We start from the raw sequence: 70,718 nt of genomic DNA on the forward strand, positions 1-70,718 counted from the left end.
TGTCATGTCTATTTTGAACTAAAAATCAGATGGGGAAAGGGATTACAAAGCGACAGAGTTGTGAATCAAGCTGAGTGAGACTCGCTCGCTCTGCCTCCTGTTGGAAACTCTGATGAGAGTTCTGCCTGGTCTGTGTGTGCAAACAGCAGGGCACAAACACAAGCGGCTCAGCCAAGTGTGTCAGCCGTATCAGTGTGATTTAGAGTGTGAGAGATAAACAGGTGATACTATGCTTCCAGAGCGATCAGGCAGATAGATCTGTTACTTTTTGAGCGGCCACTTATTTCTGAGCATACACCGCCATTTGAAATAAAAAATGACATCATAAAGATGGGTATAAGGATCTGTACAATCCAGTGACTGCTTATTGATGCTGCCATTTGTTGAGAGCAAATCAATTGTTAATGTCATACTTCTGAAAACATAATTTTGGGGAATTTGCATTACTTTGTCATTCCCTGTTTACATCACTATGTTGGTTATCAATATGGGCATTTGGATGCATATGGATACCAACAACAGGCATAAGGAGAGCTGTGTTCAATAGCTAGGTGGACCAAAACTAAGATTTGGCTTGGACAGTAGAAAGCCTGGTGGCATGAGGTTAAACATTGTAAAGAGTATTGCCAAAAGCCTTTGACACAAGTAGTTGGTGCAATAATAGAGGATGGATAGAGAATACTGCAGTACTGAAGACTTCTTGATAAGGCAGGTTAAACATCTTGAGCATGAATTATAGCCAATAACTTGGATTATATGATATTAGAAAATAACGAGGAACCTGTCCAACCTTCGGGAGAATTTCTCATTTGTCCCAGGGGAAGTTTGAGACATGGAATAGGACCTTCATTATGCTGTGCAATTACGCATGTTTTTAAGTTATTTAATGTTTATCAAATAACTCTCGGTCTGTTAGTTATTGTCCAGTGAATATCGACTCAATCACCTGATATTAGGACAATAGTTGAAAGGGTGATTCGAGCACTGGTATTCTTCAGAAAACTCTGCAAACCTATGGAATTAATGAGTGATAACTTCTCTTCAAGTATAAGAATTTTTTAACAGAAATAAAATGAACATCCAGAGAACACCGTCATAGAATGTTGTTTATCTCAATTAACACTGTATTTCAATCAACATGTCCTCTCTACTAGGCTAGTGAAACTTAACTAAAACTACTGAGCAAAATTGAGATTAACGAAACTGAGGAACCGTGTACACACAAAAGATCAAAAAGACAAATAAAAATATTTGAAAACCATCCCCATAAGAATGATTCGGTGAATCTTGAATTCACTCAGATCTAAGTTAGAGAACCAAAGTTAATCTTAAAGAATATGGAATGAGGTTAAATTATCTTAAAAGGAGCTATAAGCAAAATATCAATATTTTTTATAGAAATAACAAAAAAATAATAATGTGAAGCACTAAAGATAATATTTTAGAAGGACTATGGTATAACGTCACTCCGCAGCTCTCTGTGTTGTTCTCCAGTCTCTTGTTTACATAGCAGGGTGGGCCATGAGTGTACATGCGCATGTGTGCATGTACGTGCATGTGAATAGCTGCCACTCAGGGTTTAGCCCCTCCCTGCCCTAAAATACCACCATTAGAGCAGCACAGTGTTGGAGCAACATGGTGGACAGCACCCCAGCAGATCAAAATGTTCTCTTGCTAACGGCATTGTAAAATAATTTGAGAAAAGTCCTTAATGGGACATTTCTCAAGTGATGTCACATTTGCCCCGAGATAGCTTGGGTTTCCCGGATGGATAAGCTGAGTACAAACTAGAATGGAAACAACTGTAGCTGGAGTGGAGGCAGAGAGAAGCGTGCCTTTCCACCGGGAGACGCCACACTGCCTCACTATTTCTGAGTTCAGTAGAATAAACGGGGCTAAACTTGTTAACCATACGCATTTTACCTATCTTTTTCCTATATGAAGACGTGCCGTCGATGGAGAAAGAGTAGAAAAAAGCAAAGACGACCACAGATCATTCTATTTGCGGTTTTCTGTTGAAATGGAGGACCATTCATACTCTTTTCCCAGCGAGTGGGAAGTCAAATAACCAAAAAAAGAAAAAGAAGTAACAATTGGGAGAAAATGAGTCTATATCGACGCAGCTATTATTACCATGAGGGAGTGCGGACTCAAAACGGATGCGGAGGTTGCAGGCTTTCGGCTGGACAGCAGGTACGTTATTTCAGTATAAATGTGAAATTTTTTTTTGCCGTTACGTTAGAAAAAGGGCAGTGTTAGAAATGGGTACTCTGTCCTCCCATTACACACAGCTTGTTTGTTCATCTCTCTCTCCCTCCCAGCGAGTGTGTACGTGGAGGGGCAGAGGGATACTAGCCTTGTTCACTGTCTGTAGTGCAGCAGCAGGGCGGGGTTTCTTTACTCGTGTCTTTAGAGCCAAAATAAGCGAGTACACGCCAAAAACCGTAGCTATTAACACTAGCTAATACATTGGAGTACATGTTGACATTGTCACATTTATGATACTTGGCGGCTTCTGTAGTAGTTATTATTCACTCAACAGGGAGGTTGCTTGTAATTCATTTAGCGCACCACTAGATGGTGTGGAAAATCTTATGCACTGGGGCTTTAAGCAAAGCGGTATTTCACAGTTTTCAATCAATCTGAAATCCAGTTAATCATGTCCTGTTCAAAATATAAAAAATTAAGAAATATAAACTAGATCGTTCGGAACAAAGATTCTTTAAAACAGTCAGATTTAAAACATTGAGTGATTTTCATTTCCCTTGTGAGGTTTAGAAAAGCTATTTGTCAGTGTTGTTATATCTCAGCACCAAGCCCGTTGCTTCCACATAGCATATTTCTACTGTTAGTTACTTTTAATTAGGTTTAACTATTTGGTATGGACTGGCGACCTGTCCAGGGTGTACTCCACATCTCGCCCAATGACAGCTGGAGATAGGCACCCATAACCCTGTATGGATAAGCGGGTATAGATAATGGATGGATTTATGTTTGATTGGTTTTTATAACAGACTCAAATTACTTTAAGAAGAAAAGAACTGCCTAAAGCTGAAGACTTGTGTCTTGCTGCATAAGCCACTCTGGCTTCTTTAAAGAAGAAAGTGGGTGAAAAAGTGTGAAATGCTCACTCTGACAGTCTTCAGTGTTTCACCACTCCTTTTTTATGGCACCCAGGAATAATTACTGACTTGTGTTTGCCCTTTGATACTTGCCAGCTCTTCCCACCTACAAACACAGCTGAGAAACCCAGCTGCAACACATATGCTGTCTTACACTTGCCTCATCAAGAAGCCAGTGTTTGAACAAACCCCCAGTTTAGCCGCCTCTTACTGTTAAAGCAGAGTTACTCGGCTTCATCAGAGTAGGAACATCTACAGCGATTTAGACAGCTGATTTGGTCGCGCAATGATTAGTTCGGATGAACCCGAAGGAATAGGGTTTTGTGTTCAATTAACAGCTGGCAGGTATCCGGGCTTAAAACCACTTTCATGAAGCCTCAGATCTATTGTTAGTTCAGTCACCGGGTGAGGACACATTTTGCAGAGGCTAAACCGATCTTGTTTGGTCCTGTCATGTCCGATCGTGCTCATCAACAGGCACCACAAGGACAGACCCGAATGATTTGACGTCACTGGCGACAGCGTACACAGAAGGAGAAAAAAAAAAAAGCCTGCTCCTGCACCTTGTGCTGCAGAGGAGGTGTATTTTGGTCAGAGTGCCTCACATGGTGTCAAATACGTCACAGTCTCAGGGGTGTGAACCACGGAGCAGCGGAGTGAAGTTCTCTAACTTGCTGTCAGAACAGCCACTCATCCGCACTGATGTACCCACATGCTCTGACAGCCTCGAACTTGTGACAGCTCTGAAACAATCAGCGATGAAGTCCCAGCACAAAACACTTTTTTCACACTGAAAGTTTAAAGCGATACAAAAACAAACATTCTGTGCTGCTTTATACCCAGAACATTGACTACAACAGCTGCAGCAAAAGCAGAAGGTCCACTAAAAGGTTTAGGATCCTTAGTAATTTGATCCCACTTTATAAATGCCTAAATCTAAATTTTTTGTTTAACATTAGAATTGCTTGTTCACAACAGTTCTGTACAACTGAAGCAACCTACGTGTACCGACATTAAGAAACATATATTAATGTTCATTTTTTGATCAATTTATCGATTTATTTGCCAGTGGAATCAGCACATTGTAACAGATCAATGTGAACCAGTCAGTCTCCTAATATAGCAAAATTCAATCTGAAGGAATAATTCTTGCAAATGAACAATCTCTGTTATACTAAATAAAAAAAACAGGGAATTTGGTATATCTCTATTATAACCAAACAAAGATTATTAGAAGAATTAATGCTAGTCCATAACAAATGGGATCTAAACGTTAATTTATTGCTGATCTACTTACTGATAAGCATTGAAGAAAAAGAAACAGACACAAATAAAAACTACCAAACAAACCTTCTACTCCACACTTAATCCTTACATCCATCCCTTGTGTTCCACTAATCTGAGTCTGGGTCACGGAGGTAGGTTCAGGAGGGAACCTCAGACATCCCTCTCCCCAGTGAAGTCCTCCAGCTCAATCTGTGGGATCCCAAGGCATTTCCAGGCCAGACAGGATATATAGTCCCTCATGTGAGTTCTGGGTCTTACTCAGGCTCTCCTTCCAGTGAAAAGTGCTTAGAAAACCCCCAAATGGAGGCACCCAGGTGAACCAGCTGGCTCCTTTTGGTAATTATGAAAAAGGAAATTGTTTTTGACCAGGATATAAACAACAAACTCTTCTTTTAAATTGCTGCCACCCAGGGCATTGCCCATGTTGCCCATATCAATAATCACCACCATAATTAAGTCACTTAAGTCACATAATTAAGACCTCTGCTGTTGAGTCTGTAAAATAATACAATATGGTCATTGAAAATATGTGTAGAAACCTTGTGTTAAGCTGAGCCAAAACTACAAACCTCATAATGTATGGAAACAATACACTCAGTCAACTGAGACTCAGTCAACTGAGACTCAGTCATTATCCCATACTCAGCCTTCACTTCAAACCTGCAAACAGATTTTGCTCCTGAACCTGGTTAACTGACTTAAATTTTTATTTTCTAGGTAAAGAAAGTCAACGTATTCTTGTTAAACTATACATTGCTATGTTCCTTAAGGAAAAATGTAAATTAAATGTATATTAAATGATTAAATATCAATTTGTATTAAGTCATTATTATATATTTTTTTCCTCAGACCCATTATCAATAGCTGCTATGCTGTGTGACCTTCCCCCTCGCCATCTTCAACCCCACTATGTCTGCTGTGGATCACCTCCAGTTCTTAGGAACCTCCATTTCTTGGAACTTGAGCGGGTTACATACATGGATACTGTTCGGATGAAGGCCCAGCAAAGACTTCCTTCGACAACTCAGTAAGTACAACCTTCCACGGGAGCTTCTGGTCATCTTCTAAACTACCATCATTCAGTCATCATTCAGTCCTGTGTTGGTCCATCACAGTGTGGTTTGACTCATCTACAAAACAGAACAGATCCAAACTGTATCAGATCAACAGACTGAGCTTCCCTTCATCAGGAGCTTGTACAGGTCTAGGGTCAGGTAACATCTCTGCAGACCCCACACATCTGGACACTCTCATAGTTTGTGGGGATTTTCTTGACCCACATGCAAAAAAACTCAGGAGACTAGTAAAGGTTAGCAATTTATTTAGAGGTTGGATTCTTGGAGATGATCTGGAGGTAACCATGGATCCGGGGGAAACAATCACTAGCATGACGAGAGAATGGTGAGTAGAGATAAATGATTTCCAGACCAGATGGCAATGTGGTGGATTTCTTACAGTAGTAAAGATCTTTCAAGTCCAGGAAAGGTAAGTAAGACCTAGGCTGGCTGTTTGAGTTGACAAGTTGCTTTGTGGTTTGTTGGAGAGCGGACAGGCTATCTGAAAGGAGGAAGGCTGAGGAGGATGCTGCTGGTGGTGGGGCTGTGATCCAGAGGTTATAACAGGAGACTTGGAGCCAGAGAACTTGAGAGTTGTCTTCAGGAGGAAACCAGGAAAGCATCAGAGGGTAACCTTTAATTAACCCTTAAATTTAATTTCCCTTTAGGAAATAAAGTATTTTTTAATCGAATTGAATTAACAGGGAGTGAATAGCCAGGATTAGAGTCAACAGAAGCCAGAGAAAATAACAATAAGACACAGAGAACAGTGGACTAGAGGTGCCACTAAGGTTGACACTCAGGCTATGAATGACAGGTAGCAGCTTCTCTGATGAGTCTCAGGTGTGGACTGGAGCATCTGCTCAGCCCCGCCCCCAATCGAGCCTGAGAGCAGGAAGAAGAACAGACAGCACAACCCAGGTACCTGACAGATACAAACTGTTTAGACTTTTGCCTTCAGGTTGATGCTAAAGATATTTATAAAAAACTGACCACCACAGAGATAGTGTAGTTAGCTAGGTTGGTGTAAAAACAAATTATGTATATTGCCCTATTTACAACCCACAACCTCTCCTTTTCCCCCCCCCCCCCCCCAAAAAATAACATACATACATACATACTGCTTATCAGAATAGACCTAGTGTCTGTATGCTGTAAGCACTGTAACCCAAGTCAAATTCTTTGATTGTGCACAATCAGGGCTGCATAAAGCTGCTCTTGATTCATATTTTATTCAACTGTGAGTCTGTAGAATAGTGTTCTTCCCTTGTTAGTTGTTCAGTACCAATGGCTCGCTGTACGTTAGTTTGACTTGAATTTCACAGAAAAAAACATCTCTGAATATTTGTTGCCAGAGAGATATTGAGATTTTAACAATAAAAGAAATTACAGAGCATCCTTTCATTAGGTCTCTAGTGGGTTAGCCAGGGCAGTCAATCGATTTGGTGGAGCGAGAGATGTGACAGATTCCAGCGAAACATCAATTCTACCTCTAATTAGTTGGTAAAGCAGCTACACAGAATCTAAAAGTCTCAATGAGACTATTCCAAACATATATATAAAAAAAACATATTGTCAAAGGCATGAGTAGCTCTGTTTCACATTTGATGTTAAAATTCCAAAAAAACAATGAACAGTACCGTAATGCGTGGATATATCTTGAACACTTGATTAATGAAAGGCCTTTAAGGCTGCTGCCTATTCCAGTATCCAATTAAAGGCTTCCCAACAACTCCTAATAAGAGGGCTGTAGAGTTGATAAGCAACCAATTCTGAGGCTTCTGGCCCCTCGGCTTCATTAGGTGGATGTTGAGCTAAAACAGAAAATTCAACACGGCAGACATCAAAGTGCCCACTCTGCAAAATGAGTAACAAACTCCTTATTAGATATGCACCAATCTCCTAGGATACAGCTGACATACACAATGATCACCCAGCAAAACTGTTGGCTGTATAATTCTCTTGAATAATGCTCAACTCAATTACAGCTCGCCAGAAGGGCAGGTGTTGGTCTGCACGGCGAGATGTGAAAGAACAGAAGGAGCGAAGATGGGAGAAGGAGTGCAGAGGAGGAGTGGAACCGTTTCAACATTTCAAGTATGAGAAAGTGGCACTTTTCAATATGAAGAAGATGAAAGTGTCTGAAAACGTGTTATACTTCATGGGTTATAATCACGACTGGATGACGAGGTTAAAGAAAATTACTCGCAGCATATGTGAGGGGTTGGCGGGCTTTTAAGCTGCACCGGAGGCCCTTTTTTTTTTCTCCTCCTAAATCTGAGGGAGGCAAGGAGCAGTCCGGTGCAAAGCTGCAGCAGGGTTCGTGCCAGTTTATTGCTGTCGCAGCCCACACATTCGCTTGATACAATCGCAGAGACACCAAATGCCATGAGAATGTCAAACTCGGTCTTTAAAGAGACAACCACCGTGGAGGAAGAAACTGCGCTGTTTCGCCACAACAACAGGTGATAAATCCTACTCTGTCGCGCAATGCAGGAAAACGAGGGTGGGCACGACAAAAACGGCACATTTGCAAGAAAACAATACTTCCACAGTATTTCTGACTTTTTAACCACATAAAAAAAAAAACACCATCCTTTATGCCATTCACCCATATCTGAGACTAAAACGTTCCTGCTGTGGCTGTCTATCAGAGATGAAGCCACTGACAGCAGCCGGCTAACTAAGCTCTGCACAAACAGTGGAATCAGGGTAAAACAGGTAAGAAGCTTAAAAAAACAACAAATCAACAGTTTTGGGGGGTTATTTGTCAGACTATTTCTTGGTATCTAGCAGTTTCCCAGCAACCGGTGGAGGCTCCAGGAGGTTGCTGCTCCCAATACACGTATTCCCAATAAAACAGCTATTTGCTATCTTCACAGTTTTCACTTGTTTTTGGGGAGTATTTGAAAATAGAGCCGGCGGATTTTTTGTCACCTTTCGGAGAGAGGGCCCTGCAAGCTGTTCCCATTTCTGTTGGAGGCATTTCTCATGAATAGCTTTTGATACAGTTACGTCAAAAAATAATTGCATTGGGTTTGAAAAGAAACAGTGAGCAGAAATCCAAATTGTTTTACCATCTTTTTATTAATATACTTGCAAATGCATTGGGAACACTATAAATTCTATTAAAAATATTGAGAAAAAAATTATTTGTTATCAAAGTACATCAAAGTAAATCAAAGTACATTGTTCCTCTGAATATTTTATTTTTCTAATCTTTTGACAGAATGAATTACCTCACTGATTGAACTTCACCCTGCAATTATTTTGAACACACCCTGCCAAGTACTGATTAATTAAATTACCCGGAATCAGCAGTATCCACGTCATGACTGCTGGGTCTGGTGGGTTTAAGGTGAAAGACTGCTGCATCCAAGGTGCACAAAGGAGCGTTGTCGCAGATCCTTCCCCCCAGCAGCTGTTAGACTTTATAGCCATCATCGCCATCCACAAATTAAATAAGCTGTTTACATTCCTGCTGTATCTATAGCTTTTAAAAAATTTTTGTAGTCTGTTATTTTTAATACAAAAGTATACATGCATATTTTTCACACTTTCATAATTCTCACATTTCATTTAATCTGAGAAAGCTATTTTTAATAACTGTACAGTATTTTTTATCTGAACTCGTAAAGGATATTTCTATTCAATTCTATGCTATTCTTTTTCTCAACAGTCCCTTCTGGTGAATCAATTACCATGTAAAAGCCTAATATCTACAAAAAGCAAAAAAAAAAGGTTTTTGATCTTGATATTTTGAATACAATTGTATTTTAGATTATTTTAACAAAACTAAAATGTGTGTTAAGTGGCTCCAAGATACGTTATTTAATAAGGTTGACTCAAAAAGACTCTTGTTCAACTATTATTTAGATTTTTTACTTTTATTAATATATTATCATAAAAGTACTTTTTTACAATTGAAATCCAAACCAGGAAATCATTTCTGATAGAAAGCATCCATCCATTTTAAAGCTGTGTGGATAAGTCAAATATGTACAAACACCATATGTTTGGTTTTAGCACATCTTTCCACCTCTGATTCTTGGCATCCTAAAATAGGTCCGTGAAGCCAGACGTTTAATCAACATGTGATTTTTGAAAACAGACCCTGTCATCCAGCATTAGAATGATCAAGTATAAAATGAAATAGTTCATGACTTTCAATTAAATTTTAATTGTGTTCTGATACATTGTGTTTTATTTTGATTTACTCTGAGACTTTCTAATGAAAACCAGTGATCTGTTCTCTATTGTTGTCTTCTTTAGCATGACCATCCCAGATGTGCAAACTGTTGATACCTTCTATGTGTCCTTTTGTATAAATAGCCCTGGAGCTATACGCCAGTCTGATGAGTAAAAATCCCACAATGCAGACAGAGGAAAATGTTATTTTTGGAATGGGAGGGAGGAACAGCAGCAGCTGCGATGTCAGATATCTGAAAATAGAAAGTGCTCCCAGGGGTGACAGCGTTTAAATTATTTATTTCCCCCTTTAATATACCTCCGACTACAGCATTGTTGGGCCAAGGATCACACCATATGTGGATCGCTGACGTCTCTGAGGCTGGTGGAGCTAATGAATATGTCTAAAGCTGTGAGCTTTGGCCTCGGCTTAATTCTTGGTCCAAGCCTCTGCAGACAGCAGCTCTGCCTTCAAATCTTAAATTAGTTTTCCTTTTAGGAGACACACTTTAAATATCCATGTACCAAAGAATTAAAACCTCTCTCAAATTTCCTTTAACATATTTTACACTAAACAGGTTTGCACTATTTTCAGGCACCAAAATAAAAAAAAGAGAAGACATTTATGGAGGCCAAATCAAGATAATCACTGTTCTGGTCAGAAGTTTACATACACACATAATGTGCAAGAATTATTAAAGATGGATCTAAGATATTCTTAGATGCTCTGGAGACATAAGCAAAACCCAAGCCTGATTCTGGCTTGATATTTGACATTTTGATATTTATTTAGTAATATTTATTTAGTAGTAATTGGAAGAGTTCCTTTAAATACATTGCTTTCTCGCTGCAGACCAGAGTTTGGAGCATAACATATAAATTTAAACAGCGATGAGGACAGGTCGGCTTCTGAAGCTTGATGATCCTGAGCCTGCTTAATCTTATTTCAAAACTGCCATATGTGAGTTTGGAGTAAACTTTGCTTCCACTGGCTTGCTGTTAATCTTAAAACACTTAAAACCAAGTTCTCCTTTTTCATTGTTTTTCCTGCGTTGTGCAGTGCATCAGTGGTCACAATAAAACAACCCCAAATTGTGATACTGCCACCACCATCCTTGACAGCTGGTAAAGTGTCCTTCAGTTTGAGGAGTTAACTGACTCCTTCAAACATACTTCTCGCCATTGTAGCTAAATAGCTCATTATTTGCCTGACTGTAAAATCGTTTTAGAGGGCATTGGGTTTGACCATCTGGGTAGATACCATTTTCTGTCATGAAAGATATCTAGTTTGGAGTAGGTGCTTCTTTTATTCCCCACGTCTTCTTCATCTAATGAATTGAAAAACTGGTCTCAGTTTGGAGAGTGACAATGTCAGCAAACAGTTTCTACATTATGGTAGGCTTGATTTTTGGTGGCTTCCAGGTTGTTCTTAAACATCTTAACCTATTTACTTTTCCCCTCAGGCTGATGGTTCGGGTCAGCCAGTGGGAGGATTCAACTGAAGAATCCTCAGAAACTTGAGTTACCGTTGTATTCAGCATAGATGAAGCAGACTAGCATCAAACTTCTGGGATGGCTCCCGAACTTAAAAGGTATTGAAAATATGTAGGTCATGCTTAAATGACGGGCCTGTTACAGGAAACCACCCAATTTAAAGGACGTCCCAGTCAAGAAGAGTGGCAAAACTTCTAGCCAGACTAAAATCAGACGTTTGTTTTTATGGTAACAGGAAGCGAGTGACTGAGGTGCAACTTACTGAGGGACTTGTAACCCAATATTAGAACGTATGTTTTTATATATGTGCACATATCTGTGTTTCATGTTCAGGATGATAAATTGATAATGTGTATCTTTATATACAATTTCGATCCAGGTTGGATAAGAGAAGATCCAAAACAAATTCAAACATGTGTCGCAAATACCTGTCTTTCCAAATGTCTGATGCTGTGTGTTGTGTTGTAGTTGCAATGAGAAAGGAAAAAGGGCCCAAGTCAATATGATATTTATGCTCATGATGAGCAGATGCAATTCTATGACCGGAGCTGTACCTATTTATTGATTCTGCGTTAATGCTTCCTTGAATATGGATGAAGAGAGATGTGTCTTTTGACTCAGTGATAATAGTGTGTTCTGTTTCATAAAGCCACCTCCATGTGCCTTGTAAACAACACATCCTAAGGGACCGAGGGAGCCAATCACAGGTGGGGGAAAAAATAAAAGAAAAATCGCTGCAAGCATTGACAACTTGAGGTCCTGAAACATCAGGTGTTTGGATGGGTAATACGCTGATCAGTCCCTGTCTGGGAGGGGAAAGGATCATGGTTCAAAGAAAACAAGCACACCACTTGCAAAGATTATCGGCATAAGATTCCATGAAAGCCTTGCTGTCATTGGTGGTATGTTGTGGGTCTGATTTACCTGTTCCTTGCAGTGCTGAGAACATCACTGTTCTCATTAGAAGCTGCCTCTGTGCTGTCTCATAGCAACCTAAAAATAGAAATTTCCATATTAGGCTGTATGGCGGTGATAGCTGCTACAAGTTTTGGCCTCTTTAATTGTACACTGTAAATATACATAGGTGTGGAAAGATACGCAGCACCGAGCAAAAGTATTCATACCACTAAGGCCTTTTCAGATTTTCTTTTCACTTAACAACCACACGCCTCAATTTATTTCATTGGGATTGTGTGCGACAGATTAACACCAAGGAATGCATATGGAAAAAGAGACAGAAAAAAAGGATGGTAATTCAGATTCTCTGGGTAATTTGATGAACCATCTTTCGTTGCAATCAAAACTCGATGTCTTTTGGACATGTCTGTCTAGAGATGAAGTTTTTGCTGAATTTTTTATGCAAAATCTTTTCGTTTGACAACGTCGTTCTAACCCGTTAATAACCACTGATCTAAACCAGGGCATAGCACTGGCTTGGTCTACACTTAGGGTTGTTGTCCTGGAGCACTGACACCAGCTCCTGTTTCAAGTCTTTTTGCTGCCTCTTTTAGGTTTACTTTAAGGACCTGAATTAAGCTGCATCCATCTTCCATCAACACTGACTAGCTTACTTGTACCTGTTATAGGAAAGCTACCCTGCAGCATGATGCCGCCAGCACACCTTTGTGGACGAGTGGTAAAACATGTCTGCCACCCGTCCACAAAAGCCATACATTTGAAATGCAGCTGCTCTGTCATCAGATGAGATTCTGTCACATGAGCTGTCTAATTTCTACAGCTCCTCCAAAGCTGCAAGGCCATCTTGGCTGCTTGGTCAGTTTAGGTGCATAGCTATGCAGTTTTACATCGCTCTTTTAATTTTCGTCGTATGGATTTAATAATGCTCAGTGAGCTGTTCTAAAGCTGGGGATATTTAAAAAAACAAAAACTTCTGCACAACTTTATTCCAGATTTATCTGCTTGGTCTTCATGACACTGTTTGGTCACCAATGCTCTCGATCAAAGCTGTAAAACCATCACAGAAAAGCACAGAGGTAAGATTACACACAGGTTAACTTTATTTACCAATTAAGTAACATCTGAAGGCAATGGGTTGCACTTGAGGTTAATTAGGGGTGTTAGAATAATGGGGAGATCAGTGTAAATCCACACATTTTTATTTTCTTTACTTGTAAAAACTTAAACTTGTAAAAACTTGTAAGCCATGTATGATTTTGAGTATACATATATGAGAGTTGGAGTTAAGCATGTCAATTAGAACAAAATTAGGTTTTTAGTTATGTTACGTTTATATTGGCTAATAAATAAGACAGGTCAGATTACATTGGCCTGTTATTTTCCTCTCACTGGTTATTGGTCGTTACCTGACGGATAAGGGCTAAAATGTTATTTTTGAAGCACAGATAAACTATTAACTGGGGCACAAATTCATAATTTTGATTTCCAGAAACCACCTCTTGTTTTTATTGTAAGCAGCAAAAAAAGGCTTCCCTGCTACATCCATTTCCTTAGTGTTCAGTCTGCATGATCAAAAAAAAAGAAAAGAAAAAGAAAAATACATGCCGAACAATGGCGGTGTCTATAGGAGGTGGCGCTCTTTTTTTTTTTCTTCTTCTTTTTTTTTTTTTTTGCGTCCTGCAGATGTAAAGATCAGGACAGAGGTTTCTCATCAGACGCAGTTTATTTCGGGCGACTCTGACGTCAAGAGACAACACGTTTCATTCAACAAGCAAGAAACTAAGTTATTTATAACCCGCCGCATCTTCAGGTTGTGATCCTTGAGTGCGCAGTGAAAGGAATACTCCCCATTGGACTGATGTAGCGCGCCTCCGTAACAAAAAGCCACACAGCTCGTCATCATGCGCTCACGGTGACAGAGAGGGGACGGCGCACTGTAACCTAAACTGGGACGCGTCGATGCGAGCTGCCGCGGCTGGGAAATAAGGAACAGCTACCGCGACAAACTTTGTGTTTTTGAATCGCTTATTTGCACCCTCCTCCATGTATCATCCTTCTTACATGGCACCGGGCACTTTGAACATGGAGAGACTCTTCTCTGAGCAGGTGAGCGCATGAAGTTGCATTATCTCTCTCTCTCTAAAAAAAAAAAGAAGAAAAAAAAGAAAAGCAAACAAAAATTGATAAGCTGCAGAAAATATCGCAAATGTAGTTTTAGTGAACTTTGTGTCACTGGCAAATTAGATTAACTTCTTATAGTTTCACATTCCATCAAAAACCGTGCTTGTGAGAGATTAATATTAACGCCAGCTGAATATAAGATGCAGAATTCAACAGAGGATCATTTTTTTTCCTTCAGATTATAACAAAGCGCGTTCCTCTTTCCAAGTTCATCCACGGCTCAGACTGGGTCGTCGTTTAATGCCACCAGATGTTTGATATTTTATATATATGTTTTTAATTTAGATACAAACCTGACGTTAAATTGCAGTGTTCTTTACACTCACTATGAACATTATGCATTTAAAAAATCTTGTTTTTCGCACATATAGACGTTATGGTAATGGTAGATAACCTGCTTTCTTGATCCACTATTAGTGTTGAGGGTTTTATTTACACTAAATGACACCTGACCATGGATGAGTTGTGTTTAACTGGCTGTGCTCCCGTGTTCTCCACCTCAGTGCATGGAGAATCTGCCCGCTCTATAAGAGGGCTTTCATCTGATTTATTAGTGAGCACACAGAGCATATTTACAATAGGAGATTTTCTATTATTAACTTGTGTTTAGGATCTTCGTGTGGTATCAGACTGCCACCTGGTGGCTGTGAAAATGTAGGTAAGCACTAGATAAACAAACAGAGGGGAATACAAGAAGTAGTTTGATCTCCACCCTTTTTCTTTGCAACTGTTTTGTGCCTGTCATTTGCGTTGTCTCTGCACAAAACACACAGCACTGAACAGATGCAGGGGCGAACACGCCCATCGAGCCCAGCTGATGTGAGCAGCTGCATTTTACAGACACACCCCAGATGAAGTTATCAAAGACAGGGCTTTTTTTTTTTTTTTTACTTTATAGCCATTTTAATGAATAAATAGGTCGGCATGCCAAAAAAAGATGATTACCAAAGGAACTGTGCATCCCCTAACTGATTAAAATTGTAAAATTACAAGTAAAACAAATACACTGTACAAGCTAGTAGTTGTATTAAAGTAAAATAAAAACACATGGACGATTACATTCTGTGATTAATGCCTCTTAAACAACAGAAGGGGCTTTTACTTTCCTTTGGGCCCCTTTTTTTAGAGCGTTATTATTTGGTTTTTATCACTGCATGTAAAGAATCTCAGGACATTCACAGGGCTTATATCATATGTGAGCTCTATGATTGTTCTTATATACGTATGTACATAAAAATCAACAATATCCTTTCTAATACAGTTTAGAGCAATTTAAATTATTGGAAAAATTTGTTTGCAAAAATAATAGACAGTCCTCATTAGAAAAGAGGACAAGTTGTATCATTTATGGCATCCCCTGACCTACTGTATGTAGGGACAACAGGACAGCATGTCAGCTTTTTTCCCCCCTCTGCAGCACCAGAATTACCTCCAGCTTTTAGTAGATTTCTTCCAGCCAGTCTGTATAACGCATAGCATCGGCGGTCTTTTGAGAAAGCAAAGCTTTTTACTCTGGCTGTCATTTACATAAATATAAATATAGACATTTTTCTAAATCCTAAAGCCATCATATAAATACTGGCACACTAAACCCGTGCAAAGACACTGCTTGGGCAGACTATTTTAGCAGTGGGTCTATCTTCCCATCTTGTTTAAGAATTAGAGGTAGAGGCCGATTTTGAAACAGGTCATATGGCTAATCGCCCAGGGTGGCAAGGCCTTGGGAGAATTGCCAGGACGATACAGAAGTCAGTCTCTCCCAACAACTTTTTCTGTTGCTTACTTTGCCTTTTTCAGTTCAATAAGAAATAAAAGTTGTGCCGGACACCGTAGCTGTTTAACGAAGCTCAAATTTCTAATCGCAGCCTTCAGATGCGGCTTGATTTGCAGGGCTGTTGTTGTTTTTAGGGAATCTAAATACCGGGGAGAAACACTCAGATGTGAACACATTGTGGACACAGATATACGTTCATGAACATGCCTGTGAGTTTGACTGCAAGATGCTGAACTAATTCCACACTTTTCTTCAAAAAGGTCTGTGAGCTCTAAGTCCAACCCTGGGAAGGCCCGCCACAGGTCGGGGAGATGGCAGACATTTTGGAGCTGCGCACAGATGGGAACTCTCTCCTCAAGGCGGTGTGGCTCAAACGCTTGAGGCTCACCAGGCTCCTGTTGGAAGGAGGTGCGTACATCAACGAGAGCAACGAACGGGGAGAGACGCCCCTCATGGTGGCCTGCATGTCGACGCATTCCGACCAGCAAAGCGTGAGCAAGTCGAAGCTTGTCAAGTATCTGCTGGACAACCAAGCGGACCCCAACATACAGGACAAGGCGGGCAGGACGGCCTTGATGCATGCCTGCATCCATAAGGCCGGACACGAGGTGGTGGATCACCTGCTGAGCAACGGCGCAGACCCCAGTCTGGAGGACAGGAGCGGGGCCTCGGCTCTAGTCTATGCCATCAACGCCGACGATAAGGAGACGTTGAAATTGCTTTTGGATGCATGCAAAGCAAAAGGAAAGGAAGTAATCATAATCACTACAGACAAGTCGCCGTCCGGCACTAAAACCACCAAGCAGTATCTGAACGTGCCCCCGTCTCCAGGGTTGGTCGAGAGGTCGTCTCCAGAATACTGCGCCTCTCCCTCTGACATCAGCGTCACCGCGTCGTCGCCGTCTGAGCAGGAGCAACAAAACACCGTCTTCAGTTTCCAGACAAAGCTGAAAACCTCGGTCGCGGCGGCGAAGCTCACAAACGGGCCCACCTCTCCAACCCGCCGGCCCGCCAACCCGAAGAGAGCGCGTCTGCCTCAGCTGAAGCGGCTGCAATCAGAGCCCTGGGGCCTGATTGCGCCCTCCGTCCTGGCTGCTGCGGCGGCCGCCCACGAGGAGAGCAAGAAAGCCAGCTCTGATGAGGACGTGGTTGCCGGGGTGAACGGGCTCTCTCTGAGCAAGAGGTCCACTTTGTCCCGACAGAGCAGCGTGGACGGGAAGGACAGCCTATTCCCACTGGTGGGGGAGCAGCCGTGCAAAATGACAACCTCGTTATCAGTCCCGCCGACGTCCAAGCCGTCGTACGAGAGATCTCTTGGGCAGCACCAGCCGCTGGCCCGGCGCAGCACCGTGCCTGCGGAGCAGGAGAACGGCAGCGGCGGACAGGTCAGCCTCAGAGACACGTTGCACAGGAGACGCCTCGGAAATGATCACTATGACTCAGACTCGCAGCTCTACTCAGACTCTGCCATGTCAGACTCTCCCAAAATCCCCGTGGAGCGCAGGAAACTAAACACTTCTCCGCTCGCGATGCTCACCAGTTCCAGGGAATCTCTTGACAGCAACGCCAGCACGTCCTCTCCGAGCACGGCGCGGAGACGTGCGCCTGGCCTCCTGGAGAGGAGGGGCTCTGGCACACTGCTGTTGGACTACATCTCCCACACCAGGCCTGGCCACCTGCCCCCCCTCAATGTCAACCCGAACCCACCCATTCCTGATATTGGGGCCAGCAACAAACCCTCCTCCCCTCTTTCAACAGGTATTAAATCCTTAGCCCCGGTAGCACCAAACACACCAAAGACAGGAGGTCTCAAGTCAAAGAAGAAACTGGTGAGAAGGCACTCTATGCAAGTGGAGCAGATGAAACAGCTTTATGACTTTGAGGAGCCTCCTCATTAGTTAGTCATGGCATTAATGCAGCAAACACTGGGGTAGTAGAAGCGAAAGCGCCCTACAATGGCAGGAAGTACATCCATAGGGTTTAGCGGTGGGTACACGCGGCTATCTCAATGTTGAATAATGTATAATTTATCAAAAATAAATCCAGATAAATATATATTGAATTTAAGCAATATAGATAGAGTTCTTTCCTGTGTCACGCCCAGCTTAAGGATTATTGTCTTTTGACTTTATAACTGCTCCTGTACATGTATTACTTTTGAGCGTAAATGCCAAGATGTGGTACCTTTTTCTCAAAACTCTCTTTTACAGGATGTGTGTCATTTGTAGGGAACATAACGGGGTTTATTTGTAGCCTAGCGGGCCACTTGGGTGCACTTTGTGCGTATGAAATTAGCACCGTTAACGGACTTTCTCTGGAAAAGACAAAGGAGCGATGCACTTCTTTGAGATGTAGCTTCGAGTGGGATGAAACCTGACTGTTTGTAGCAATTTTGTACAAAGTGCCTTCAAGAGAAAGAAACAACAAAAAAAAGAGGAATATGAAATGAACAGATTATATATTTATTATATGAAGGCAGTTTAATTTACGTTCATGAACTTGAAAGGATAGTTCAGAAATTCTGAAGTGAGATTGTGAAGTAATTATCTTAACTGTCTAGATGTCTTCGATCAGTAGAGATCCAGATTAGCATTTGCATTCAGACGCATTCAGCACTGATATGACTTTAGACTAAATGAAGAGGTAGGTAAGATATCTACTGCTTATTAGTTAACAGAACCTCACTTTAAAAGTGGTGAACTAACCTTTAACAATGTCTACATTGTTCATTTAACATAAAGCAAAATAAAGACACAGAATGAGTGAACTTGATGCTAATCAACACCCTGTCTCACAGGCAACGCAATGGGCTGTGATGTTCAACGGCACTTTAACGGCCATTAGAAAGAAAATAAAAATGAAAAGCGCTACCATTAGCAGTGTTAAAGAAGAGTGTTTTGAAAGCACACGTCTTGTAAAAGCGGACAACATATGAGCTCCCAGTCGATGCAGACACTGGTGAAATGTCATTTGATGACAGTTTAAGGATCGTTCAGCTTCCATGTAACCTACCTGTGAAGCAGTGCTTCTTTTTAAATACAGAAAATACAACATAGTCGAATGGATAGTATTTTTGCAAGTAGTTTGTTGTACATTCTGAATAAATGTCTATCAAATGTGAAATTCCTGTCGCTTGTGAACTCATTTGTGAAAAAGTCACACCGATGCTCGCCAGAAGGGGTGCCGGGTTCACTATCGGGGTTGCTCTGCGATCCCGTTGGTGCCGTGAAGACGACGAGGTCCGTCGGCGCCGTCGCGCGCGTCACTGTGACTGTGTTAGGCCCACCATGGAGGCACTCAGATCCCACAGCTTCTTGGCAGCTTCATCATCGCGGCCCTGAGGGGCGGTAGCTTTACGGGCGCAGTCGCTGCAGTAATCAGGGAAGGAATTGGATGTTAAGCACGTCACTTCGTTCACACAAGTACACACCAGTAAGTTAATCACTCTGCAATAAATGAAAACAATTGGCAACCGGGCGGCAATTCACAGGGTAATAAAACAAGATAAGGACGGTTATTCAGCCCGCTCACGGTAAAGAGACATTGTCAATTTAATAAGTAAACATATCATTGTCTGCAGGACCGTTCTTCCTCCCCTCACCATCTAAGATCCAATCAATATTTTCCTTTTATTTAGTCCGTTAGGAAGATTGTTGAGTTTATTAGATTTACAGACAGTGGCGATCAAATCGCGATAATGAGGCACTGGGGCCTTTTTAGATTTGCAAAGAGCAAGATCAACACAAATGCCTAATTGTCAAACTACTTAATTAATGAACTGCAGAAATTCTGCAAGTTTAAGTAGCAAAATCAAATGCCTATTTTTAAGTCACAGGTCTTGGTTTTGTATTTTATTCGATTTTATTACCTCGCTAAATATTCATGCCTCATGAATACAATCACAAAATATCAATTCAGTTTATTCGGCTTTTATCAGATAGTCAGACCGGAAGCTAAGAAAGATAAGGGTGAATAGGAAGAGGAATGAACAACGGCTCAAATCGTTTAACAAATAAAGGTAAAGCTCGTGATCCCTTGGGAGTAATGAACAGAGGGAGGACAAAAATGTTCACACATCTTTATACATCTTGGACTATTTTCCTTTTGTTTCAATAAGCAAAGCATTTGTATTCCGTTCCCCTGAGTCAACATTTTGTAGAATCACCTTTCCTAGTAACTACAGACACTAGTCTTTAGGGGTTTGTCTCTGCCAGTTTTAACATGTGTGGGTCACGGGTCTGTCACCATTACAACCCAAAGACACATGCAAAAAGAAAAACCCATTTAGAGCTGAAAATTTTACATGACCTTTTAAAAAAAAGGCAACTGGCAATTTTGAATGAATAATTGGAAAATGGAACATAAATCTACTTCTGTTTTTAGATTCTAAGGTAAAGACAAACACAACACTTTTGCAAAATGAGGATGGATAAAAAATTCTTCTATGGGATGTTGATATTTTTGGAAAATGATGAAATCACATAGTTTCAAACCTAATCATAGGAAAAAAATAGAGCTAAAAAATATGACTGGTACTATTAAAGCCATTATCGTTAGAAATTCAATGTGATTATTACATGAAAAAAAACCAACCTGAAAACTGCTAAAATCTGAGTTTGTTATTTTATCTATATTTAAAAACATTATTTGGTTCTTTATCATTTTTAGCCAAGTTATTAGGAGTCATTGTGAAAGGTCCAAATAGTCACTTGCAGCCCTGGAGTCCCAGGTTGCAGAATTCTGGACTGGGTGAACGAACACGTTGTGCCATGATCTTTCTATTTTAAAACTATTTAAAATAGATATTAATAGATAATAGATATAAATAGATAACAGATATATTTAAAACTATTCTATTTTTGTGACCTGGCTGCTGTGTCCCTTGGCCTTCATGAAGCTGTTTGCTCACTGACGTTCTCCAACAAAACCCTGAGACCTTCGAACAAAACTACCAGACCCTCACTGAGATAAAATGACTCAGAGGAGGACTCTACTTACTAATAATTTGGCCTCTGAAGGGAATTGGTTAGACTGGGTTTTATTTGGAAGTATCACAGTATTATTCTGCCACGGTTATTTTCCGTATTTGTTTTTTTTTTACTATAAAAACTAAAAACTGTAGTCCTATCATTCTCCTTCCACTTCACAATTATGGGCAATGCTGGTCTACCACAACAGATACAAATACAATGCCTTAAAATCTGTGGTTGTAATGGGGAATAAAATGGGAAAAAGTTCACATATGCTTTACATGATAATACTTTTGTAAAACACTGTATATTATATACTATGTTATATTCATTCAGTTGGTATAGAGTTTTTGCCTTTAGGAGAAAGAAAATCAAGAACTTACTACTAGAATCTTGTCTTCTGCGTTTTACACTAATGTAAATGTAACTACTTCTAGAACATCTGCATAATGGGAAGGAGTGTTCCTTCTAGGTACTTATCAACCACCTCTGTAATGTGTTTCACCTTTACAGGGACTTTAAATGCATCGCAGATAATTGCCTTGGTTTTGCAGCCCACGGCTTTGCTCTCATCAACTCAGCAAGCAGCTGTTTTGTTCTAAGAAAGCCCTGCTGAACCCATTGTACCTGCCCCAGAAAGCGCCGGCTGGGTGACGCGCAATGTTAACAACTAGATGGTGATCACAGCGCAGCGTTCAGCAACCTGAAAAGGTGAAAAATGTTCCCCGGGAGTCAGCAGAGGGCAAAACGGAGTTAAAAGGAGCATGAATGCTGAGTGACATTCATCGGGGACAAGGCTTATGATTCTAAACGTTGACGGTCGCTCTGTGTCTGCTGCGCTCAATTAAAAGCATGGCTGATCTGGGCATTATTAACCGATCAAAATCATATGTGAGAGCTAGTCCCAGTGGATTTATCTGATCACAGATTAGTTTATTAGTGCCAAAGCAATCAATGTCAACATGCTACTGCACTTAAAGTAAAACGCAGCACCGAGCAGATCATTTGGCATAATGGGCAGAACTAAAGTTGGAGAAACCATTTTTAAAAATGCTGTGTTAGCCAAGTTTTATTCTCATTTTAGATATATTTTTTACACTAAGATGACAAACCAAAAGATGTAGATCTGGATCATCTTCAATAAAACAAAAAAGCTCTCTTGCCACGTGATTGCTCATGAGGGCTCTAAAGTCAGTAACTTGATGCAGTCGGCTAAGTTTTCTTAGACAGAAACGGTTCTACCGATTGGCATTCAAATTTGAATTCAGCTGCATCGTATTATGTATTGTGAATAGGATCTAATTTAAATTTAAACCTTTTTATAGGACCAGATAGTATCTGATAAATTTGACTCCACATGTCTGATATGAATTGGACCTGTCTGACTTGTTAGGTGACGTTCTTTGTGAATTGGAGCCAAATGAAGTAAACTGAACTGAGCTGAAAGTATTGCTAGTTCTTTGTTGTAGCATCTTAATAATTGTAACTTAAGCTTCTCCTTAGAGCTTTTTTCACAATCCATCTTCACAAAAAAAAAAAAAAAAAAAAAGTTAAAACTTGCACGGTAAGTAGCCAACTTTAGAGTCACTCTCGGCTCACTCCAGGATACTCTACAGGGCACATAAAAGTTTTATTGAAGCAACTGTTTCCTTCATTGTGTTCTTCGGGTCTTGAGAAAATGAAATTCCTCCAGCAGCCGAACTCAAGCTGTTTATTCAGATTAGTTGAGCATCTTTTCTGCATCCATCTTCTGTGTGGCATAAAAGGCTAAACAACTGAAGGAAATAGAGTTTGCAACAGTGGACATCAGAATGGAAAAATGTGCTTGTGATTGGTTGCCACTTAAAAAAGCAACCTAAAAATTTGATCTTTAAATATTTTTGGTTGGGTATTATTTGTTTTATTGTTTGTGTCGTATTCTAAAGAACTTCTCTTGCTTTATAGATTTTTTTTTAAACTCATTTAACTTAGTTTTGCTGCTATAATTTTCATGCCAGAATAACATTCTACTGCAGGGATTGTGTTAGTAAGGGTAACGCTGCTTTTTCCCAGAACACAACTAGAAACTGTTGCTTATTAAAAAAAAAAAAAAAAAAAAAAAAAAACATGGGGAGTGGTGGCCTAGTCCCTGAGCGAGACCCTTAACCCCTAGAATGCTCCCCACTGCTCCCTTAGCAATGAGTTAAATGCAGAAGACAAATAAAGATAATAATTATTATTATTATTATTAAATACTATGTTTGTTTTTTCTGGTCCTTGATATAGAATTATGTTTTAACCCTACTCCCGCTGTTTGGGCAAGCAAACTTAGGAAGTCTGGCACTCTCTTCAAACTTCTATTATGGAAATTTTATTTATTTCCTAAACATATGTTCAGGATATAAATAAAGTCCTGCTGAAAAGCTGAAGCATCTCAAGGATCTTGTCTCCTAATAAAAGTGAGGTGTATCAAACTGAATATCATCACAAAGGAGCTAAACCATCATTTAAAAAAAAACAAATTCCGTTTTTACTTTGCTTCTGAGTCTGGAATATATTGGAAATGGGGAAAACATACGGAGGGGGGGTTGAATTTTGGGAAAGATTCTGGGATTAAGTTTCATATAAGATACTAAATTGTTGCAAATTGCACCGACTCAGTTGGTAAATGCAAGTCAAGCTCCACGGGATCTCAGGCCCTGAGGCCAACCCTCATGAAGTCTTCTTCTTATGTTCTGGTCAGACATTTACACCTCTGGCCCGCTGGGGGTCACATTGTAGGACTCTAGCAGTACTTATGCTGTTCCTCCTTGCACAAACGAGCAGATACCGGTCATGCTGATGGGGTAAGGACCTCCAGTAACCCTGTCCAGCTTTCCTAGAGTAACAGCTTGTCTCTTAGAATATCCTCCATGATCTTGAGACTGTGCTGGGAAACCCTCTGGCAGTGCCACGTATTGAGGTGTCATCCTGGTGGGGTTGAACTACCCTGTGCAAACTCTGTGGTGTCCAGTTATCGGCTCATGCTACCAACAGAAAAACTGACCCCGGTCAATTCCAAAACAACTGAATAGCAGTAAAAAAAAAAAGAAAAATTCAGGACGGAAACAAATGTCTGTGGCCTCCACCTCCAAAACCATTCCTGTGTTTTGTGCCGTCTTATTTTTTGATCTTTAGTTCCCCTGTTGTTAATTTAATTAAAACTAAAACAGCAGAGACTGATTAACAACCTCTGCTACTGAACTGACCAGATCAATATTCCAGAGGTTTAACTGGCTCAATATTATACTCTGATTAAAAAGTGTTTCCTTATTTTCTGAGCGGTGTGTATATTAAAGTAAAGCAGCAATCCTGTAGAAATCTTGATATATATTAAATCATACAGTAAACCAGTATATATATATATATATATATATATATATATATATATATATATATATATATATATATATATATATACACATATATATATATATATACACATATACATATACACATATATATATATATACACACATATACATATATATATATATATATATATATTTATTTTTTTTTTGAGTTTTTTTTTTTTTTGAGTTTTTTGTGGAGTTTTTTGTGAAGTTAGAGAGCATAGATTATATCTATATATATATATATTTATATATATATATATATATATATTGTATGTACAGTATATATATATATATTTGTGTATGTACAGTATATATATATATATATATATATATATATATATATATATATATAAATATATATAATCTGTGCTCTCTAACTTCACCTAATTTTTTACAGTGTCAAACTGTGAGTCAACCTTTAAAACTATTTTCAATTAGCTAATTGTTCTACATAAACAAGCCTTTTGAATTAGAGCTAAAATGATCACACTCATAAAAATCGACCTTGAGCTTTTATGAGCGTGATTGCTACAGTTTTCCCTGCCATTCTGATGCCATGTATGTGTTACTGATGAATAATAATAGATTAAGCATATTCATAATAGGCATCTTGCATCTGCCTGCGCCTGTTCACGTATTACATTATTGCACTCCATTGAATTGAAATGACCATTCATCCCGCTTTATTGGTTCTGGTTGTTGAACTAAACATGTCGAGTCACTGACCTGTAGTAAAGTCCACTCTCCTTCTGCAGGCTTTCCTCCACAGCACAGTAGATGGTGGTCTGCGCTCCCTCTGTGGGATTCTTGATGAAGAAGCTGAAAGGCGTGTATAACGCTCTCCTCCACAAGGCTATGGTGGGCCAGAAGTGTCGGCCGAGCTCAGTGCGAATAACTCCAGGGTGGAGGCTGTATGTTGTCACCCCGGTATCTAAATAAAGACATCATGTCAACCATGATGATGCGATTGCATTTACAGCGTCTCTGTTAAAGATGTGTGAGTAAACTTAAAATCAACTTTAGAATGAAATCTTTTATTGCTGTAGCATAATCTCACACTCACAGTTAGGAAACCCAGGCTTTCATTTAGGAACAAATTTTTAAGTGTGATAAAATAATTTATTTTAATCAGAACCTTTGATCATTAGGACTAAATAAAAAAGTGTTAATATTTTGTTATTTATATATTTATTTTTAGATATTGATCAGAATTTTGAACCCTTTTGACTTAGTACTAAATGATCAATAGTGAATGTGAATGTAATGAGGTTTTACAGTGTAAACGCTGAGAAACGATCACAGGCTATAGCTCTCCTCTTCCTGACTGTCACCTCAAACCCAGAAAACACTGAAGTCCCCATCTGCAAAATCCTTTAAAAGGAGCACAGCATTAAGTTCCAGGATTTTCGCAGACGTCTGCCCCCTCTAGCGAAAAGTTGAACTGACAACCAGCGTTGTGCAGGCACATGGTAGAAGACAAAAAGGATACGGCGCTGACTGCACAGGTCTTTTGTTTAGCGATCTGAGGTGAGAAAGCTATAAATCTGGAAGTTAGCCCATGTTCTCTCACTAATGCATAGATTAGGGTGGAGACTCAACAAAGTAGATGTTCTCATGAACTGAATATCTAGCCTATAGAGACAACTGCGGTAAATGGAGTTTATTTAATTTTATACATCGGGCAATTGTAAGATCACATATGGAAAAAAAAGTAAATGAATAATTTCTCAAAGGTGCGCTATGCACCTTTAAGAAATTGTTAAGAGTTGCACCTTTCAATGGACGTACACAAGCTATAAAGTCTAATTGCTGTGGTAGAACCATTTTTTAAGGTTTCATGCTGAAAATTTGCTGCTTTTGGTTAAGCGCACGGGAGCCCTTCTCCCACACTTCAACACAGAGCTAGTGCTCGATCAAATCTGCTACACTGGGAGTCATTACCCGCTCGCAGTCTGTGGGTATAATCGCCTGTTTTGGGCATCCAAAACGAGTACCTGAAACATCGAGGACTCTACATTCCATGGGGAAAATATTGCAGGTCTCAGTTACATTGTGCCTTAGCAGTTCTGGTATTTATTTAATACATAGTGGAGGTTATTTGATGATATAGGTCTGTTTTCCTGTCAAAAAACCCTGGGAAACTTGTTGGAGTGCAAGATTTATTAAACTGATTGAAGAAAGGGACACGGGGAAGACAGGGACCCTGCCACTGGGTGTCAGTATATTTGTCAAATAAAACAAAAATGAATTACACTTTAACAGTTAATAACAAGAACAATAATAAAAGGTAGGGTTTTCCACTGCTAAATAAAAGTAGAGACGAATCTAGGGTGAGATTATGTTACTGCAATTAAGAGTTTACTTTATAACTGTATAAGCATCTTTACAAGGTGTGCCAAAATGTGTGGGGGGGGTCACTGGTTGTTGGAACAGTAATCTGAAAATACAGACGACATTCTTGTTAAATAAAGTTAGACACGAAGTTAGTACCTTGCAACCTTTTGGCCAGCTCCCTAGTAAACAGGACGTTGGCGAGTTTACTTTGAGAGTAGCTTCTCCAAGGATTATAATTTTTCTCTTGATTTATATCATCAAAGTTGATTTGACCTGTTAAATAAAGAGGGGGATATACGTATTTAGAGAGGTAAAACAAAAAAAGGAGCATCCAAAGCTTTCAGACAAAAACATAAAGAGATAAGGGGGGGAAAAAAAACACGCACCTCTTTCATGTGCCAAACTGGAGACATTGACGATGCGGCTTGGTGCCGACTGCTTCAAGAGGTCCAACAGGAGGTTGGTTAGAAGGAAGTGACCCAGATGATTCACGCCAAACTGCATGTCAAATCCATCCTCTGTCTTCCATTGTGGGCAGCACATAACCCCTGGGGATAAGAACTGCGCTTTAATTATTTCGCCAACACAGAGACTGTCCGTCGGCCGTTGAACGCGAAACGCCACGTCATCGTTCGTTGTTCAACCACCTGCGTTGTTGATGAGAACATCCAGCCGCTCTTCGTTTGCGCCGACATCTTTGGCGAAGAGGCGCACCGACTGCAGAGAAGCCAAGTCCAACTTTTTGACAACCACGTTATTGTTCCCGCTTTTTTTCTTTATTTCCTCCGCAGCTTTGTTGGCTCTGTCCATGTCTCTGCAGGCCAGAATCACCCTCGCACCTGTCACCCACAAGCACATGGTGTGAGTTTGAACAGAGCGCCGTCTTTCCCGCGGTATATAAAACCAAAGGTAAAACATCCACCTCTCCTGGCTAGGTCAATGGCGGTCTCTTTGCCGATTCCGGTGTTGGCTCCGGTGATCAGTACGGTCTTTCCATCTAACCGGGCTTTGCTGCGACACACCCCCCCAGCCATCCATTTCTTCAACCCAAACAAACCCACTCCTGTGATAAAAGAAATGCCCAGACAGTTACTAAAACAAATAATAAAAAATAAAAAAATAACCCCATCCCTTTCTACATCCTTCTAAATCAGAGGTGTACATCCTAAGATTCCTATGCCTTTATTTGGGAAAGCCCAGATGATGATGATGCAAAGGCTTTGTAAGCCTCTAACATGTTTATGCCTGTAGTTGCGTTGCTCATCTTTTCAGTCAATTATATGCACAGCATGGGAAGGTCCCAACACCATAGCTTTCAGGAAGGAGATGGGTTCTGTTTCCCACGACCCAAATACAGAAAACATACGTCTCTTTGGACTTCACAGGCCACCGTAGCTGTCAACGTCATGCTGAAATCATACCTCCTGCTTAGTTACGCATGCTGTCGGCATGTTGTGGGACTCCTTCAGCTTGAGGGACGCATTAATCTGACGACGTTCCCAAATTGGACATAAAGTGTATCAAAACCTGCATGAAGGGAGCTGCCTTTGACACTCCCGGTCATTTAGCAGCTGTAATAACAGCACAAATATGCAAAACAGATTTGCTGAACGCAGGATTTCCGTAACAGTTTTCGTCCTTTTCCAGGCCGGCGGCGCGTCCGGCCCTGGTCATTTCTGCCCAGTGGGAGCAACGATCGTCTCTTCTCGTGTGGCTCTGCTACAAGTTATATTTTTCTTGCAAAATGTACAAAGTGAAAGCAAACCACATAAAAAAAAAAAAAACAAAAAAAACACAGACCGACGTGATTGCCAAAATGACTACTGGAACGTTTGAAGGCAAAAAGTAGAAGATTGCAAGCCTGAAAACACCATAGTAACTGGGGATGTACGAGGGTTGCAGCAAATATGCTGTGTGGGTGTACAGACGACGTAACAAGCAAATAACTTCCTGCTCGGCTTTTACCTTTCAGGGGTCGCTGCAGCGAATCATCCGTCTCCATCTAATTCTACCTTCTGCATCTTCCTTCTCTCACAACAGCCACCTTCGTGTCCTCTTTGACTCCGTCCATAAATCTCCTCTTTGATCTTCCTCTAGGCCGCCCGCCTGGCATTTCCAGCCTCGGCATCCTCCTACCGATGTACTCACTATTCCTTCTGTGTGTGTGTGTCCAAACTACCTCAGTCTGGCCTCTCTGGCTTTGTCCCCAATATATCTAACGTCAGCTTCCTCAGTACCACTGTCTCTAAAGCATACAACATTGCTCGTCTGACCACCATCTTATACACCTTTGCTTATATTCTTTTCAAACGTTCTTATCACACAACATCTCAGTCCTGTAGAAAGTTTCTGAGCAGGGCTAAAAAGGTGCGTGAGAGCAAGGCAGCCTAAAATAGGAGCATTGTAGACTGGTTTAATGTCAGACTTTGAGAAAAAAAAAAGGTTTATGTATTGTTTTTATGCAGTGTGTGAAAAAATATGGTTTTGCCTGTTTTTCTACAAACATTTTAAGGTTATATCTTCTCACGCTTCATCGGTTCTTTTGCTTTTTGAGTTCTTGGATAAGTAAAACCAGGCAGCTTGCATTTCCAATGAACACTAACAACAAGAGAGAAAGCTGCCTAAAACAAACTGTCTCACTGACACAAAAGGTGCCATAGACCTGTTTATTGATGTATCCATTGCCTTATGATGCATATAAAAACAAAACACAAGAATAGGAGATTGTGCAGTAAGGGCAAATTTGCAACATAAGAAAGACAAAAACACTTTATAGTTATCAGCTGTTAAAATAGAATAAATAATACAATTATATATATATATATATATATATATATATATATATATATATATATATATATATATATATATATATATATATATATATATAAAGAAGTTTACAGCTGACTAGGGTGATCTCTGGAAATGTGCATAATGAATGTATATATTTCTGCATATGAAAAACACACCAACAGACTGCAAGAATGTAAAAGCCTGTGCAAAATAAGGTAAACTAGACAGCAAAATATGGATGGGGAGAGGGATGCCGGAAAATATTCAGATGAAGAAGAAAACTAAACACTGGAGTAGAAAAAGTTTTGTTGATAAGTTTGTTAATACGTGTCTGCAACTATTTGTTTTTTTACTTGTACAGTATGACTCAGAAAGTCAGCTATTATTGTAGATTTCTTATCTAATATAAGGAAGTCTTTATTTCTATCCTTATTTAATCCCAGATATTTTAAAGTCGCTTTTGTACTTGCTGACTTGAAAGTCTGTCTGAACGGAGTTTTTGATTTTCTAACCACACAGTGAAGGCATACGTAAATAAAATATGTTAAATTAATAAGCCTTCTTTAAACAAACAGAGTCTACTTAAAGAGTTTCCTGACTGAGCCAGTTGTCCTTACTTTTGCAAATTAAGGTATGATCACGCTGACTTATGTAATAAGCCAATTACAAAAACCTGAAAAGAACCAAGCCTAAATGAGCTTGACAAGGTGTGCACCTTTTTTTTTTACCAGCCGGTGAACTTCACTCACAGATCAATATGTACATTAGCATGGTTGAAATCTGTCCATGAACGTAGCAAAAGTCAACTTCAGCCATACGGATTCCGTCAATACCACAAGATTATCCATATTTTTTTCCAAATTAAATGAAGTTAGCAGCTAACTCTGCAACATATGATGAATCCAGGCTATGGAGTAATTAGCAGGCGATCTCCTTAAATGGATATTCCAGTTTTGCACATTTATGTCATCAAGTATTTAGTCATGCAATAAACAGTCTGCTCTAACAGGTTTCTTATTGCAGTTTTTGCCCTAAGCTCCTCCCACGCCACTGATACTGGCCGGGTCATGCGCCGGCTTACTGTCAAGGAACAGACCGACTGTTAAAAAAAACGTCATGTTGCAGGCGTTGTACCATGCTTCGAAGCGTAATATATACATTTCAAAAAATCAAATATAGTACGACTGTTATTCTAAAAGCTACTTAAAACTATTCGTTTTCATAAATGTCCATTGAGGCAGCGCCAAGTTCCATAAACATTACAGACATACTACTATTACACAAGGTGGGTCATTTAAAACCACTTCCTCCGGTCATTTCTCCTAAAACTTGGGACGCCAGTGGATACGTTACCTGTAAGTGTGACCGCAGCAATAGTTTTAGGGTTCTGCAGAAAGAATGACCTTGTAGCTGTGAGGGCCTGCATTGTTTAACTACCGTTGCACTTCTATAGATAGAGAAAAAAAACTAGGCTCCGTTAAAGTCCGTTTAACTCACTACAGCAGCACCAGCAAAGCAGGCTGAGCAACTCTGTTGCATAGCTGCATAATAACAACAGGAAAAGCTCGTCTGACGCTCCCAGCTACGTAACACACACAGGAAGTACCGCCCACCGCCGCACTAAAGAGGAAGCTGATTGGCTCTTCTTCTCAACTCTGCTGAGAAACAGTGCTACAGTGAGCTTTACTGGTTAACTGTAAAATAATAATAATAATAATAATAATAATAATAATAATAATAATAATAATATCCCAAGATACTTACCTCTATATATAGGGTTTATGTGTGGCTAATCATGTATTTTATTCTTATTCTTCTTAATATTATTTAACGTTAAATTCAAATTTTGTGGCATAAATAGGACCAAATATAAGAATGTCTCACATTACTTTCTACTAACTGACTAACATTATGTCAAATGTGAAAATAAAATCCTTGAGTCAGGTTTCCTTTTGGAAATATCCTGACCTTAATCAAATTTTAAGGCATGCAGAGACGTTTACCAGACGAAACACTAAATTAAGTGGTAATTGGAATGTGATTCAACCCATGCCCCCCCCCCCCACACACACACACACACACACACAAACACACTCAGTTAATAACATATGAATAATAATAATATATGAAACAGGAAATAAATAAAAGCCAATACAAAGTAAAACATTTGATTTCCGTTATCTTTACTACAGCCATAATACAGAAATTCAGAATGAATAAATAAATAGATATTGTAAAACTGTCAAAGTTGTAGTTATCACAGTATGTCTGCATAATCATACACAACTAAAAGCCAATACTACGTATTGTTAGTTCACCGCCTGCCAGCACATGTTGGACTTTAAACAACAGTTTGGGATATATGTTGTTAAGTGTTGCTTTCAAAAGTTGTGTGGAAGTGTGCTATCCTCCTAGTGCATTAACAGAAAAGAAAACAATGTTAAAGATAAAATTTGAGTGTTACGGGTTACATTTACCAGGAATGTCCAGAGATTCTCCCATGGTAATGAATATTGTGGTGGAGAGCCAGCAGAGGTCAGTGCAGGCTCACCAACAACTCACCAGTGCTTCTCTGTGGACTCCAGCAGATGGAGCATCCGCATCATATCCATCCTCCAGACAATGTCTTTGAATGATTTTTGAAATTAAATATGTTATTCTTCACCAAGACCTGAAATTTGTTGTGACACCAAAATGGTACTTTAACACCATAGGAAATACTCAACTTCTAGGTGAGGCTCAGCTGAAACCCACTGGTAAGAACACGGTAATAATAACATCCGCCTACACTCAGAAACCCAACCTGAAGTCTGCTTAAAGCTGCAGCTGACTTTAATTGAAACATGTGCAGGTAGCTGCTTACTGATGGGAGAAAAAGAATCCACAAAATCCAATCAAAAACATCAGAACTCTATGGAGATTTCTGACATGAGTCCGGACGAGGGTTAAATCTAGTGACCTGACCTTGGGGTTTACAGGGTGACATCTGAGAAGATCTGAAGCGGTGTGCATGCAGACATGCTAGCAGACGGAGACTTCAAGGACTGTTGTCAAACGTAAAGGATTACGCAACTGCCACTGACCCGTACGCCGCTATTTCTTCACCACAGTCACTCATTAAAGATGCAGGACCAAGCGTTACTCTTCAAGGGGGGAAACAACTGGAATCTATTGGTCTTCTTTGTAGTTTTACCAAAAAAACGACAAGTCTTGTCATCTCTGATCAGACATAAGCAAACTAAAATCTCTGAATTTTGATAGAGCTTGTTTTTTTTATGTTTTTATGTTAACATTACCTCTGTATTCTCTCAGAGTGCATTAGAGGTGACCCGACTGCTGGCTCTCAACCAAACCTGTCATGTGACTGCTCTGCTCATTTCGCAGTCACTCTCCCATTATGGCAAAGCTTCTCCTGCTAAAATTAGAGGGCCCTCTGCTGAGACTTTTTGGAATGTGACTTTCCTGTTTTCATTCTAGAGATAATTTATTAACAAGATTCATTTCACAGTATTCCTGACTCAGTCCCAGTTTATTACTAAATTGGTTTGGTACAAAAAAGACAGAGAAATAAGCCGCAAACGGCTTACTGATTGAACAGCTATAGAGTTCGTAAAAGATTTTTTATGGGTCCAGGAGGCCAAGAGAGCAGAACAGAAATATAAACTGGCCAGCGGATACGATAAATTATTAAACAAAAGTGAGTGCTGTATGACAGTAGAAAATGTAAAATGAGAAAAACTAAACATAAGCACTAATTTGTGGCAAAAAACAAACAAACAAAAAAAACAGTTTAATGACTATCCCAAAGGACATTAAGGATAACATGGCCCAAGAAAATGGCAACACTTTTCCTTTTTGGGAAATTTTCTCTATTTTAATGTGACGATTTAAAAAAAAAAAACAAAAAAAACAAAAACAAAGAAATTATACAGTAGTGTAATATTTACACTGACTGTAAAAACACAGCTAGTGAAGCCTGGAATTGCACAGCAGGACAAGTTTTTAAAAAGCACCCTGCAGAATAATAAAGTCCATTCTGCTTTGTCTGTATTTGGATCGGTGAAATCCCAAGAGGCACAAGAAGCTGATCAGCTAGCTGTGGTGAACAATACGGCGGACAAACGACTTTAGACACATTTTATCATAGAGTTTGAAGCATGCACGTTTTAGCTGAGCAGGAAGTGCTTCTGCCAGATGTGTTAGAGGCAGAGTCTAGAATGATGGTAGATTTTAAAGGCTGTGTATCAGCTGCGTGTGTTTTAAAGGAAATCTAAGTGAGAAATCAGCTCAAAGTAGTGAGTAATAGGAAAATGTGTGGTTTTCTTTCTTCTTTTCACAAATGTATGGTGTTCAGACCTTGAAGTCGCGTCTTTGTAGAACACACTGCTGGATTCAGCTCTGCTCTTTGACCAGGATATTCATAAACACGCTATTACATTGTGGCTCCTGCTGTATTTTGTAACTCTGTTGTCCTGCTGGAATGTGAACCCTGTAGCCTCCAACAGCGTTTTAATTCAGGATTGCGATGTATTTAGCTCCGTCCATTCTCACATCAACCGGCCTGCTTTCCTGTACCGGCTGAAAATAAACCAAACCCACAGCATGGTGCTGCCACAGCCGTGCTTCATGGTACAGATACTGTGTTAAAGGTCACGTGCATTATTGCTTTTTATTCATTCAGGTTTATTAGACAATTAGTGTTACAAAGTAACTGTTGCTCTGTACATGGGCTTTCCACAACCATCTAATTTATACACCCTGTCCTTTTTTTGGGATTTTCTATTAGAAAATACAGCAACGCACTTAATAAACACCCCTTTTTACTGTGTCTTGAGGATATGAAAGCTTGGATGGTCCTAAATGACCTGCATTTTAATAATAAAAAAAAAAACAAGGGTTCTTGTTTTTGGAGCTCAACCTAATTGAGAACTAATTTTTACTTAATTTGTATTGATTTTGTTTTTATCCGTGTTCTGTGTTGTTTATGTTGTGTTTTGTAGGGAGTTTCTTAATTTTATGATTGGGTGCTTTGTTTTATCATTCTAACCTTTATTATTATTTAATAGTTTGATGTTTAGCACTTCATTTCTGCTGTGCCTGGTGTTAAAGGGCTTTATAAATAAAGTTGTCAGTGATAATGATGACGATGATTTAGCCCAAAAAGTTGAAATTTTACTTTCATCCGACCCAAGCACCTTCTCCCCCATGTTCCTCTGTCTCCTAAATAGCCTATGGTAAACTGCAAACCAGACTTCTTACGGCTTTCTCATCGACACTCTTCCATAAGGGCCAGATTATCGTCTAATCATCTACATTATAAATGCTGTCATGTCCACAGATTCTCACACCAGAACAGTGCAACTCCTCCAGAGTTACCGTGGGCCTTATGGCTGTTTCATTAGATTGTTGATCTTCTACCCGATTGGTTTTCACTTGTACCAAACCCCTACCCATTTTCACATGACAGTTTTAACCCCAAGATACTTTCAAATCTTTGCACAACTACATCCTTACTGGTGCGGTCCATCTTGTTCTTTGTCATTTTGTTTGTTCAGTTTTCTTCTTCTCCTTCTTACAAACCTCCCATGCGTTCACATAGCAACTGTAATTATTAAAAGATTAAATTACTCACAGATGGACTCTACTTCCTCACTTTACGCCCTGACAGTTAAGGAATTGGTGACTAGGGATTTTATCTAGGGTGTTAAAAGGTTCTCAGATTTTTATCATCACTTCCTGGTTATCACATACAATCCCAATGCATAACACCGCAGTCTGTGGTTGCAACGTGACAAAACGTTAAAGCGCCACGATCACCTGTAATTGTCGCCAGGTGAAGGAGGGGACGACTTTTTTCACAGAATGTGTGTGAGAAGTGGGGGTATTTACACGAGTGACGACTTTTCGCCGGTCCGCCCGGGCGGTGTGTGCCTCTGACGTAGCGCTCAGCGTGTCCCGCCGGGGAGGGCCGGGAGGGCGGTGCTGCTGACTCCCAACTATATCGGAGCGCTCCTCGGAGCTCATCGCCCCCTCTTCGCTCCGAGTTTCGTCGAGTGCAGACCGCAGAAGTGTTTCGGGCCCGGGAAAGAAAGAAAGACATGGCTGGATACCTGAAAGTCCTCAGCTCCCTGTCGAGGTCGGCCGGCGCGGCTCTCTCCAGAAATCCCGCGGTGCTTGCGCCGGCGGCAAACTGCCAGACTCTGCAACAAAGAAACTGTGAGTGGATGGAGATAACGGCGGGGGAGAGGTGGCGGTGTGGGGGTGGTGGTGGGGGGGAGACGTCCTCGGTATGTCGGATTTCGCCGATTAATTAACGGAAGTCGCGATAGCGCGTTGTTTTTAATGTGACTAAAATGAAACCTGGATAGAGGAAGCGATGCCACGACGGGCAGAAGGCTCTAAAACGAGCCGGCCGGCGGCGCGCGCTAACCGCGGCCATGCTAGCTTGACCTGAGCGCTGCGTTAGCCACCGGGGATGCTGTAAATAGCTCTAAAGGCGCTCTGAGGGTAAGGCCAGCGATGCTCCACGGGCCTGGGTAAATAAATACCCCGCCGAAACATAACAAGGAGGCGGATGTTAAAGGTGAAAAAACGAAAGCTGTTTCTTTCGGTTTTCTCTTTCAAACTTGGAGAAGCAGCTGACGCATCACGGTAAAGGTATGCGCTAACCTTTTTTTTTTTATGAATGAAACGCGATCTGCTCAGCCACGCCAGACAGCAAACTGAACATTGGATCATAAATGATATGAAATGAAAATATCTGGACGGGGTTATTATAAGAAGGGTGGTAAAAAAAAAAAAAAAACAATAACACTGGGCTGCAGATGAGTCAGAAGGATGTTCTGTTTTTAGCCGTCTGTGCGGAAATCTCTTGGTCGCCGTCCCCCAATGAGGGGCAACTCAGTCGAAAGTGCCTCAGAAAGAATTAAATAAAGCGTTCAAGCACAAAGTCGACGATCTGCTGCTCAGAGGTTTTGTCATTAGTTGGACTCGGGGGGCAGGAGGAGGAGGCGGAGGAGGAAAGTTTCCTCAAGGTCAGCTGCTGCATACGAGAGTCTGTTGCGGAGAGTAATGGCTGCCGCCGCTTCTGCAGCAGCAGCAGTAGCTCTGGGTGTCCTACACGCAGCCTGTCTCCTCCTGGGTCACATCCAGACCTGCAGCGCCGTCCACGCACGTCAGCGTGGGGCTGTGCAGACGTTCATTTTAAATGTTAAAGCGTGACCTCCTTTTTTTTTTTTTTTTGTATTAAATCGTGTTGGCTAAGAGAGGCCTATATCATGGTCTATTTCTAACGGGATCTCTGCAGCCATTCTAACTTTCATAACTGAACGGGGGAGATTAACATTTAAAGAGGCACTTCGGTTTTTAATCTTTGCAAAAAACAAAAAAAAAAAAAAAAAAACGCCACGTGAACGCAAGGGGATAGGGTCAAATAATCGGAAAATGCATACGTGGTTTCAGATGCAGGGAAGTTTTAAAAAGTAGTTAGATGCTTCAGCAGAAACGTGATAAAGGTTAAATCTAAGCCACGGTAATGGTTCGAAACTGTTGTCAGAGGTTCAAAAAGGTAAAAATAAGTTCTGAGCATGGAAGAGTTTTCCGTTTTAAAAAGGCCCTGTGAGACTGTGACAGAAAATGTCAGCCATGTACACACAGCTGCGTGTTAAAATGACCCAATTTGTACTTGGCTCTGCTGTTTCTTACTACTTTTACTTCTGTGGGACGTCGTTTCAATTTCCTTCCTTTTTTTAATGTAATACCAGTAGTTTATATATGTAGGAAATTCTCAAGATAACCATACATGAAAATATAATAAGTCACTCAAACCAAAATATGAATCTCAAAAATTGGCAAAACTTCTACATTTGTATGCTTTTTTTTGTTTTTGTTTGTTTGTTTTTATTTTTTCTCATTTAAGTTTGAGACACCCCTGAACAAAGTAAAGAGGTAATCACCCTGACATTGTAACAGCTTTACTGAAAATGTCATCAATAAAAGTTCTAATAATTTAGACTCTTAAACAATATTTTCATAAAATTTTCTTTTTATGCTCAAAATGCAGCTTGGAACCGACCTATACTACTTTTAGCGCTTTTGACAGGTTTTATTTTTTTACCCCCATTTTTGTGCGTGGTCATCTGTTTTAAATCGGTCTATTTCTTGGTTTGACGTCTACCAGCTATGTGTAGACGTCGTCATTTAACACCATTTGGCCAATAAAGCAGCGCTTTTTTGAAGGGGGGCCGATTAAAATTAAAAACCTGGAACAAAAACTGCGTCAGTAAAAGGAACGCACATGCCCAGATGACACGGTTACAAATGACTGAGTATTGTTTAGGTCTTTAGTTTTTTTTTTCCCCCTCTCTCTGCTGTGATTGAATCGACGTGCCGTTTTAAAGTTTGTTGTGTACATAGCCGATGGTGCCGCTAGATCGCAGCTCAAGAATGTCCTGGGTCAATAAATCAACTGGTGGAAAAGGTTCTCGCAACAACTGAGAAGTGTTTTGAAACAACGCAAAGCAACCTTACTTCCTACGTTACGTTCTTCTTTCAATTTTTATGAGACCCAAATCCACCTGGGGGGTAATGCTGTTATTAGCGTATTTGTTCATACATCTGGGACCCGGGCTTTTACCAAGACGAAAAAAAAAATTATTACAAACTGTGATTAAATGTCTATGGAACTAAAAAATTACCTTTTTCTAAAATGATTTATGAATTTCAATACATTGCCTGGATCCACACTACTTAAAACAAACTGTACCACAGAGACAGCTGTGAGAGGCACACAAAGTGAACGAGGTGAATAAGTGATTGAAGCTGTGCGTGAATCAATTTCAGGGAATTATTTTAGTGCAACAGTTTCAGAGACAAAAAAAAAAGACAACTTTAAAAACTAAATTTACATGACGAGGCAGCAGCAGCAGCCGTGGTGTGCCTGTGAGACAGCGCTGAGGGAAGGAGGAACCCACTATAGCAGATCTCGCTGCTGCCTCAATAAAGTGATACCAGAACGACTGGTGCTTTCGGTAAAGTTCCCATTAAAACAACAAAAAGTCGCTAGACTTGTCGCTTTTTGAAAGAACGTTGCTAGAGGTGTCTGAAAAGTCGCTAAATATAGCAACAAAGACGCTGAATGGGCAACACTGGACTGTTCTCTAGTTTTCCTTCCCTCCCGAGAGCAGCGCATCGTTGGTTTTTCAAAACAAAGTACTTAACGTTTCATGATAACTAAATTTAAACGTGAATTATGGTTAGTTAAAGTGCGCCAAGATAGGCTATTTACACAATATAGGGTATACATATCTCATATACTTTACATTATTTTAACAAATGTATTAAAAAAAATTCATTCTGAAGATGTGGCGGCTTTTACAAAAACTGTCAGATATTCCCACTGTGGTTAAAATCCTATAACATTGAATTTCTTTCAAAGGGTCTCATGCAGACGGTTGTATCTTTTTATTCCAAGGTTTATTACAACGTAATGCTGGCAGCATAACCAGCTTATATTAGCGCGTTAATGCTAGCTCCTCAGTTAGCGCTTTAATGCTAGCTCCTCAGTTAGCGCTTTAATGCTAGCTCCTCAGTTAGCGCTTTAATGCTAGCTCCTCAGTTAGCGTGTTTCTGCTCTGGTCTGGGAGTTCTGGTCTGCCGTCTGCAGTTTTAAAACAGGATCGCCCTAAAATGAGGGGTGGGTAGTGCTTCCCTGCTTTCTAGTGCACCGCTGTGGTTCCTGTAGGAACGTTTCTAAAAAAACTACTTTTGTCTGTTTTGTAATCAGATTTAAAGGGCAGTATTGAGTTTTTCACCCAGAGACTGCAACGTTTGGCACCAGTGTGTTTACTCCACACAGCCGGACACTGTCTCTGACCTCTCATGACGACGACTTTAAGCTGTGGGTACAGGAGTTTCATTGGTTTGATACCAGTAGCCATTGCACACCTGCATCTAAGCCTTCGGCTGTAAGGTGGCGGCGTCCCGCTGTAGGGATTAAACCTACAGGGCTTTAAAGCTCAGCCTCGTCCGCCTGGAAGTTAACCAGAGAGGACAGGAGGAGGGTTGTGCACTTTTGAGCTCATCCTCGAACGCCCGTCCTGAACGTGTGTGTGTGTGTGTGTGTGTGTGTGTGTGTGGCACAGCCTGGACTTAAGACCCAGCTTTAAACGGTCCCGTTAGCTGAATTAGCGATAGGTTTCTTGTACCTCAGACTAAGACTGCTTAATGCTTAAAGCTGGCGCCGTAACCTTGGACGGATTATTAGCCCTGTTTGCACGCCGCTGTTGGCGTTCCGTCGTTTGTGTGACATTTTCGATATTTACTATGTGGGCTCAAACCCTCATTAACCTCATTGGCTTACTAAAATGTTTAAGGTTCAAATAGGGCTCAACAATTACAGCGATACAATCACATTAAAAAAAAAAACAAAACGCAATTTCCAAATGGCAGAGGTCTGTAATTTTTGGCTATGTGACAATTAATGGATAAGACGCGTCCTTTAGCTGTCAGTAAAATGTTTAAAGTGGGTTTGCCTCCACATGGAAGGGAAGAGAGTAGCAGCAGTGAGATAATGTAATTTTATTATTTGTTTTAGAGTTTATATGATCATGCTTTTTTTAACAGAAACTTTCAGGAATCCCACCAAAGCATTAAGCATCAAACTGATTAATACATAGACTTGTTTGTTGGTTGCACAAGGATTGACGTCCAACTCAACAAGCTGTTCTCTTGAAGAATAATATTCAGATTCATAATAAAAAACTGTTAAATTTCCTGTTTGAAATAGTCCTTGTTTACAAACATCTTTGTCTACAGGCCATTTTTGTTGCTTCTGGTTAATGCAGAGAAAAGTCAAAATTAAATCACAACTATGGTTGACATATATCACAATTTAGGTTTTTGGCAAAACCGTACAGCCCTAATATATTTAAAAAAGACATGATAAATTAAACTGAAAAAAAAAATTGCATTAAATTGCAATCGCAATGTTAAGATTAAAAAAAAAATCGCAATTAGATTATTTTCCAAAATCGTTCGGCCCTAGGTTCAAACACATGTATACATGAGAAATTAATTATGTTGTCAACAAAGGGACAACAAATAAAAAAAAAAAAAGGGAAGTGTGCCAAAATGCAGGAGACCCCACCAGGTGCATTGTTCAGTTTAGAGTTTAAATTGTGGCATGGTATTTTTATTTTATTTTATTTTCTCCCCCACACTAGCTCATATCTGCGGAGCTGCTTGTGCAAAGGCAAATGGCAGGTGGTCTCGCATGACTTTGTTCCAGCGTGTCCTTCAGAGTCCGCGCTCACAGGTTACATAACCGGCTCAGCTCATTGCTGCCCCCCCACACCCTCCCCCCCCTCCTGCCGGCACGCAGACGGGAGTCCTGCATCTGGGGATTTAGGGCCTGACGGCTTAGAAACGGGCTGCAGCTCGTGCAGATGTACCCACAATGCACCGGGACAGAGGGTCTGCTGTTCTTTTTAAATAGCCGAAAAAAGATTTGTGGGAACAGGAAAAAAAAAAGTTCAGGAAAGGTTTCTAATGAACGAAAATAGGTTAGACTTTGGTCTTATTTTAGCTGATAAAATGCAAGCTAAAGAGTAGAAAAAAGTGCCTAAAGGTGGAGCTTCAAAGTGCTTCGTTGTCCTGCTAACGCTTGATACCTTCCACGGAAATGCTTTGGTAACTTTGTGGTACTTTTTACTAGGGCTGTAAAAATTATTGCGATTTATTTCAACCATGATTGCGATTTAAGACTTTTCTCTGCATTAACCACAACCCAAAAAAATGGCCTGTAGATAAAGATGTTTGTAAACCAAGGACTGCTTTTAAAACAAGTTTAACCAATTTTTTATAAATCAGAACATTATTATTCAAGAGAACGGCTTTTAATTGATTTGGACATCGATCCTTGTTGAACATAAAGTGTAACCGAAAAACAGGTCTGTGTTAAACAGATTGACTTAATGCTATGGTGAGAAACCTGAAAGTTTCTGGTAAAAAAATATGATTATATAAACTCTAAAACAAATAATACAAATAAATTATCTCACTGCTGCAACTCTCTTCCCTTCCATGTGGAGACAAACCCACTTTAAACATGTTACCGACACCTAAAAGGACACGTCTTGTCCATTAATTGTTACGTAGCCAATAATTGCAGAACTCTGCAATTTGGAATTTTTTTTAAAAATTGCAACTGAGCTGCAAATGTGATTAATTGTGCAGCCCTGCTTTTTACGGAGGCGGACAAATGAATCCGTTTGGCCTTTCTGCTGTGATACGTTTCAGAAAAAGGCATTTGCTGCGAAGACGATCCGCGTAGTTTCTGTTGTCACATGATGATGATGATGATGATGATGATGATGATGACGATGATCTTTCCTCAGAGAAGTCTGCAAGACAGAACCCAAACATCATCCAGCTGGCTGAGCGGCACCAAACCCCAGCGAGGTGCCGGGTTCCTGTGCTGTGTCTCCGTCTCCGCGTTGTTCTATTGCGCAACTCGCAGGTCGCAGCTGTTTCCTCCTGCGGGGTTATTTTCAGTGCGCGGTCACCCAGCAGCAGGAATCAGGTCGTGCTGTAAGTTTGGCCGAGTTGGACCTTTTTTTTATTTTATTTATTTTTTTGCTTCTTCGAACTTGGCGGTACTTAGCTAGGTTTCTACTTTTTGCCCGACTTCTATCTAAGCGTGTCACTTGAAACAAAGCGAAACGCCGTTTCCATGAGGGGCTTCCCGGGAACGCCTCCATGTTTGTTTAGCGTTAAACTGCGAAGGCTTCAGGGGGCAGTGGGGGAGCATGAAGTTGGCCAGGAAATGCAAGAGCCACTTGATCCTCTGCACCTCCCCCTGTACTTTGAGTCGACCGAAATCGGTCCTGCTGGCAGGACTCTCCCACGCTGAGCTGACTGATCACCGACATGATTAGAGAGAGCTCTGCCATGCAGGTCCAAGAGGAAAGTTAAACGAGCAGATAAAACATTTAAAAACATCTTAATAACCGGCACAATATGCTCAACGTCCGTCTTGGGCTTCTTTCCGCTTTTTTAAAAATATTAAGACGTAATCCCCCTGAAATTGTTGTAAACTTCCCCCTTTTTTCCTGCGACCAACAGATGCCGACAAACGCATCAAAGTGGCCAACCCGGTGGTGGAGATGGACGGAGACGAGATGACCAGGATCATCTGGGAGTTCATCAAAGAGAAGGTGACTAATTGGCATCCAGCACCGCCGGAGCAAACGAGGAGGAGGGATGGTGCTAGGCTGCAGCTGACTGATGGGAGGGGGGGGGGGGATTATTGATGCAAAGTGTTTGGGGAGGAGGAGAGAACAGATGTTGTTGGCTCAGGAGTCGGATACCGGAGTATTAGCTGCCTCGTCCTGTTCACCTACGCAGCTGTGGGGGGATTGGGGGTGGGGGGGGTGGGGTTTAGTGTCAGAACAAAATGCAAAACAGTCTTCTAGACGGCAGTGCAGCAGAAGCCTTCCTAATGTGCTATTTGTTGTTGTTTTTGTTTGTTTTTCTCCCCCTGCTCTGTAGCTCATCCTCTCAAACGTGGACGTGGAGCTGAAGTATTACGATCTGGGTCTTCCGTACCGCGACCAGACTGACGACCAGGTCACCATCGACTCCGCCCTCGCCACCAAGAAGTACAACGTGGCGGTGAAATGTGCCACCATCACGCCCGACGAAGCCAGAGTGGAAGGTCTTTAAGCCGTCCTTTCACTCCCCGTGGTGTTTGCTCGAAGTTTTTTGTTTTTACAGCGTTTCACATGTACCGTATTTACCGGACTATAAGTCGCACCAGCCATAAAATGCATAATAAAGAAGGAAAAAACATATATAAGTCGCATTTTTTGGGGAAATTTATTTGATAATATACAACATCAAGAACAGACATGTCATCTTGAAAGGCAATTTTAAATAAAAATAGAACGGAGGCAACAACAGGCTGAATAATTGTACGGTTAGCTTACGCTACATGACACGACTGAGAACGTGCCTGGTGTGTTAACATAACATATTAAAAGCTATTCAGATAACTATAGCATAAATAACATGCGAAGAAGTTAACCAAAGCGCCCGTGTCACTCCAAATAACTAAAATCCAGTGAAATCTTCATCCTCGGTGTCACTTTAAAATAACTCCGTTAAGTCCGGAGGTAGAAGATGCGGCACTTCCGCTTCTACGTCGCTTACGTCTGATTCAACACAGGCCTAGAGCGCCCTCTTGCGGTTTGGTGTGAAAATAACAGGTTTAATGATATACCGGTAAAAATGTGTGATAATTTCACACATAAGTCGCTCCAGAGTATAAATCGCACCCCCGGCCAAACTATGAAAAAAACTGCGACTTATAGTCTGGAAAATACGGTAATTCTCACACAGTTATTATATTAGAACTATATCAGGCGCAGACGCTGCCCATTTAAACTGTTTTGTTCTCGGTGAGCAGGATTAAAGCGGATAACCATAAAGTATGAATGTGTAGAACCTGTTTTCCCTCTACAGCGTTTTAATCTGATAACGTTCTGAAAAATGTCGGTAATTAGGTTTTAGTAATTCATCTGTGGTTTTAGTCGACGTCTGATTGTTGCGTGGAGGGCTGAGGTGTTTCTCTCTCTTTCTCACGTTGTTTTTGGTCTGCAGAGTTCAGCCTGAAGAAGATGTGGAAGAGTCCCAACGGAACCATCAGGAACATCCTGGGCGGCACCGTGTTCCGAGAGCCAATCATCTGCAAGAACATTCCCAGGCTTGTTCCGGGCTGGACGCAGCCAATCACCATTGGCAGACACGCCTTCGGTGATCAGGTGAGGCCTCGGCTCTGCCGGCTAGCATCGCGCATTCTCAGGGTTCTCGCACAGTCTTAAAAATTCAGGAAAAGTGTGAATTTTGGTGTTTTTTTAAGATATAAAAAGTCGTGATTTATAACTGGGAAGGAAGAGAATGAAGTGGTTTCCAGATTTTGCTCCTTCAGTAAAATATTAAATTGTGAATTTCTGAAAAACAACAGATTTTACGTTGGGTTATATTTAGGTGACCACATCACAAAGTTTTAGTCCCACTCGTTGATCATTTTGGTTTTTGCATTAGTGATGGAGAATCCACAGGAGCTCAAACCGAAAAAGGTAATTAAAGGAGCTATAAGTAAGAAATTTACTGTAAAATCAGCCTAAAAGGTTCTTATTTGCCACCTAAGATGGAAGTAACCTTCCCTATAAACGACCGTTCCTCTCCATCAACAATTTCTTAGTCACGTTTTTCTCCTTTTAAACCCAGAGGCACGGTCTGGAACGACTTCAGTTCAGAGTGTAGCCCGCGTTTACTTCCTGGTTTCTGAGCCAATCATATGAAGAGTTTCCAGTGTTCCCAAAACAGAGCGCAGCATTTGGTAATTAGACCTATCCTGTGGAAGTAAAACAGCGTATTAGATTGTCAGTGAACTACTAGGTGTCATTATTTATTCCTCCTTTAAAAAAAAGAAACATTTTGCAACGGGTTTTAGCTTCTAGGTGGCTTGAGGTTGTATTTTAAACTAAATGTATAGATGCATTGATAAGGCTTCCTTTGAACTGACATATATATTTTTTTGTTTTATTTAGACTTAAGGGTTCTAACACATAAAAGTAGGTTCTTGATAGAGGCAGTAGCTCTAAATAAATAAAATAAAAAAACTCAGACACAGATCGGAGCCCATTAAGGGGAGATTGGTTAATTCTGATCTCTGGCTGATCTGTTGGTGCATCTCTAGATGCCAAATAACGTGACACTACAGGTGTCTACACTTTATATGTTTTTACAAAACCAAATAAGTAACAAGCAGCAAAGTGGGCTTTAAATCTGTTTTCAGTCTAGGATGATGTAGTACAGGTTTGAAAAGTCTCCTTGTAAAACGTTTAAACAAAAATGGTTGAATTCAGCCCAGAGGCTAAAGAGCTTCAGAATTTATTTTTATTTGTATAGTATGTGGAGGAGTATGAGGCTGGTTCCCTAAAGCCGGGCCTGCTGTCTTCTCCTTACAGTACAGGGCCACAGACTTCGTCGTGGACCAGCCTGGCAAATTTAAGATGGTCTTCTCGCCGGCCGACGGAAGCGCAGGCAAGGAGTGGGAGGTGTATGACTTTCCAGCCGGCGGCTGTGGAATGGGCATGTACAACACAGACGAGGTGAGCAAAGAGCGGACGGACCCAAAACAGACAGCTTTTACCCAGAAGGCCTGTCGCACATGCTCTTATTTGCTTATTGTAAAACAAACAATTCGATTTCTTTATTTTTTTTTAACTTTAACACAATCTACTTTGTTCTATATAATTCTAAACTATATGTTTTAAGTATGACATAAAGAGTTCTCCATAAATGACATTTATGTATATATCGTTTTTATCGTGTAGACTGTTTGTTTTTTTTCTCCAGGGTTTGCCTTATCTGAATTAGGGCTGCGTGGTTCAGAGTAATGAATGCATTTTAAAGAAACGACACAGAGTGATCTGCAAACCTCGCGGGGCGGTGTTGGCCGTCGGCCAGCCCGCCGTGCTACTGTGTTGTTTGCCTTCGTCAGCTCGCTCTGTTTAACCTGACAACATCAGAGGTCGTCGCAGATGACTTTCCTCTCAACGAGGGGAAGGTTGTAAACCTTTTTACGGCTGATAAAGTCCTTCAGCTGTTTGTTTTCTCTCTGTCTCTCTCCTCGCCAGTCGATCACCGGCTTCGCACACAGCTGCTTCCAGTACGCCATCGGCAAGAAGTGGCCACTCTACATGAGCACAAAGAACACCATTCTGAAGGCCTACGACGGCAGGTTCAAAGACATTTTCCAGGACATCTTTGAAAAGTGAGCGTCCCACAACCCCCCGTTTTTTTTTTTGTTGCCGTCCGGTGTAAAAAAAAAAAAAACGGGAGGACAGAAATGTTTCTTTGTCTGTCCGACAGGCATTACAAACCAGAGTTCGACAAGCTGAAGATCTGGTATGAGCACAGGCTCATTGATGACATGGTGGCCCAAGTGCTGAAGTCTTCAGGAGCGTTTGTTTGGGCTTGCAAGAACTACGACGGGGACGTTCAGTCCGATATTCTTGCACAGGGTGAGAAATTTGAAAAGCAAGACTTGTTTGTTCTTTTTTTAAATTTTCCAGTCTGGAGCTGCACTAAAGAAAGATTCTGTTTTCTCTCTGCTTTTTTTTTTTTTTTTTTCTTAGGCTTTGGCTCTTTGGGACTAATGACATCAGTCCTTGTCTGCCCTGATGGCAAGACCATCGAGGCCGAGGCAGCCCACGGCACGGTGACCAGGCACTATCGCGAGCACCAGAAGGTTTGCAGCCATCAGTCTTTGTCAATCACCCCCCCCCCCCCCCCTCTCTCTCTCTCTCGCTCTGTATTGGGAAAACGTTTCATCTGAGCTGTGTGGAAGAGCTGCACTATCTATCTATCTCCGTGGCTCCACGCTGCCATCATGTGGTGTAAATAGAGTAGTACATTTACTGCCAGCTGAAGAAAGTAGATTGGACAATTATTAAAGTGATTTAACTCAAAAAGTTAAGCCCTTATACTACATATTGATATATTGATGGGATGTTTTTGTTAATCTGTACAAATATGGCTTATATGTTAAAAAAAAAAAAAAAAAAAAAAAAAAAACCCTAATTCAGTTTAAAGTGCTTATTTTATACTTTTTATACAAAAGTTTATCCATTTACTGTACATTATACACATGATTCCAGTCTTGTTCAGGGCTGCTTTATTTATGAATCACTACACTGCAAAAAGGGAACTAGAATTAAGTGAAATTTTCTTGAAATTAGTGTATTTTTCCTTGATTAGAGCTGGTAAATAAGACTATTTGACAATGGAATAAGATTTTTCCACTTAAAATAAGAGCAATTCATGTCCATCTTATTTCATTTTAGGGGTAAAAATGCAAATTCAATTGGCAAATAATCTTATTTAGCTCGTCAAATCAAAGAAAAATATACAAAGAAATTTTCACTCCCTTTTAGTTTTCTTTTTGCAGTGTATATCAATTCCTTTCACTTAGCTTTCCATAAATATGCGTGTATAGCGCTCTGATCCTTTTGTAGCCCATCCTCCCTGTTGATGACTGCCTGGTGGAGAGCTGTCAAGGTTTTGCAATAAGTTGGCCACAGCACAATCTTTCCATATTAATGTAATTTAACTCAGAGAAATTTAATTTTGACTAATAAGCTTAAAAAGCATATGCTTGAATTGTAGTGTTCTGTGTAGTGAATTTCCGAGTTTCACTTTCTGAACACGGTTGGTAAAAACGAAACAAAACCTTTGAGTTATGTTCGAATCTTTTGAGACGTACCCGCCTGGTTTCCATTGTTTTGTTTGCAGGGCAGGCCGACCAGCACCAACCCCATCGCCAGCATTTTTGCCTGGACCAGAGGCCTGGAGCATCGAGGAAAGCTGGACGGCAACCCTGACCTCATAAAGTGAGAGTTCTAATATACGTCTGGAAACAGTTTGACCTTAAGGTGAAACGTTGTTGTTGTTTTTTTAACAAATGTTTATTACTATTATTATCTACAGGTTCTCACAGACGCTAGAGAGGGTGTGTGTTGATACTGTTGAAAGCGGCGTCATGACCAAGGACCTCGCGGGCTGCATCCACGGCCTCTCCAAGTACGTTCATTTCAACCATTTGAACCAACTTTGCTGCAGAAAACAAATAATGGAGCCTATTTGTTTTTTTTTAGTTATCCTTGAAAACGCTGCATTTTTAACAAACTTTAGGTACAATAAAGGGATGGTTTCAAGTTTTACAAATGAGTTCTAAGAAGGTATTATGTTACCTGGAGTAGATGACTCTCTTGGCGTCTTAACTTGGTACAAATCCAGATTAGTTTGTCCTGGAGTCTGAAGAAAACGGCTAATCTAAGAGAGAGAGGGACTTCTATTACAACTCCAGCCTCATAGCTTTGGTATTTAATGAAAAAACTATGTCATGGACGATTCAACGGTTGTCATGTTTTCCTAAAATAGATAACAGAAACTCAATTGCTCGGTAAATGTGGGTGGGAGGCGGTGTGCAACCGTTAAAAAGCTGTGATCTTTATGAGACGAGTTGTTTTAAGCTCATTTCTTTGTTGGAGTTACTCAGACAATGATAATGTAATCGGTAAGATTTGGTGGTATTCTGATACATAAGCTGATTAAAAGAAAAAGTTGTAGTTTTAAAGTGTTTATAGCATCGATTATCCCACCTTTTGGTTGTTCTACTCTTCAGAGGAAGCTAAGCTGATATATATGGTTAATTATTCAGGCTAAGCAGCCTCGCCCTAATGCGGGTGATTGGTGGTTCTCGTTTAGTTCTCACACCACAGTCGTGTATCATTTTTCACAACCCAAAATATTTACAGCCAGCTTGTCTGTATTAGTGAGTGCGGGTGAACTATACAAGCAGCTTTTCAGCCAGCTGACCGGCAGTGTGCAGCCAGGAGGTGGAGGAGCGCTGAACTTTGCCGACCTTTTTCCTGCAGGATCAGCATAACGGAGTCTTTCTGTTGTTGTTTTACTGGTGAGCGGCTCGCGCCTCATCCACAGCAGTTCTGGACGGAAAGATTGGGAAGGGAGAAAAACTATTAGCAAAGTGGCATTTTATTTTTATTTAGTTTTGTACAGTTTTGGATTAGGCCACAGATCAGTTTGCAGCTTTCACGACCTTCTTGTTTTCTTCTTCTGGTTGCGTTCAGTGTTTTCTTTTTCACGAGCCCCTCTGCTACCAGTGGTTAGAATAGATGCAACACTTGGCCCAGGTAATTTACTAGACTTCCTATCGGGGTTTTTAAAGGTGTTTACCTTCAGAAAGCTTAACCCACCTGGGTCCCTTGAGATGTATATCGAGTAGAAGGTAGGGGGTATTTTGAATATTGTTTTTTCATGTGTTCATGCAAACTGCCGGAGTTGAAGGATTTATTTTAGGATTTATTTTTATTTTATACTAAATGTAATGTTTATCTTCAGTATCTTTTTTTGTTTAACCCATTCAGAATGGATTAAAAAATGCCGTTATTGCAATTTGGTTTATTTTAGTTTTATTATTTTCCAGTAGAAAAGGATTTTTTTTTATGTTGTGTAAATCGACTCATTTAAACTGTAATCTCAAAAATAGCTATTTAAGTAGTTAGAGACTTTGTTAAATTGGGACTCTTTATTTATGATGGACTGAAGTACATAATGGCATTCATTAAAAACAACAGGAAAAATACGTGTTTGTACATTATTTAAATATTAGGTTTTTATGGTAATTTTTAACGAGCATTTTTTAAAAAGTATACGGGACCAAGGTGGAGCATTTTATTCCCAAACAACTTTAAAGGAAACTTTAACACTCCCAGGCTCAGATAAAATAATAGAAAAAGGGCTGAATAGCTAAAAATTGCAATTTTTAAGGGTTAAGAATTCTAGAAATGTATAAATATTTGTTATTTATAGTGAGGACTGAAGATTTTAGGAAGATATGTAGATCCAATAAATGTTATGGCCAGTATTAGAAGAGCTTTTATTATGATCAAGGGATAAATGAAAGAACTGTGTGGGGAAAAAAACAATTTGCGTTTCCATACTTTATTTCCTGTCCCATTGTTTTAAAGATTCATTCCCCTCATCAATCCATCCGTCTATTCTTCAATCCATCTGTTCATCTAGCCATCTATCCATCCATCCATCTGTTCATTATCCATCTGCCCATCATTCATCCAACTGTCAAGTCATCCGTTCACGTGTCGACCCATCTGTCTGTCCCTCCTTCCCTTCTTTTAGTCTGGGCTTTTTCTAGGGTACACGTTTGAAGCCCGCCTGCTGTAGAAATACCTGCTAGAAATTCCCGCTGAGCTTCTATATTTATTCTAGAAGAAAGGACGGATATGTCTGAAATTTGAGCACAGAAAAAAAAGAAGTCATTTTCAAATAAAGAAATGTGTAGGGACCCTGAAAAGTCCCTGTCCTTCTCGGCCCGTTGTCGGACTAAAAATAAAATCTCCCAACACCTTCCAAGAGCTCACATCTCTTTGGATCCCAATCAGGTGATCTGCGTTCCTCCTAACGGGGTTCCTGGACCGTCTGGAAAAGTAAACGATTGTATCTCGGTGTTTTCCCATGTCTGTATAACCAGAGAAAATTAGATGGTAGGGAAAAATCTCTATTTCCCGACTTTTCTTCCTTTTGTAAATGTTCCCCTCCCGTCTTTGTGTCCCTTCGCTCCCCTTCCTCATCTTCTTCCTTTCTAACCTTCATCCTGGCTTCTGTCCTCCTTTCCTTTCTTTTTTTCCCTGCCGTTCTCTCTCTCCCTCCCTCTTGCTCTTCCTTCTGCCCTTAATTCTGTCTCCGCTCGTCTTTCCTGCCTTTCATTATGTCCTTTTTTTCCCTTTTTTACCCTCGTGTGCCAACCTATCCCCTCATGTTTTCTTCTGACCATTCTTCTTTTGCTCATTGTCGTTCTTTGTGTCCTACCTCTATTCCTGTTTTTCCAGCGTCTTTTCTTTTTGTTTCCCCATCTACCTTTCATTTCTTGGGTCCTTCCGTCCTTTTAGTTTCCTTCCTCTCATTCCTTTCCTATCTAACAGCTACCCACAAAAGAAATATCTGCAATAACATGGTAGTAAACGTTAGTGTTTTAAATCTTAAGATGAACGTAAATGGAGGAGGAGTTTGGAAAGTTGACTCTGGGAAAGTGTGGCCATTTAACACGGAGGACAAACTATTTAACCCGAGTATTTTATGTCATGTACAGAGAAATACCGTAAAACTTCCTAGTCGCCTGTTATCAAGAACTAAAAAGCTATAAAAATTCTACTTTCTGAATAAATTGACAGCTCACGGTAAAATAGAAAATTTCTCTGCAGCAGACTGAAGTTACTGAGAATCACAGAAAAATCTTCACATTTTTGTTTTTGATGAGCAGAAACTAAAACATCATACAGAGGTTTAAACAGACAATTATATTACAGTTTGATGTCATTATTTTACAGCTGTTAGATCATGTTAATTCATGATTTGCTCGTTGATCCATCTTTTATCAAGCTTAATATGAAATAAAAACATTTCGCAGCCATCAATGGTCTCGTGCTGCTTCATATGCGTTTCCAGTTGCCCTGATTTCCTCTCGCTCTGTTTCAACTTTCCAGTGTGAAGCTGAACGAGCACTATGTGAACACCACAGACTTCCTCGACGCCATCAAGAAAAATCTGGACACGGCCCTCGGCAAGTGAAGGACTTGAAGCGGCAATAAGAGGCCAGGAGGTGGCAACGTCACTCTTATGTTTTTGTACCTCATTTTTAACTTGAAAGGTCAACCAATCCACTCGACTTTCACCCGAAGGAGCATACACTGTAGGATTAACTAGTGTTCTTTTTAGGAAAAATGAAATGACTTGAGTCGCCCTTCCATCTGATGGCCCCATTAACACCCGACCCATAATGTGCGAGTTTTATTTTTGTAATGTGTACTGTATTCAGTGCTGTGCTATGCCTTGAGCAAGATTTGAAGACTATCAGAAATGCTTGCCAATAAATCTTGTTTGACCGACAAGTCAGCGTTATGTGTGGTTGTTTTTAATAGAAAATAAAAAGAAAACTCACAAAAATAAGGTAAATAAATTTATTTGACCATTCTGCCTGGTACATAACATTATACATACAACTCTATTCAAATCATCTTCACACTAAGGTTTAATACAGAAAGCCTTTCAAGGATGAGCGTCTCCCCCCTTTTTCGTATCATTGCTAAAATGATGCCGTGTGAACACAAGCTGAAATGAAAAACCTCACAGAAATGAGCAGCTTTTTTATTTTTAATGCACCATATCCACATTGTAAATGGGGGGGAATCTTGTTTGCTAAAGCTGAGCAGTGGAAAACAATATGTGGAGCATTTCCGCATACTTTTCCGCAAGGTCCACGGCCCTGTCACATGTTGGGAGGCTGTCGTTCATCACTTGAGAGCCGTACGCAGCATGATGGATGGTGTGCTCTCACAGACACACCGGGGCACTTAATATTTCTGTCCAAGTTTTTTTTTTTTTTTTTTTTTTTTTTTTGGGACAATTTTGGTTGCCATTCATCCACTTAAAAAGAGGAAAATAAAACGGATGTGAGGGTTGCGTTGCTTTTGAAATAAATGAGACTTGGATGTGAAGGAGAAAAAGGGGTAAAGTTTGTTGGAAGAGATGCTGCACTACAGCCTAATCTCTGCACTAATCCTTTTAAGAGATCTTTCAAAAAAGGGGAAAACAAAAAAAAAAAAAAAAGTCGGAGGGAGAGGGAACCTGGATGTAATTTCATGAAGTCTGGGAAATTAAATGTCCCAACTCCACACATCAGCGAGGTAAAAGGAGACAAACTCTCCTATAGCTGCGCAATATGTCAAATTCTTTGGTAAAGGGGTCCAAGCATTAACAAAAAAAAATAAAAAAAACATTTGAATTTACCTGAAAACATTCCACAGAAACAGTTACATTCATAGACCAGAGAGCAATACGGGGGGGGGGGGGACACTTGTTTATGCAGGATGTAAAAAGTAGACACAGTGGTCCTCGAGTGCAACGCACCAGTACCGGCCAACATACAGCAGGACTGATAACGCTGTACAGTAATATACAGTAAAGCACAGAAATAAAGTGAACATCTTTTTTTTTTTCTTCCTTTTTACAGAGCTTTTAATTTTCACAGTATAACTCAAAGTGAATCAATAATCTTTTGATAAGCTTTGGTAGGTGAGAGAGCACCTGTTCCCTTTCCCTCGCCGTTCACACCGGTGAATCCCTGGCACACGGAGAGACACTGGGATTGTCTGAGTAAGTGCAATGTAGCGTGCATTGCCTCTGGTTAAAATTGTTCTATGTCAGGGGTTAGGATCTTGTTAAGCAACTTGACAAATTTGCATTATTTTTTCATCATAAATACCTCTACGCTGCTTTTTAAAATATAACCTCTAAAAATTAATTTTTTTCACATTTTGCAGATTTTGAGTGATTCCAGTGCATAATTATGTGCAGTTTGCTCGCATTCTTAAAGGGATAGTTCGGATTTTTTTTTTTTTTTTTTAACTGAAGTTGGGTACTGTGAAGTTATTATCTGTAATAATTCCCCTACATGTAGCAGGCAGGTCTCGTCTATATTGCGATGAATTTGTTGGAAAGTGAAGAAATCCAACTAGTCAGAGGGATCCCACGTTTTAGCTGATCGAAGCAACTTAAAACTGCTCGAAATGAAAATATTTTCATCAACAGCGACGCAGCGCTGCATTGGCAGGTATCAACGGCGTACACTTTCACAAGGAGCCGTTGTTGAGTTGCGTGCGACTATACTGAGTTGCTTTGGCTGAGGCTGTCGGTTGTATTACCAGCCTCAGCGGCAATGAAGAGGTACCTGGTTCCGGTGTCCATGTGGGTCTATAAGCACAGGAGCAAATAAGTTAATCAGCTCTGACCACGGCCTCTTGTGAAAATGTAGCTGCTTGACGTGTGTGAATGTAGAGTTGCATCTCAACGGATGTATTCTAAGTTTTAGAGCTGCCAAGAATCAGCTGAAACTGCCAGCCTGGCAATATAACATTGAATTACAGGTAATGAAACTATTACTGATCATTTCAGGGAACCTCAATAAAAAAAAAAAAAACTATCCCTTTAGGGAGGAATTTAGGCATTTTGCCTTTAATAGCAATGAAAGAAAAATAAACAATCCTTTTGTTAAATGAGTTCACGTTCAGTTTTGGGTGGTTGGTACTATCCCTGCAGCACTAAAGCGCCCTGCACTCTTCCCGTAGTTGCTGTAGTACTCCATTTGAGACAGTTTGGCCACGTCTGGTGTGTTGTTGTTGTTGGCACGGTTTTCTCGCTCGCTGAATTCAAAGCTCTCCTCTTCGTACTCCTCCTGGGCCTCTGTCTCCTGGGGGGGTTCTGACAAAGGAACGGGGAATACACAAATATGATATTGCGCTGCCTTCAATGACGGACACGCTCGCAAGTCTTCCCAAAGACTTGTGGCCACGTTGAGGGCAGCGAGCAGATTGCCTGTCCTCCGCATCAGTCTACGCTGATGGAGACGGGCATGTCTAATCCAGGCGCTGCTATATTTACTAAACACAGTGAGAGAGAGTGACAGAAACATCAAGATGCTTGGCCACTACATTACAGTACACGCTGAGTCAAAGTCCATTAGGGACAGACTGAGTGACAATTGTGCCACGAAGCCTTGAGAGCGGTCCCACTTGGACGCGTGCCATGCCAAACCCCCATGCACAAATTCATCAGCTTCATCTGTTCAAAACGGTCTAATTAGGACGAGAGCAAATGCCACTCACCATGTCCATCTATCGTGGTGTCCATAATGCCGTGCTTAACCTTCATGTGTCGACTCAGGTTGCCCTTCAGGTTGAACTTGCTGGTGCAGTAAGGGCACTTGAAGGGCTTGCTGCCAGCGTGGAGGTGCATGTGGCCGAGCAGATTGTACATTCTGTTGAACGACTTCCCGCACACCTGGGGGGGGGGGGTTAATCCAGGAATCAGTACCCTAAATTGGTTTGTTTTGATCCGATATCTAAATCCCTCGCTTGGTGCGCACTCACCTTGCATTTGAAGGGCTTGACAGGAAGGTGGACGATCATGTGCGTTTTGAGGGTCTGCTTCTGGACAAAGGTCTTGAAGCAGATGTGGCACTGGAAGGGTCTCACGCTGGCGTGGATCAGCATGTGTCTCTTCAGGTTGGCCGACAGAGTGAACTCCCTGGCGCACACGTCGCACTTGAATTCTTTCATGCCCTGGGAGGAAACGCAAAGAGGCAGTGTCTCAAATCAGATGACAGTACCTAAACATGTGAGGAATAAAGATATCTGGCAATGCTTGTCGCGAATAAAAAGGACTGTATAGAGTAAATACGTCATGCATCCTGCTACAGGGGCTGTAGTGAATCATCGGATGCGAAGAGAAAAGGCTTTGCGAATGACACAAAACACATGTCGGGGGTTGGGTTGAGCACACAGAAACTTGAAGCCTTTGAAGACCATGTTTACAAAGCAACTGGTTCTGAAGGATGGGCTCTGGTGCAAGAATGACATTTGGCTCACTTTTACATCTGTATTAATGCATCAAGCACTGACAGGAAGAAGCTAATTACTTCTTTAATCCCACATACTCAGTATGCCTTAGTGTTGGTGATTTTATTTCAAATAAGGGCTTAGTGATGTAAAGCACACTGAGGCTAGCCAGTTAATTGGTAGGGGGAGAGAGAGAAAAAGGCACATAACCAGTACCTTGTGGGTGAGGGCATGTTGTCGAAGGTGGTGGATCTGCACAAACTCCATCCCGCACTCTGGACAAACGTAGGGCCGAACGTTCTGGTGCTTCATCAGGTGGTTCTGCAGCTGGCTCCGGTACGCAAAGGATTTGTTGCATTCCGTGCACTGGTACGTGGTCGGACCCTGGTGGCTGGTCAGGTGACGCTTCAGGTGGGCGTAGGTCGGAAACTCGAGGCCGCACTGTGTGCAGACGTGGCACTGGCCGTTTTCGTGTTTGTTCTCGTGGGTCCTCAGCTCGCTGGGGTAGGCGAAGCCTCGGCCGCAGAAGCGGCAGCTGTACGGTTTAACATCTGTGTGCTGCAGCATGTGCCGCTTCAGGTGGCTGGTCTGTGTGAAGGCCTTTTCACACACCGTGCACTTGTGGGGCCGGGTCCCCTGATGGGTGAGCAGGTGAGTCTGAAGGTGGCTTGGCTGCTTGAAAAGCTTCCCACAGTGCAGACACTCGTGGGGCTTAATTCCATTATGACCCAGGATGTGAGTGACCAGGTTATATTTAGACGTGTAGGACTTCTCGCACATACGGCATTTCCAGCGTTTCAGACCCTCTCCTACATCTACGCAGTACGACTCATCAATCTGTACGTTTATGTCCAGTCGGTCAATCTGCATTCGTCTGGCAAGCCCCTCCGGGTCGGACCACAGCATGGCCTGGGCCTGGCCGTTCTCCTCGTATTCCCCTTGCATCGGCATGTCAGCAGACTCGTAGGCCACCTCATTGGAATCATAATAACGATTCTCCAGAGGACTGCTATTTTCTCCGGTCGTCTTGAGGTTCAGTGCCTCCTCCTCTTCTTCCGCTACCACCAGCTCTTCTTCCTTCCCCTCTTTCTCCCTAACAGAGCTGTCTCCTTGCTCCTGTTCTGTCCGTCCGTCTGTCCGGGGCATGGGCGTGTCTCTCGCGCACGACGAGCAGTTTCCACAGGCCTGTTCTTCTTTCAGCGAAGCTTGATGGGTGACTGGTTCCTCTAACTTTTTGGGGCTGTGTCTGTTGTTCATGTGAATGCAGGAAGGAGGGGTGTCAGAATCGAGTCTTTCGCCCTTAACCTGAGCTTTTGGAACAACCTCTTTAAGCTGGGGAGATTCTAGCTCCCCGTCGCTCCTCTGCCTCTTGGTCCTCCCACGGGGGCCGGGCCGTCTTCTCTCGCTGCAGTGCGGTTGGGGTTCCTGCTCCCCGGCCGGCTCCGGGAGGTAGTCCCCATTGGCGCCTATCAGCTGGTCGGCATACTCATACTCCACTGACTCAGGAGGAGGAGGGGGGCCCTCTTTTGGCTCCCCTGTGTAAAAGCCATTCGGGGCAATGGTGGCCCCAAATATTTCATTCTGGGAGATGAGGCCAAGAACAGCAGCTTGAGCAAGCGATAGCACCACCACGGGCTCCGTTTGCGTGCCCACATCCACGTGAGCCTCGGTCATCTTTGGAAAGGTTCGCACCAAACAGCTGCTCTCTTCCTCCTGCAGACACACACAACCATGACATAAGGCATTAGGGGACTTGGACTGATGAAACATCTGTTAAAAAAAAATACTACTTAACGTTTCATTAGCGCAAAACGTCTCGCATTGCAGACTCCTAAAACGGTGACCCAGTGTTAAAATGATCTCAGCTGGTGTTTATTGAGATCTTGTTTGTCGCAACAAGAAAGCCGCGCTCAGACGGCGGCTTTGTGTCTTCGCTCTGAATCCACAGAACATTAGATCGAGGAGATATGGCAGATCTGTGTTCGCGCCCGGCTTCCTTCCTTGACAGGCTTTAGAATAATAAAGAACACAACAAGGGATGCAGGTCCTGGCCAGGAAACCGGCTTCCGTGGACTGTCCTCGGCACTTCCTGTGGGGTCCTGGGACGGCCTGGCTTGAGCACAGTCGGCCCATCACTGGAGAAAACCGTCTCGTCGATTCTCTGAGCACCCTGGCCAACTTCATAACGCCTGCAAACTTAGGCTTCTATAACAAGATATGTTGCCGGCAGGCCGTCTCATACCCATAACAGACATTAGGCTGGGCTTTGAACTTATTCAGTATTCCAGACCAATGCAGAAAACTCAATTGTATAATCCTGAAGTTTTACAGACCCTGATGCTCCTCTGTCTCGGAGAACCTGAGCAATAACCCAACTGGCCTTTGGTGCATATGAAGACCTAATTTCAGGTTATGTTTCAATATCGATCAGACAGGCTGAAAAATGTCTCTGACAAGTTCTGACCCTCTACTTTCTTCTTCCTTTTTTTTTTTTTTTTTTTTGTTCAGGCAGCAGTCGACAGCTTTTACTCTGCCCTGTAAGAAAGAGCTGCTTCCTTTTCCTGACACAATGCTGAGAGAAAAAGAAAAGAATAGATGGAGAAATGGGAGAAAGGAAGAGGAGATAAAGAGCAGGAATAAAGGTGTGTGCGTGCATGGGTGAGGGGAGTAGACCTGGATGCCCTGATAACCACGTCATTTATAATTACTGCTTTTAAAGTAGTCAGACAGAGACAGACTGTGTGTGTTTGTGAGGAAAAGAAAAGGAAAGAGACTGGGTGTGTGTTTGAAAGCATGTGTGTGAGAGAGAAAGAGAAAAGAGGGAGGGAGGGAGGTATGAAGAGAAGGAGAAAGAGCTGTGGGCGGGGGAGGAGTGGAGGGAGGGAGACAGAGAGAGAAATGAGATGGAGGGGCTGAAAGATAAAGAAAAGAGGGGAGGGGAGGGAGGGAAGGGGAACGAGAGATTGAGTGAGCGTGTGAGAGGAGTGAAGAGAGAAAGGAAAAGGAGAAGGGGGGGTGTGAGTGTATGGAGGGGTGGTGGTGGTGGTGTTGGTGGTGAGGGGGGGCAGCCAAAGAGAGACAGAAAGACAGAGTGAGTAAGAGAGAAAGAGGTGAAGGAGGGAGGGAGGAAGGAAGGCTGTGGAGAGAAGAAAAAGCACAGCAAAATGAAAGGCTGACAAAATGAAAGAGAAAAGACAAATGACAAGTAGACAGGGAAGGTAGGGTAATTATTGCGAGAGTGGCGCACTTTCACATTTAAAGTTACACGACTGAAAAACACCTAAGGACAAACAATTAGAGAGGAAAGACAGAGAGCGCCGTTCCAGAAAACACGTTCCCGCGCCACAGCTCTCACGCCGCACGTGAAAAGTAAATTCCCTCTGCCTTCCTATAACTCTCAACTCAAGAGCCGGGCAGGACCAGTGTAAACACCTCCTGGGCAAACTGCTAAAACCAAGCCCCCCCCCCTCCACCAAACCTACCCCTCTAACACAACACCTACAGCCCACCCCTCCCAGGATGGATTTTCAGCTTCCAAAACTCACCACATTGCTCCTGGAGTGATGTTTGAGGTGTTTCAGGGATCTCATCCTTCAGGAGAAGTGAGTGGAGTAAAAAAATCCACCTCCTTTTTATATCTGCGGGAGAGTGGGGCGGTCCCACGGCTCATCCTCCTCCTACTGTTGCTGTTATCAGAACTGTCTGTCCCTGCCCCCCCCCCCCCCCCTCTCCACCTACTCCCCACCGCCCTCCAACAGCCCTCACCCCGACACACACACAGCATCACCCCATTTCTTTCTCTTCCTCCCACCCTCTCCTTCCCATCTCACTTATCCCTTTTCTTTTCTCCCATAAACACACACACACATTCACACACGCACACATACACACACATCTTATCTCCCTTTCTCACTACGTACAATTCAACATGACCCTTCAACACACATTTCTCTTCAGCTACTACTATCTTGTCTTCATCACACTTGATACTTTGCATTTCCCCATTTTTTTCACAGGAGCACATGCTAAAATGCAGAAATTACACAAGATCACACACATGTGCGCATATATATATATATATATATATAATATATATATATATATATATATATATATATATATATATATATATATATAGTGGGTTTAGAAAGACTAACAGAGGTGCCACAGACTTTCTCAAACACTCAGAGATGCTATGGGTGGAGGTACGTCTGTTGGTGACAAAACAGACAGGCAGATGTCTGAGAAAGCTGACTTTTTTCTTCTTTTTTCTTTTTTTTTTACTTTTTTGACAAAGAGCGAGGAGTTCTTCATCCAAACTAATTAAGTATAAAGTATATTGTCTGAGAAATTCAGAAGGAGGAAAACAGAGAGCGACAAAAGAAAAGAGTTTGAGAAAGAAAGGAGAGAAAGCAGTTAGGAGAGAGGGAGGGAAGGAGACAGACATGGGGGAAGAAAGAATAAGGAAGAAAGAAGCAAAAGGAGGGGGAGTGAAGCAGAGAGGAGGAAGCAAAGGGAGGGAGGGGGGGGGCAGAAAGAAAAAGAGAGACAGAAAAGAGAACTGGCGTGGGGGGAGGGAAAGAGAGAATGCAGCAAAAAAAAGGAGGAAGAAGGGAAAGAAGAACTGCAGGAGGAGGAGGAAGGAGGGAGGTTGGGGTATAAGAAAGGATGTGGCGAAAGAAAGAGAAAGAATAAAAGACAGGGAAGAAAGAAAGGGGGGGGCGTGGGTTGGGGGGAAGAGGTGGGGATGGAAAGACAGATAGTGAGTTGAAAGAAAATGCAGTGAAAAGAGAGACGGGTGTGTGGAGGAAAACAGGAGGTAAAAAAGAAAAAGAGGGGTTGGTGGGGTGTGAGAATAAATAAAAAAGATAAAAAAGAAGAGTCCATCAGCAGGAGAAAAGAAAAGAAGTGGAGGAGGAGGAGGAGAGGAGGTGCGGGTGGTGGGAGCAAAGGGAACGGAGAGAGGTAAAGGAGATAGAGAGAGAGAGAAAGCGAGTGAGGAAAAAAGGAAAAAAAAAACAGCAAAGGGAAGACATTAACTATTGAACTTCCAGATTTCTTTGGGTGCGGCAGAGCGTTCTACCTGCCCGCGGAGGACTGATGTGGTCGCCACTAATGACGAAGCTCATAATTTAGACAGGTATTCCTCTTACATGACCTCACCCTTACTGTACTTGTAAACACACACACCAAAAAAAAAAAAAAAAAAAAAGTGTACGTGAGACGAGCAGGAGTAGGTGCAGGCAGGCAGGCACAACAAACACTGCGTGGACACATGCCAATTGTGACTGCAAGACTGAGAAACTGTGCATAAACATTTCCTGCTAAATAACAGGAAAGGGCAAACCTTGAAAACCTTGATCAATCATCAGCAGCTGGGAGTGCTGCGAGAATGAGAAAAGATAGAGAGAAAGGGGTGCGGAGGGGTGGGGGGGGGTGGAAGGAGGAGGGCGGAGGGGGAGACGGGGAATGAGAGTGAGCGCGTGAGGGAGGGAGGGAAGGAGGGGAGGGGAGAGGAAGGAGAAAGAGATTGAGTGAGGGTGTGAGCGAGGGGGAGAGATAGCAGGAAGTCGAGGGAGAGAAAATAGAAGGAGAGCAAGGGAAGAAACAAAGAGATAAGAGGCTGAAAGACAAAGAAACCACATGGAAGAAACAACAAGGGACACGTACATAAAACAACACAGAACTAGCCTATGGGGAAAATGAAAAAGACACAGACAACAAAAGTTTTTTTGGGAGGGGGGGGAGTAGGAAAAGCTCTGGCTCCTTTCCAGGCCTAAATCTTCATAACAGTAAAAAAAAACACGCAAAACAAAACAAAAATAAAAAAACGCTTGCTCGTCCGTTTACTTTAGTTACATTTACACGAGGCAAGTCCTGGAAAACTAATAGGCTTGACTGGTAATAAGTGTAAAATTGCATTTCTACAGGTGCTAAACGGGGAGCGGTCTGTTTTTGAGTGCACTAACCCTCATCTGGGATTTCACATGTGCTCGTCTGACGCGCGCGCGCGCGCGCGACAGAAAAACCTGCCCCTCTGTTCTCCTCGCGCTTCGTGCGTCCACCGCGGGTCCATTTCCGATGGAGGCCTCTGCTCGGAGCTGTTTATCCGTAGGACCAGTCGTGCAGTCGAGTGTCACGTCCTCCCTGTGATGTGGCTCAAAGTTAGAACTTATTGTTTTTCTAACGGGAGAAAGGGAGCAAGTCAAGGAGACAGAGGGCTTGAGGGAGGGACAGAGAAGGGGTGGCAGCGGTGGTGATGGTGGGGCGCAACAGACTCAGAAATCAGCTGTCTGCTTCACCCCCTGAGAAACACTCCATAAATCAAAGGCGATTTATCTCTGGACACCCCTCACACCCCCCAACCCGGTTTGGAGGAGTTAAAGCAAATGCAATTAATTAATTTATTACGCAGAAAAATGTGTTGCCACTGTTGGTACGAATGTGTGAAAAGCCTTGAAATGAAAGAATCTTTTAATGCAGTACCAAAATGTAATTCTGAAAAAAAAAAAAGTATGATTCAGTTGGGTCCTTTTTATTTCCCATGTAATAAAAAAAAAAAAAAAAAGGTTTTAAACAAAATACCCAATGGCACAAAAATTGGCATCCTAGACAATCCCTTTAAAATAAAAGTAGCTGCAGATGTTGTATACATCGCTTTTTAAACCCGATCAGACCTTCGAGGAACTTCTAATTAGTGATCAATAACTTGCTTTTCTCTGCAGTACAAATACACAGAGTGGAACTTCTTTTTGCCGCTGGCCATATTCATCCTGCTTACTATGAAGGATCACTTCAAAGTTAACAACGCGATGGAGTCGACTGCCATGCTGTCGCCAAACGCTCGATTAAGAGGAGGAGCAGGGATTCCTGCAAAGTCAATGACTCAGTGGTTTTCCCTAGAAAGATTTTCACCAATTGGCTTGTTTTGATTGCATTATTTTATAATTACAATCAAACTGGAATGTATGCAATTGACTTTGAATGTGCCTCTATGATTGGATTACACTGAATATGTATTTCTGTGTGCAAATTGAACTGTTTTTTTTTTTTTTTTTGCTTGCTTTTCCACCCCGCCAAGTGAAGAGAACAAAAAATTACAAATCAGTGCTGAATAAATGAACTGGCCTAAATTAAATTGAATTCTGCCACCCTGGACTGTTAGGGACATGGTAGGGGAGGTAGAAGAATTGGTGTTTGAAATGATTCTATTTTTAAAGGTTGATTTGCACTGTTTTTAATATGGTCGTTTTAGTCGCTCTGTGATTCATGGAACTGTTGTTATTATTCATATTATATTTATCATTTTATTAGTGATTGAATATGTAGTACTGTGCAGCTGATCCTTGTATCCAAGGCAAATTTCTCCCAGGGGAGACTAATAAAGACACTTTGACTTTGATTTTACAAGGAGTGCAGAAAAGCTGGGTCATCTTGGACCCTCCATTATGTTCCACGATATCTACATGGTGACGTGGTGTTTTGGAGCGATACCAGAGAAAAGCCTTTTCCGTCATACCATCACAGATGCAAATTTATGCGGTTTTCTCTGGGAGTTTAACTGGAGCCATTAGCTTCAGTTAGCTGAAACTAAGATTCAAGCATTTGGCAGTGAGCTCTCCAGCTTGGCGTGTGACGTACAGTGGAGGATCTGTGATGCTGTGGCTCTGTTTCTCTCCCAAAAGCCCTGGGAATCTTGTTAAAATGCAAGGCATCATAAAGTCTTTGAAGTATAAAGGCATTTGAAATTTAAACGAGGGCTGCTCCATCAGAGAACTGATAACGGGTTGCCATTAGATCTTTGAACAGGTTAATTATCCAAGGCATGACCAAATCAAAATGTACACGGTTCACATGACACAAAGTCAACTCTCTTCTAGGCCCTCCTCAGTCAGAAATCATATTGGAAAGTTTTTAGATTATTTAAAGAGAATAGAGCATGAGTGAGGACCCAGATTCTGGGTGATCTGCTGCTATGGTTCATAAACTGTAGTAGAAACATTATTGGTGGTACTTTGGCTGCATTCAGCTATAGTATGTAAAATATTGGTATAAATAACTTGCAAGGTACACTTGAACAAATTCATTGTGATGTAGAGTGAGCATGTGCAGCCAAAATGATGAGCCGTTCAGCTGCACTCATTCTTGGTTTGTAAAAAAAATCCTCAAAATAAGAAATAAGACTAACCTCCCGTAGAAACTAGAGTTGATGGACGTGAACCAGGAACAAGTCAGAACTTGGATCTGAATGACCTCACCCCGAGTTCATGTGTGTTCCAGTTTCCATTTTGACATCCTGTGGGATTTGCTCATCGATATGCTTAGTGACCAGGCTAATACGAGCTAATAACAATCTATTAACACTGTGGTGGCATGTTTGCTAAAGGAGGTCATACATTATTTATGTGTGTTAATAATTTCATGGGATCCAATTTTATCTAATTTATCTAATTTATATAACTGAAAATAAGCTGTATGTTTTAAATGAAAGGCAGCCAAATAGGATTTTAAGGTTTGGTTGATAAGATAAGATAAGATAAGATAAGTTAGGCTTTATTGATCTCACATTGGAGAAATTCACTTGCCACATCGGCTCATTGGTCAGTAATCAGAAGAAGGTGCAAAAGTAGGAAAGGTTGGGTGAGAAAGCAATGACTTTCCCACTTTGAATTCTGACTTCTGGGAGCATTTTATATTATATGCCTTTTTAAACAAAATAACCAATGGCACAAAAATTGACATCCCAGACAATCCCTTTAAAATAAAAGTAGCTGCAGATGTTGTATACATCACTTTTTAAAACCAGATCAGACCTTCGAGGAACGTCTAATTAGTGATCAATAACTTTTGAGATTTTTTTTTTTTTTTATCAATGTCAGACTTTTATTTTTAAACTTCTAGGAGAAGGTGAAACATATAATCCTCCTGTATCCTCAGCGTAGGGCCTGCCAAAGACTCTATAGGGCCCTAGATTTGGGGGGGATTTTTCCAGTGCAGACCAAAGCAATCAACCACTGTCTCTAACCCTAAGATTTCTTCTTAATATTCAAGCTTGATGTTTTGAATGCTGTCCATTTAAATTTTATCAGTTACTAGAAAGCCAAAATAAAACGTAACATATCACAAAACGCGTCTTTGACCCTATCATCTGTTTCCCTTCACAATCAATCCCAGAAAATAGACTTTGGAGGCAGGTTTATTTCTGTGTTTTACTCATCTGATCTGAGAGTGTTGTCTTCAATGCAGCGCTGCAATGGAATGTAAGGGGTCATTTTTGATCGGTTATTAAGGCAAGGAGAACATTTGTCATTTTGTTGATTGATTTATTGACAGCTACAGTGTGCCTCGAGGGGAGACTCAAGAAGCGGAACTTTTGAGATTCAATTTTGACACCTATCACACCTATCAATATTGAGAACTTTCTTCTGTATGATTACATATATTACATTTATAAATTTTTCTAAATTCCTGAAAACCTCAAATTTATTTCACATTATTCCAAATGTCCTTTTAATAAGCCTAAGAAAGTAGTTCAAACATTGACTGAATCTGGATAAGCAGAACTTATTCCATGCAATAAGTGAAGTTGTTTGCTTTAACATGCCAGATTGATGATGTATTCAATTCAATTCAATTCAATTCAATTTCCTTTTATTTATATAGCGCCAATTCATGAAACATGTCATCTCAAGGCACTTTACAAAGTAAAATTCAGTCATATTATACAGATTGGGTCAGATTATACAGATTTCCTATATAAGGGAAACCAGTTGATTGCATCAAAGTCCCGACAAGCAGCATTCACTCCTGGAGAAGCGTAGAGCCACAGGGAGAGTCGTCTGCAGTGTCCATGGCTTTGCAGCAATCCCTCACACTGAGCAAGCATAGCACTATGTTCTGCACGTAATCAATCTGGGACTGCTTCCACTGAATTTGGCTGGGGAAAGGAGGGACATTCAGCAGCCTTCTCCAGACTGATTGAGCAAAGCAACACCTAGTGCCCACCTACCAAAGGTTGGTTTTAGCCAATCACGGTATCAAATGAAAATGTAAGCACAGGAGCCATGAGAAACCACAATAAATTTATGCTGGTCAAGGCACTTCTTGATGTTCTTCTTTCACATAATACATTGTGGGTTCTGATAGAACAGATGTAATAGCGGCAGCTATGCATGTGTCCTCCTGAGTTTCCATGTTTATCTTGGTTCAGCTGTGGGCTCAGCAGCTTTTGCTTTCTTCACAATCGGATATGTCCTGCCTTAATCCATAATACTGCAACGTGACTGGCCCAAACGTTTTTGGTTTGGACCCGAACGGTTTAGATGGGAGCGGAATACGATTGGATTCTCATGTGTTCGTGAACGCACCAACACATGAGACTTCAACTTGCAGGCAAGGGTAGTTTTGCTCATGCTTTTAGGCCAACTCTATGGTTAAAGTAGGTAAGTGGATTATACTTTGTCACATCACCCACATAAATACACACCAGCAAAGATAGTACATAAATATAATATATTAATCAAAACACTTGAATAATAATAAAAATATATAAATTGTCTGACTGGACATGTTAATAGATAACAAGAATATGAGTATACAGCGATCAGGTTAGATTAAATTTTGTGAGCCCAGACACACAAAGAAAAGTTTCCTTTTTCTGTCCCTTTCTTGTTTTTATGACATAACCATCTAAAAAAAAAGTCCAACCCTCTACTGTCTGTTGATATGTTGTGGAAAACGTGGTATTTACTAAGGTTGTAATTCTAATACAAAGTTAGGGAACCAAAGTTCTCAAAAGATTGTTTAAAGAGGATTGGTCAGAGATCCTTTTATCTGTATAATGAAATGTTACAGAAGAAGGGCTAAGTGCTGTCCTCTTGGAAAACGGGGCTGCACAAAATAGCAGCAGGGTGTCCAACAATTGCGCCACTAGTGATTTGTTAAAAGCAATGACTTCTTAGCATTGTTTTTTTTTTTTTGGAAATGTACTTTTTTTTTTGCAAAGATTGGATTTTTTTTCTTTTTTAAAATCACACTGACAAAAAAAAAAAAAAGGTTTTTCAAGGTTTTTCACATGCATCTGTAAGGTAGACAACTTTAGGTTGGTTTCTCCATATATTCATTCCTCTCCATGAGCTGATACAGTCGGTGCTGTTTCTTCATGCAGCCCAGTGACAGGCAGCATACAGCCCCAGTTTGCTCAGCCTGTGCCTGAGATGCTGTGCCGGGTGATGGCTATAATTCAACATCCTCTCCCTGTCAGGCAAACTGGAAGCTGCGCGGCTCTGTTTTAGGGATGGTACCCTGTCAGTCTCCAGGTAAGAATGTTCATTGAGAGTAATAAGCTTGCTTTTGGTCTTGAACTTTTTTTCTTTTCTTGTTGTTTTGGACTGATGTCACTGTTTTTTTTCTCTTCTTCTGTAGGCCCTCTTCTCAGACCTGTGTCTGCGGCATCAAGCCCACACACCTTCTGTTATTTCCAGCGCTGGATCAGTCTCACCTCTGCATGGCATGCTGATATTTTTGTAAGTCTCGAGCATGATTAGCTGCTGTAATTAGGCTTTCACATGCAAAAAAAAAAAATGGAAGGAACAGCAGGGATTTTTATAAGCGCCCAAGAGACAATCAGACGACTTGAATTGTGGCAATATGGATGCATTATGGGAAAAAATTATAAGAAACTCGTAGCCACACCCTTCAGACCTTCTTCCGTTAAGGTCAGGAAGAAGAGTCAGGAGGGTCTTCTTCAGTATTGCCTCAATCACGGCTCAAAGAGAAGTGCAACTTTTGCAACAATCTCGTGCAACTTCAAGTTTTGTGGTCAGCATTGATGTTTCCCTATGTTTGCTTGTTTTCTTCCCCTTCCATACTCTTAATATTTCAACAATTCTCTCAGCAAATCATTCCTGAGCAAACCATCGAAGAGGATGCAGAGCTGGTCAGAGCAAATAAATAAATAAATGAATGAAAGTAAAACAAAAAAAAAGAAGGAAAACTAAATAAAAGATTACTCCTTCCATTTTGCAGCAGGGTTACTAAATGGAAAGACAGAATATTACCAATGAAATAGCTCTGCTTGGAGACAACATTGGAGAAAAGAGTGTGGGGAGAGCTTGAAAAAAAAAAGACTGAATATAAAGGAGAAAAGACAGAGTTGAGGGAGGAGAGGAGAAGAGCATTCAGCAAGGAGGATATAAAAGGAACAGAGAGGGGGGCGCGGGAGTGAGACAGAGAGCTATGGAAGGAAATAGAGAAAGAAAAAGAGGGGGGCATGAGAGAGCAGGAGAGAGAGGAGGAGAGAGAGATCAAGAGAAAGAGGGAGGGAGGGAGTGAGGGAGGGGGAGAAACAGAGACAGAGGACGAAAGAGAAAGACAGAGAGGAGAGAAAAACAGAGAGGGGGAAGGGAGAAGGAGGGATAGCCACAAGAGACTCAAAAACCACAGAATAAAAAAAAAAATAATAAAAAAAAAATCCCTCTCTGTCTGTCTGTCTGTAACTCTATATAGATATACAAATATGAATCCTAATATATGGGCACGTTGCATTTATTCATTGGGAAAGGATAGCCTGCAGTACAGAATTCAACATGCACCCCAAGTTCATTCAATAAGTCAGCAAACACAGAGCAGGACCAACTTATACCCCCTTATCAGAAATGCAGTTTTTTCATTGCAGCAAGGTGGGAGAGGAATCTCGCCAAGGTACTTTATCCTATTTTAGTCTCTTCCTGGTATGTAATTTATGGCAAAACTGTGATTGTAAGACACTATATGCTCTGAGTCTGCTTGTGAAATGTGTGTGTGAAAGGAAAAAAAAAAAAAAAGAATAAAGTAAGGAAACCTGGGATATTTGGCTGTCTTTGCTTTGCGAGTGTCCTACATAGAGAAATGGCCCCAGATTTACTCAAGGTGAGGCCCACAATGAACCACAGAAGCCTATTAACACTAGAGGTCTCTGGAGTGCCTTCTGCACCCGCGTTCGGACGAGCGTCCACATTCAGACGCCGTCCCTCCATGGCTGCCGCTCCGATTTTTTTTATTTTTTTTTATATTATCTCTCCACCTCCTGGTAACAAATTTCTGTCGGAATTACTTTTCTCTCGTCCAAGTTTCATTCTTTTTAAATCAAACCCCCTTTGTCTATCTCTTCTTTTGTACCTTCCTCTTGTTTCCATGGTTACCTCTCTCTCTGCTCCGTACACTATCTATCTCTTCCTCCGTTTCCCTCTCTGTCTCTCTCACTCCGTTCTTATCTTTCTCATTTTGCTTTCATCTCTGCCTCCCTTCCTCCTGCTTTATCCCACACCCTCCTCACTCCGGCTTTTATCTCTCTTCACTTTCATCTGTCTTTCACCTTTCTCTCCCCTTCAAGCCTGCCATTCCATCATGCTGGTTTTTTGGTTCTTACTTATAGAAGAGAAGAGAAAGTTTTTTTTTTTTTTTTTTTTATCGGTTTCCCTGTCAATTCTGCATTTTTAATCATTTCCAATTTATCCAGCCCTCTTTCTTTCAACGCCATTGAGTCATGCATTAAGCCGTCTCAGGGAGAATGCGAGTGCGTGTGTGAGACGGGAAGCAAAAGGTGCAGGTGGATGTAGTCTTTCACTGTCATAAAGATAGGAATGATTTCTGTCATGATATCTGGAGATTAACTGGCTGCTGTGAATTGTCTTTGTGTGTCTTCACTAATAGTTTTTTTTCCCTTCTTCTTCTTCTTTTTCCACCCTGCATATTGCAGCATTTGCAAACTGCCTGTGTTTTTTTTTTTTTTTTTTTGCTATTTGCAAACTGGACTGACTTATCTGTGCAAGGTCCAAGTGAGATCCAAGCAGCTGAGGACATTGCGCACGTATGAGGTGGCTTGTCAGTCCTCTGCAGCAGTGAAGACGTTTCCATGAGGCGCATATGCCTCCCTCCGCGCACCTCACTCGGGGAAATAATCGTATTCCTACACGACTGTGGCTGGTTTTTAAAACGCCTCATGTGTCACCAAGTGATACTCCACGCACAAACAAGAAACTGTTCCTCTGATATTTAGGAGGACAATAGTCTGTATGGAACATGTGGATGTCTGCTGGCCTATAACCAAGTCACTTCAAGGCTGTCATCCACGGTGGTACACATGAGTGGGGTGGGGTGAGGGGGGGGGATGTGTCTTCAAGTCAGTGACAAACTCATTCCAAGAGACACTGCATGTGGTGTGGGAGGAAGTTTTGTTCTGCAGCTTTGACTCAAACTAACCTCCCTCCCCTCTCCCTCTCCTTCCCCTTCCCCTTAAAGTACCACAACTATTCAGAAAGGAGAATAAAGAAAACCTGAATAGAGGAAGAGAGAGAAAGAAAGAGAGAGAGAAAGAGAGAGAGAGAGGGAGAGAGAGAGAGAAATGGGGTCCCTGGGTGAGAGAGAAAAGAAAAAAACAATGAAAGAAAACAGAATAAAAAGCAAGCAGCACAAGAAGAAAAAGAAAAAAAAAATAAGGGAGGGAGAAAAAAAAAAGAAGGACTGAGAGAGGGAGTGGAGACAGGAAAAAAAAGATACCGAGCATAAAGCTGGGAGAGAAAAGCAAAAGCAAAAACAAAGACGGGAAGAAGAAGAAGAAAAAAAAAAGCCCCACTGAGCTCTGAAAGACAGAAACATTTCACTTAAACTGCATTGCAAAGAAGAAAACGATGCGACCAGAATGTTGGAAAATGTGCTCGAATTACCAGTATATACTCCACACATTGAAGCTGTCCGATGTGCCCGCGTGGATACCGCCGCTGAATTAAACAGTCGTAAATAGAGAGCTACCAACACGACGACAAATATTCAGACGATTTCAAACCGCTCACATTACAGTTTGAAAGGAAACCAAATGGATTTGACCTTTAAAAAGGAATTCATAATATGCCCTCCTTGTCTTTTACTAGTTGAATTTACTCATCATCATTGTGCATCAACAACATGGACAGTTGATGCAATGCAGCGCGTTAATGCGTTACAGGCACCCGTAAATCGTCAAATATTTTTTAATAGATTGCAGCTTAGCGCTAGAACTTAATTGAAGTAGTGTTTCTTCCATTTAAATGTAAATTCATTTGGTGCTTTGAATGAAATAAAGTGCTGCCGCCATGTGTGCGGTTTTTGAGTGCTCTGCAGAAATTTTGAGGCGGATACTAAGCACCATCC

At 41.2% G+C, this 70,718-nt stretch overlaps 4 protein-coding genes and 1 long non-coding RNA gene across 7 annotated transcripts; 3 read left to right on the forward strand and 2 right to left on the reverse strand.

The window, feature by feature from the left end:
* Positions 1 to 13,746: 13,746 nt before the first annotated feature.
* ankrd34c (ankyrin repeat domain 34C) lies at positions 13,747 to 18,373 on the forward strand. The gene is made up of 2 exons (XM_012871482.3): positions 13,747 to 14,170; positions 16,280 to 18,373. The coding sequence occupies exon 2, from the start codon at positions 16,331 to 16,333 to the stop codon at positions 17,915 to 17,917; it is 1,587 nt and encodes a 528-aa protein (XP_012726936.2). The 5' UTR covers positions 13,747 to 14,170; positions 16,280 to 16,330; the 3' UTR covers positions 17,918 to 18,373.
* Positions 18,374 to 18,467: 94 nt separating this feature from the next.
* LOC105932358 (retinol dehydrogenase 13) lies at positions 18,468 to 32,491 on the reverse strand. 3 transcript variants are annotated; one of them, XM_021320953.2, is made up of 7 exons: positions 32,455 to 32,491; positions 27,620 to 27,760; positions 27,345 to 27,536; positions 27,084 to 27,245; positions 26,854 to 26,970; positions 25,090 to 25,294; positions 18,468 to 19,387 (listed from the first exon to the last, which is right to left on the reverse strand). In XM_021320953.2, the coding sequence occupies exons 1-7, from the start codon at positions 32,474 to 32,476 to the stop codon at positions 19,282 to 19,284; spliced, it is 945 nt and encodes a 314-aa protein (XP_021176628.2). In that variant the 5' UTR covers positions 32,477 to 32,491; the 3' UTR covers positions 18,468 to 19,281. The 3 variants fall into 3 exon arrangements, with proteins under 3 accessions (XP_021176628.2, XP_012726937.2, XP_021176627.2); XM_012871483.3 differs by lacking the exon at positions 32,455 to 32,491 and adding an exon at positions 30,844 to 31,072; XM_021320952.2 differs by lacking the exon at positions 32,455 to 32,491 and adding an exon at positions 28,663 to 29,109.
* Positions 32,492 to 35,496: 3,005 nt separating this feature from the next.
* Positions 35,497 to 52,046, forward strand: idh2 (isocitrate dehydrogenase (NADP(+)) 2). Its single transcript, XM_012871464.3, has 11 exons — positions 35,497 to 35,706; positions 42,613 to 42,704; positions 43,039 to 43,204; positions 44,149 to 44,309; positions 45,522 to 45,665; positions 46,194 to 46,330; positions 46,429 to 46,580; positions 46,695 to 46,807; positions 47,851 to 47,948; positions 48,046 to 48,138; positions 51,642 to 52,046. Exons 1-11 carry the CDS (start codon positions 35,589 to 35,591, stop codon positions 51,724 to 51,726), a joined length of 1,359 nt encoding a protein of 452 aa, XP_012726918.1. The 5' UTR covers positions 35,497 to 35,588; the 3' UTR covers positions 51,727 to 52,046.
* A 474-nt stretch (positions 52,047 to 52,520) lies between these two features.
* znf710a (zinc finger protein 710a) lies at positions 52,521 to 59,198 on the reverse strand. The gene is made up of 5 exons (XM_012871461.3): positions 59,096 to 59,198; positions 55,767 to 57,263; positions 55,083 to 55,274; positions 54,819 to 54,993; positions 52,521 to 54,414 (listed from the first exon to the last, which is right to left on the reverse strand). The coding sequence occupies exons 1-5, from the start codon at positions 59,138 to 59,140 to the stop codon at positions 54,221 to 54,223; spliced, it is 2,103 nt and encodes a 700-aa protein (XP_012726915.2). The 5' UTR covers positions 59,141 to 59,198; the 3' UTR covers positions 52,521 to 54,220.
* A 7,522-nt stretch (positions 59,199 to 66,720) lies between these two features.
* LOC110369071 lies at positions 66,721 to 67,676 on the forward strand. Its single transcript, XR_002428667.2, has 2 exons — positions 66,721 to 66,868; positions 66,975 to 67,676. It is a non-coding gene; the product is annotated as an uncharacterized LOC110369071 (long non-coding RNA).
* The last annotated feature ends 3,042 nt before the right edge of the window (positions 67,677 to 70,718 follow it).

Source organism: Fundulus heteroclitus, chromosome 2, assembly GCF_011125445.2.
Source record: "Fundulus heteroclitus isolate FHET01 chromosome 2, MU-UCD_Fhet_4.1, whole genome shotgun sequence".
Taxonomy (NCBI): Eukaryota; Metazoa; Chordata; class Actinopteri; order Cyprinodontiformes; family Fundulidae; genus Fundulus; species Fundulus heteroclitus.

Excerpts from the sequence above, each read along its gene's own strand:
- znf710a (XM_012871461.3), bottom strand. The coding sequence starts at position 59,140 with ATGAGATCCCTGAAACACCTCAAACATCACTCCAGGAGCAATGTG. Across the intron at positions 57,264-59,095 it reads ATCACTCCAGGAGCAATGTG|GAGGAAGAGAGCAGCTGTTT; the intron begins GTGAGTTTTGGA and ends GTGTGTCTGCAG. Across the intron at positions 54,415-54,818 it reads CACCACGATAGATGGACATG|AACCCCCCCAGGAGACAGAG; the intron begins GTGAGTGGCATT and ends TTCCTTTGTCAG.
- idh2 (XM_012871464.3), top strand. The coding sequence starts at position 35,589 with ATGGCTGGATACCTGAAAGTCCTCAGCTCCCTGTCGAGGTCGGCCGGC. Across the intron at positions 35,707-42,612 it reads GACTCTGCAACAAAGAAACT|ATGCCGACAAACGCATCAAA; the intron begins GTGAGTGGATGG and ends TGCGACCAACAG. Across the intron at positions 46,331-46,428 it reads TTCCAGGACATCTTTGAAAA|GCATTACAAACCAGAGTTCG; the intron begins GTGAGCGTCCCA and ends TCTGTCCGACAG.
- LOC105932358 (XM_012871483.3), bottom strand. The coding sequence starts at position 30,916 with ATGCAGGCCCTCACAGCTACAAGGTCATTCTTTCTGCAGAACCCTAAA. Across the intron at positions 26,971-27,083 it reads CAGTTTGGCACATGAAAGAG|GTCAAATCAACTTTGATGAT; the intron begins GTGCGTGTTTTT and ends TTTATTTAACAG. Across the intron at positions 25,295-26,853 it reads GCTGGCCAAAAGGTTGCAAG|ATACCGGGGTGACAACATAC; the intron begins GTACTAACTTCG and ends GTCTTTATTTAG.
- ankrd34c (XM_012871482.3), top strand. The coding sequence starts at position 16,331 with ATGGCAGACATTTTGGAGCTGCGCACAGATGGGAACTCTCTCCTCAAG.